The sequence below is a fragment of the Zingiber officinale genome, chromosome 1B (genome assembly GCF_018446385.1).
Source record: "Zingiber officinale cultivar Zhangliang chromosome 1B, Zo_v1.1, whole genome shotgun sequence".
In the NCBI taxonomy this organism is placed as follows: Eukaryota; Viridiplantae; Streptophyta; class Magnoliopsida; order Zingiberales; family Zingiberaceae; genus Zingiber; species Zingiber officinale.
Window position 1 is genome coordinate 12,864,557 of NC_055986.1, and position 72,089 is coordinate 12,936,645.

Here is a 72,089-nt window from a genome sequence, read left to right on the forward strand (position 1 = left end):
CTCTATCATGGTGGCTGTCATCAATTTTCTCATTGCCTCTTGCCTAGCAGCCCGATTCTGGTGTCCGAAGAGTTCCTTGAGATTGTTCATTATATCATAAGCTGTTGGTAAGTCCTGATGCTGATGTTGCAGCACATTTGACATCGAAGCCAAAATATAACACCGCGCCATCTCATCTGCCTTTACCCATTTCTTATGATACTCAATCTCCTCTTCACTAGAATCACTATTAGGCACATCAGGACAGACCTCTGACAGTACAAACTTATAGTCTTCAGTAGTTAGGACAATGTCCAGATTTCTTTTCCAATCTATGTAATTGGGACGAGTAAGTTTGTTCTCTTTCAGTATAATGGCCAGTGGGTTGAAAGTCATCCTAAGAATCACAAAATAAACTTTGGCCAATACTTTAAATTTAGAATAATATTGATTCCTCAAAAAATACTATTTAAATTTACCAACACCTTAAACACCGTGAATTTTGCATGTCACGATAGTGTGGACGTATACAAAATCAAATATTTGTAAGAGGAGGTTTTACCCATTAATTTTATTCTTGTCAACCTAACTTTATGACAAATAAAATTAATAGTTGATTTTCCTTCGGTCGCACAAATAATAGCAGTGACTCCGATGGGGAGGATACTATTAAATGTGCCTAAGTGTATACTATTACTTGATACTTAGTCCATTAAATAGGATTGTGCCCCTTCAGATGGAGAAGATCACACGCTCCTAAATAATTTCCTATAATCATCCATAAAGGAAGTTTGATCTAGTGATCTGCAAACAAACTCATTCGATGGGGAGGGAGGCACTCAGAGCCAACACGCAAGTTTGTCGCATCACTTACAAACCAGTAATGGAGACCGTGAAATTTATTTACTAATCTCTCTCCCACTTAGTTATTTAAGGTGAGGAATTTTAACTATACAAGCACACATCACAGCAAATAAAGCAACAAATATGGAAAAATAATTTTCCAACTATTATGGCCTTTTCCATCATTGTTCTCCGCGTGCTGCCAATCCTAGCTGCTGCCATCTTTAGCCACCGCCATTGGGTCTAGTCGCCGCATCTTTCTTGCTTCTTTTTCCGCTGCGCCTCTGGTCCACAAATAAGTACCACGCCTCGTAAGGATACAATCTGCGACAAAAATAAAATTTTACATTTATCGATCCTATATTGCACAAAGGAATGTACATATATTCTAGATCGAAACAAAAATATAAAATCCTAAAACTAATACAACTCTTGTTGTATTTAATACATACAATCATGCACACACATAAAATTTCCTTGACATGTTCAAGGGTCCAATCACACACAATATCTATAAGCCATAATAGTTGGAGCCCGCAACCACAAAGTTAGCACATCCTACCATTATCCCGCCTAAATTATGTATGACATGTGCATAATTAAAGTGAAAACCAAACACACAGAGGCAAACCCTAGCTCTGATACCAATTGTTGGTTGATACTCGGAATATCGTACTGGTTCCCCTGTACAAAAATTTTGTACAAGTCCTGAACCATTCCTAACAACCTATTGTGTTCTTTAAAAATTAAATTTGGAATCGCAAGCGGAACTTAACATTATTGATTCCAAATTTAACTTATCTGTTCTTAGAAGTTTAGACTTGGATCGTAAACGATGCTTGACATTATTAATCCAAGTTCACCCATGTTACAAAGTCGATTAAATATTTATTTCTAAAATTAGCTTCCAGGACTGCATGGCGAGGTACTAGTCCTTCTTGGGTATGGGATCATCCACCATCGCCTAGACAAAGCCTTTTAAAGAAATTTAATATTTAATTTCCTTATAGTAGCTCTAGGTTTAACCAAAAAGAACAATCGAATCACAAGATAAAAAAAAAAAACAAAAGAACACAAACTCGAATCACAAATTCGAAACCTAGAATCATATGCCTCTTGTGTTTGGTATTTCAAAATCTATACAAAGAAAACTAGTATGATGTGGAATAGAATTACTAGTTATACCTTTCTTTGTAAGCAACAACCTCTTGATTTTCTATCGTATTCCTCTTCTTATCTCGGACGTCGTGTGAGCGACGATCTACTAAGACGAGAACCACCTAAGCTACCTTTTTCTCTAAGCAAGTTTAGGCCACCACAAGAACTCCAAGAGAAGATGAGGTTCGACCACCACCAAGCTCCAAGGGATGCTAAGAAACAAGACCTCCTATCTCTCCTTCTTCCTTAAGCAAGATCCGACCACCAACCAAGCTCCTAGAGATGAAGATGCCGCCTGCCAAGGAAGAAGAATAGGAGAGGGAGAGGATGTGAAGGGTCGGCCACCAACCAAGGAGGAGAGGAAATAATAATAGAGATATTGTTATGAGGTGAGACACCTCTACCATCTCTTTTATATTCCTTGGTCTTGGCAAATAAGGAAAGTTTTATAAAAACTTCCTTATTCTCTTTGCCAATGAAAGGAAAGTTTAATAAAAAATTTCCCTTTTAAACTTCTCATGGTCGGCCACCACAATCCCTCCAAACAAGGAAAGTTTTAAATATAAATTAAAACTTCCTAATTTGTTTCCGAAAATTTTTAAAATAAAAATTTCTCTTAAAAAATTCCCTTCATGATTGGTCATAAAAGGAAACTTTTATAAATTAAAATCTCTCTATTAAAACATGTGGATGATTTACAAAAAGAAAAGTTTTCTCTAAAATTAAAATCTTCCTTCCAATCTACAAATAAGGAAAGATATCAAATCTTTTCTTAATCTTTTGTAGAAACTATAAAAGAAAAGATTTAATTTTAAAACTCTCTTTTAAATCATGAGGATGGTTACACAAAAGGAAAGTTTTATAAAAAATTAAAATCTTCCTTTTAACTACAAATAAGGAAAGATATCAAACCTTTCACTTAATCTTTTGTAGAAAATTATAAAAGGAAAGATTTAAATTTTAAACTCTCTTTTAAAACCATGGCTTCCACATAAGAAAAATTTAAAAAAATAAAATCCTTTTAATTTTATTGTGGTCGGCCACCTAAGCTTGGATTCAAGCTAGGGCCAACCACACTTCATCCCATCCAAGCCATGTCTTGGCCGGCCCTTGCTTGGGCTCCAAGCTTGGCTTGGCCGACCACATAAGGATGGGTAAGAAGGTGGGTATGAGTGAGTATAATAATTTATAAATAAGAGGCTACGATAGGGACCGAGAGGAGGAATTAGTTTTGGTATCTCGATGAAATTAAGCTTCCCGTGTTCGCCTTGAACACCCAACTTAATTTCATCAATAATAATTCATACTACTAAAGAATTATTATTGAACTACCGCACCAATCCCAAATTACATTTTGGGCTCATTCTTATCATGAGTGTGTTAGTCTCCCTGTGTTTAAGATATAGAATGCCCACTAATTAAATGAGTTACTGACAACTCACTTAATTAATATCTAGCTCCAAGAGTAGTACCACTCAACATTATTGTCATGTCGGGCTAAGTCCACCTGCATGATTTACATGACAATCCTTATGAGCTCCTCTTGGGGACATCATCAACCTAGATTACTAGGACACAATTTCCTTCTATAATCAACAACAGACACTATAAATAATATCATTTCCCAACTTATCGGGCCTATTGATTTATTGAACTAAATCGCACCATTTGATAAGTCAAAGAAATAAATACTAGATATATGTGCTTGTTATTATATCAGGATTAAGAGCACACACTTCCATAATAACAAAGGTCTTGTTCTTTTATTTAGTCAGTATAAAAAGAACTTACCTTAAATGGTCCTGCTCAATACACTTAAAGTGTACTAGTGTAATTTTATAGTTAAGATAAACTAATACCAAATTACACTACGACTATTCCAATGGTTTATTCCTTTCCATCTTAGTCGTGAGCTATTGTTTATAATTTATAAGGAATTGATAACATGATCTTCTGTGTGTGACACGACACACCATGTTATTTACAATATAAATTAATTGAACAACTACACTTAACATATAAATATAGATATTTGACCAATGTGATTCTTTATTTCAAAAATAAATGTTTACAAAAAACTAGGCTTTTAGCATACACTCTAACACATGTCATTTATTATACATGTATATGCTGTCGTATATATTGCACAGGTGCTACGAGCAGATCTGTTACTGAACCGATGAGTTTACTGATCATTGTACCATGTGTCGATTCTAGATTTGGGTTGTTGGTTGCTACTCGGAAAGCCTAGAGGTTCCACTGTACAAAAATTTTGTACAAAGGTCTGAACCTTTTCCTAGCTACCATGTGTTCTTTTAAATTAAATTTTGGATCGCCTGCGGAACTTAACACGTTTGATCCAAAACTTAATCTATTTGTTCTTTTAGGTTTTGACTTGGATCTCCTGCGGAACTTAACACGTTCGACCCAAATCACCTTAAGTTATTAATTCCATTAAATATTAATTTCCATAATTGGTTCCCAGTACTGACGTGGCGAGGCACATGGCCTTCTTGGATATGGGAGCAACCACCACCGACTAGACAAAACCTTTTATAGAAATCTAATATTTAATTTCCTAAAATAACTTTAGGTTAACCGAAAAGAACAATCAAATCACAAGGAAAAATAAAACAAAAGAACACAACTTCGAAAAACATATTCGAAATACTAGAATCGTAAGCCTCTTGTATTTGGTATTATTTCCAAAAATAACTAGTATGATGCGGAAAGGAAAAATACTAGTTATACCTTTTAGAAAGACCTCTTGATCTTCTACCGTATTCCTCTTCTAACCTCGGACGTTGTATGGGCAACGATCTTCCAAGATGAGAATCCACCAAAGCACCTTCTTCTCCTTTCTTCAAGTTTCGGCCAAGCACAAAGCTTCCAAAAAATGAAGATCTTTTTCCACCAACCAAGCTCCAAGGGATACAAGCTTTCTCTCCTTCTTCTTCTTCTTCTCCAAGTAGTATCCGACCACCACAAGAGCTCCAAGCAAATAGAGAAGGTTCGGCCACCACCAAGAGGAAGAGAGGAAGAGAGGTTGGCCGGCCACAACACCAAGGAAAAGAGGGAGAGAAATAATAGAGGTTGTTCACAATGAAGCCTTCTCTACCCCCTCTTTTATAATCCTTGGTCTTGGCAAATAAGGAAATTTAATTAAAAACTTCCTTAATTCTTTTGCCATGAAAAGGAAAAATTTATTTAATTAAAAACAATTTTCCTTTTCTCAATTTACATGACCGAAGCTACAAACAAGGAGAGTTTTAATTAATTAAAACTTCCTAATTTGTCTCAGAAATTTATAAAATTTCTCCAATAATTTAATCCTTCATGATTGGTTTATAAAAGGAAATTTAATAAATTAAAATCTTTCTTTTAAACATGTGGATAAAAGAAAGTTATCTCTAAAATTAAAATCTCTTTTAATCTACAAATAAGGAAAGATATCAAATCTTTTCTCAATCTTTTGTAGAAACTAATAAAAGAGAATTATTAATTTTAAACTCTCTTTAAATCATGAACATGGTTAAAAATGAAAGTTTTCTTAAAATTTAAAATCCTCCTTTAATCAACAAATAAGGAAAGATTTCAAATTTTAAACTCTCTTTAAACATGTAGATGATTTACAAATAAGGAAAGTTTTTACCAAAATTAAAACCATCCTTTTAATCTACAAATAAGGAAAGAGATTAATCTCTTCTCTTAATCTTTTGTAGAAAGCTATAAAAGGAAATTTTAATTTTAAACTCTCTTTAAAATCATGATATCCACATAAGAAATAATTTTAATAAAAATCCTTTTAAATATTCTAGTGGTCGGCCACCTAAGCTTGGGACCCAAGCTTTGGCTGCCACCTACATGGCTCATCCACTTGGTCTTGGCGGCCCTAGCTTGGGTTCCAAGCTAGCTTGGCCGGCCCATTGGATGAGTAAGAAGGTGGGTATGCGGTGGGTATAAATCTCTATATACTAGAGGCTACGATAGGGACCGAGAGGAGGAATTGGTTTTGGTCTCCCGATGAAATTAAGCATCCGTGTTCGCCCAACACACAACTAAATTTCATCAATAATAATTCATTCCACTAAAGAACTATTATTGAACGCACCAATCCCAAATTACATTTTGGGCTCCTTCTTATTATGAGTGTGTTAGTCTCCCTGTGTTTAAGATAACAAATGTCCACTAATTAAGTAAGTTACTAACAACTTGCTTAATTAATATCTAGCTCCAAGAGTAGTACCACTCAACTTCATCGTCATGTCGGACTAAGTCCACTTGCAGGGTTTAACATGACAATCCTTATGAGCTCCTCTTGGGGACATTCTCAACCTAGATCACTAGGACACAGTTTCCTTCTATAGTCAACAACACACACTATAAGTGATATCATTTCCCAACTTATCGGGCTTATTGATTCATCGAACTAAATCTCACCCATTGATAAATTAAAGAAATAAATATCAAATATATGTGCTTGTTATTATATTAGGATTAAGAGCACACACTTCCATAATAACTGAGGTCTTTGTTTCTTTATAAAGTCAGTATGAAAGAAACGACCTCTAATGGTCCTACTCAATATACTCTAAGTGTACTAGTGTAATTATATAGTTAAGATAAACTAATATCTAATTACACTACGACCTTCCAATGGTTTGTTCCTTTCCATTATGGTCGTGAGCTACTGTTTATAATTTATAAGGTACTGATAACATGATCCTCTGTGTGTGACACCACACACCATGTTATCTATAATATAAATTAATTGAACAACTACATTTATCATAAATGTAGATATTTGACCAATGTGATTCTTATTTCTAGATAAATGTTTATACCAAAAGCTAGGCTTTTAGTATACACTCTAACAATCTCCCACTTATACTAAAAGACTAAGCTGCCATATCTGCTGCCATACATCTGATTCCCATGCCTTCCACATGCCGATCAAAAGCTTTCATTGGGTGGTACTTTACGCTCTATTGTGTTTACTTGCCTTATAGACTTATGGTTTCTTCGAGTTTGCTACTGCACCAACATTATTACAATAAATTGTAATAATCTTTGGACAAACCAGAAATCATATCTAAGTCTATCTTGAGGTTATTGAGTCATTCAGCTTTTATGGCTACCTCAGAGGCTTGCCATATACTAAGCTTCTATGGTGGAGTCCAGAAAAACACCTATGCTTATCACTCTTCCATAGTTATGACTTTACCTCCTAAAGTAAACACAAAACCCCGAGGTCGACTTATTATTGTCCCTATCCGATTGGAAGTCAAAATCCATGCAGCCCACAGGGACCAAATTAACTGCCTTGTAAGCTAGCATATAATCTCTAGTGCCTCTAAGGTACTTTAATATATGCTTTACTGCAGTCCAATGTCCTTGTCTAGGGTTACTTTGATATCTGCTAACTATGCCCTTGGCAAAACAGATTTCTGATCTCGTGCATAGCATACATTAGGCTTCCAACAGCCGAAGCATAAAGAACTGCCTTTATTTCCTTTATCTCCTTTGATGTCTACAGAGACATATCTTTAGATAAAGTTACTCCATCCTGAAAAGGTAAGAAACCTTTCTTGGAGTTTTGCATGCTTAAAACGAGCAAGGATTTTTCGATATATGAAGCTTGGGATAAGTAAAATATTCTTTTCTTGCGATCACTTATTACTTTGATCTTAAGAATATATACATTCTCCCAAGTCCTTTATATCGAATTGTTTGAACAACCATACCCTTACTTCTGACAACATTTTGATATTGTTTCTAACTACCAAAAATGTTATCTACGTATAGTACAAAAAATACCACCACGCTTTCATCACACCTTTTGTATACACAAGACTTATCCGGTTACTAAATCCATAGATCTGGATCACTTTGATAAACCGGATGTTCCAAGACCTTGAAGCTTTACCTCAGTCCATAGACTGATTGAGCTTGCACACAAGATGCTCTTAGCCCTTTGCAATGAACCCTTCTGGTTGCTTTATATGGATCCTTTCTTCAAGACTTCCATTAAGGAATGCTGTCTTGACATCCACTTGCCAAATAGATAAAAGAATCCGGATAGACTTAAGCATGGCTACCAATAAAAAAGTTTCCTTTTTCATCAAGCCTTGCTGTGAAAGTTACTACCTTCCTGTCTATCCCTCTTTTCCTATTATAGACCTTTTACACCCAACGACTTTTACACCATTTGGTGATTCTACAAGCTTCCAGATTTTATTAGAATATATATATTCTAATTCTGTTATTCATTACTCTTTGCCAAGATGCTGCATCTTTATCTTGGAGTACTTCATCATATGACCGGAGATCAGGTTCATGTCCTCCAGGGATCGAATCCAAAAACTCTCCCAAAACATGAACCTATTTAGGTTGCCTAACAACCCTCCCACTACGACAAGGCACTTTCTGCAATTGTGTATCATTTGTGATACGTGTTGCAGTTTTCTTGTGGTATCTCATCTTGTACAGTTGGTACTAGGTTAGACATGTCCTTTATTATTTCCTTAAGAACAAATTTACTTATGAGCACGTGGTTCATTATATATTCCTTTTCTAAAATCAGTCATTGATGCTAACAATGACCTTCTGATTTTAAGACTATAAACCTACTTTTGTTTATCTAGGATAACTTACAAACAAGTGAACTCCTATCCAACTTATCATTGTCTCTCTTTAACATATGTGCTGGATTACCCGAATCCGAATATGCTTCAAAATAGGTTTTCACCTATTCAGCAATTCTATATGAGTAGAAAGTTCTAACTTGGAAGGTACTATGTTCACTTTCGTTTTCAGAGTTTATCCTTAAAACAAATTTGGTAATTTTTTGAATAACTCATCATCTATCTAATTATTCCATAAGAGTCCTTTACCTTCTTTCTACTACACCATTTTGTTGGGGTGTACCAGATGCGATTAGTTGGGATTGAAATCCAACTTCGATAAGTGACTCTAAAATCTCTCGGAGGTACTTGCCACTACGATCTTCCATAATGACTTTTTACTTTAACATTTCTCCGCATCAACCTTGTACTCTTTGAACTAATCAAAGTACTTAGTCTTATGGTACATTAAATAAATTTATTTGTATCTTGAATAGTTGTCTATAAAATAGACGAAACATTCAATACTACCTCTTGGATAGTCATAGGATCACACAAATCGAATGAACCGATTTCAACATATCTTTGGTTTCATACCCCTTAGACTTAAAAGCTTCTTGGTTATTTTCCTTCAGTAAGACTCGTAGTTGGAAAGATTTCCACTACTAATGAACCAAAAAGTTCATCAGCTACCAATGAATCCTACTCAAGTTAATATAACCTAGCCTTAGATGCCAAAGATATATTAGTTCATTTCCGAAGGTTGCTTCCTCTTAAAGTTTAGAAGATGTGTTATAATTTTCATTTATTACATCGTAGGAGTTATTGGATTATAAATTGTCAACCAACATACCAGAATAGATAACTTCTCTATTTTTCTTGATAACAACTTTGTTATCAAAATAGACACAATATCTATTCTATAATAGTTTAGAAACTGAAATCAGGTTCTTTCTAAACTTAGTACGTAAAGACAATTTCTAATAATCCATATTTTATTCTTATCAAAGGATAAACATCTCCCACTGCAACAGCTACCACTTTTACAGTAGTGCCCATGTGGACGGTGATTTACCTTTCATTTAGTTGTCGGGTTTCCTGGAACCCTGCAATGAATTGCATACATGATTAATGGCATCTTGTATCTACACTCCAGGTTCTGGTAGATAACACCATTAGACATGTTTCAACTAATGAATTAAATACACCTAAATTGTTCTTAGTTCTAAGAAGACAGTCTACCTTAATGTCCAAGTCCTATTTCCAATCATTACAATTGAGACTACTAAGTCTTTTTCTATAGTATGACTACTAGGGATTTGACAACCATCCTAAGAATCACAAAAATATTTGGTCAAGATCAACTTCTTAAAATCTTCATGAATTTTGTGTATACAAAATCGAAGAGGAGATTTTATTCATTAATTTTATTATCTCGTCAACTTTACTTTATGACGAATAAAATTAATAGTTGATCTGTCTTTGATCAAATATTTGGTCAAAGCTCTTTGAATTTAAAATAACATTGATTCCTCAAACAATATTATTTAAATTTACCAACACCTCAAACACCGTGAATTTTGCATGCCACGTTAGTGTGGACGTATACAAATTCATCATTTGTAAGAGGAGAGTTTTACCCATTGACTATCTTGTCAATATAACTTTTGACAAATAAAATTACCTCAAACACCATGAATCTTGTATGCCACGTTAGTGTGGACGTATACAAATTCAAACATTTGTAAGAGGAGTTTATTAATTTTATTATATTGCCAATCTAGTTTTATGACAAATCAATAGTTGGTTTCCTTTGGTCACACAAGTGATAGTAGTGACTCCGTTGGGAGGATACTATTAAATGTGTCTAAGTGTATACCATTACTTGACACTAAGTCCATTAATAAGATTATGCCCCTTCCGTTGGGGAAGATCACACGCTCTTAATTAACTTCCTATAGTCATCCAAAAATGGAAGTCTGTTCTAGTGATCCACAAACAAGCTCATCCGTTATGGAGGAAGGCACTCAGAGCCAACGCGCAAGCTTGTTTGTATCACTTACAAACCAGTAATGGAGACCATGAGATTTACTTAAAAATCCCTCTCCCACTTAGTTATTTATAAATGAGGAATTTTAACTATGCTAGCCTACTAAATATGTAAACCAACATGCACACACAGCACAATATAAAAGCAATAAATAGAAAATCTAATTTTCAACTATTATGGCTTTTATCTCTAGTTGTCCTCCGTGTGTTGTCATCCCAAGCTGCTGCCATATTTGGCCACCGCCACCGGGATTAGCTGTCGCATCCATCTTGCTCCTAGTTCCGCTGCGCCTCTGGTCCTTAGAAGGTTCCACGCTTTGCAAGATTCGATCCGTGACATAAATAGAATTTTACATTTTGATCCTATATTCCATAAAAGGAATGTACATGTATCTAGATCAAAAATAAAATCCTAATAAAACTAAATACTGCCCCTCTGTATTTTATAATACAATCATGCACACACATATAAATGCCCTTGACATGTCCAAGGGTCCAATCACACATAATAACTAAAAGCCATAATAGTTGGATCCTGCATCCACAAAGTTAGCACATCCTACTATTAACCTGCCTAAATTATGTATGACATGTGCATAATTAAACTAATACCAAATACAGAGAGGCAAAACCCTAGCTCGATACCAATTGTTGGTTGCTACTCGGAAAGCCTAGAGGTTCCACTGTACAAAAATTTTGTACAAAGGTCTGAACCTTTTCCTAGCTACCATGTGTTCTTTTAAATTAAATTTTGGATCGCCTGCGGAACTTAACACGTTTGATCCAAAACTTAATCTATTTGTTCTTTTAGGTTTTGACTTGGATCTCCTGCGGAACTTAACACGTTCGACCCAAATCACCTTAAGTTATTAATTCCATTAAATATTAATTTCCATAATTGGTTCCCAGTACTGACGTGGCGAGGCACATGGCCTTCTTGGATATGGGAGCAACCACCACCGACTAGACAAAACCTTTTATAGAAATCTAATATTTAATTTCCTAAAATAACTTTAGGTTAACCGAAAAGAACAATCAAATCACAAGGAAAAATAAAACAAAAGAACACAACTTTGAAAAACATATTCGAAATACTAGAATCGTAAGCCTCTTGTATTTGGTATTATTTCCAAAAATAACTAGTATGATGCGGAAAGAAAAAATACTAGTTATACCTTTTAGAAAGACCTCTTGATCTTCTACCGTATTCCTCTTCTAACCTCGGACGTTGTGTGGGCAACGATCTTCCGAGATGAGAATCCACCAAAGCACCTTCTTCTCCTTTCTTCAAGTTTCGGCCAAGCACAAAGCTTCCAAAAATGAAGATCTTTTCCACCAACCAAGCTCCAAGGATACAAGCTTTCTCTCTTCTTCTTCTTCTCCAAGTAGTATCCGCCACCACAAGAGCTCCAAGCAAATAGAGAAGTTCCGCCACCACCAAGAGGAAGAGAGGAAGAGAGGTTGGTCCACAACACCAAGGAAAAGAGGAGAGAAATAATAGAGGTTGTTCACAATGAAGCCTTCTCTACCCCTCTTTTATAATCCTTGGTCTTGGCAAATAAGGAAATTTAATTAAAACTTCCTTAATTCTTTTGCCATGAAAAGGAAAAATTTATTTAATTAAAACAATTTTCCTTTTCTCAATTTACATGGTCGGCCACACCAAAGCTACAAACAAGGAGAGTTTTAATTAATTAAAACTTCCTAATTTGTTTCCAGAAATTTATAAAATTTCTCCAATAATTTAATCCTTCATGATTGGTTTATAAAAAGGAAATTTAATAAATTAAAATCTTTCTTTTAAACATGTGGATAAAAGAAAGTTATCTCTAAAAATTAAAATCTCTTTTAATCTACAAATAAGGAAAGATATCAAATCTTTTCTCAATCTTTGTAGAAACTAATAAAAGAGAATTATTAATTTTAAACTCTCTTTAAATCATGAACATGGTTAAAAGGAAAGTTTTCTTAAAATTTAAAATCCTCCTTTAATCAACAAATAAGGAAAGATTTCAAATTTTAAACTCTCTTTAAACATGTAGATGATTTACAAATAGGAAAGTTTTTACCAAAATTAAAACCATCCTTTTAATCTACAAATAAGGAAAGAGATTAATCTCTTCTCTTAATCTTTGTAGAAAGCTATAAAAGGAAATTTTTAATTTTTAAACTCTCTTTAAAATCATGATATTCACATAAGAAATAATTTTAATAAAAATCCTTTTAAATATTCTAGTGGTCGGCCACCTAAGCTTGGGACCCAAGCTTTGGCCGGCCACCAACTGGCTCATCCACTTGGTCTTGGCCGGCCCTAGCTTGGGTTCCAAGCTAGCTTGGCGGCCCCATTGGATGGGTAAGAAGGTGGGTATGTGGTGGGTATAAATCTCTATATACTAGAGGCTACGATAGGGACCGAGAGGAGGAATTGGTTTTGGTCTCCCGATGAAATTAAGCATCCCGTGTTCGCCCCGAACACACAACTAAATTTCATCAATAATAATTCATTCCACTAAAGAACTATTATTGAACTACCGCACCAATCCCAAATTACATTTTGGGCTCCTTCTTATTATGAGTGTGTTAGTCTCCCTGTGTTTAAGATAACAAATGTCCACTAATTAAGTAAGTTACTAACAACTCGCTTAATTAATATCTAGCTCCAAGAGTAGTACCACTCAACTTCATCGTCATGTCGGACTAAGTCCATCTGCAGGGTTTAACATGACAATCCTTATGAGCTCCTCTTGGGGACATTCTCAACCTAGATCACTAGGACACAGTTTCCTTCTATAATCAACAACACACACTATAAGTGATATCATTTCCCAACTTATCGGGCTTATTGATTCATCGAACTAAATCTCACCCATTGATAAATTAAAGAAATAAATATCAAATATATGTGCTTGTTATTATATTAGGATTAAGAGTACACACTTCCATAATAACTGAGGTCTTTGTTTCTTTATAAAGTCAGTATAAAAGAAACGACCTCTAATGGTCCTACTCAATACACTCTAAGTGTACTAGTGTAATTATATAGTTAAGATAAACTAATACCTAATTACACTACGACCTTCCAATGGTTTGTTCCTTTCCATTATGGTCGTGAGCTACTGTTTATAATTTATAAGGTACTGATAACATGATCCTCTGTGTGTGACACCACACACCATGTTATCTATAATATAAATTAATTGAACAACTACATTTATCATAAATGTAGATATTTGACCAATGTGATTCTTATTTCTAGATAAATGTTTATACCAAAAGCTAGGCTTTTAGTATACACTCTAACATGGGTATGTACTTATCATTATATCAGTTGTGGTTTGTGCAGTTTATATGTCAGTTATGATTATGTATGGTCATTATGTCAGATATGTTTAGGTGCATAGGTTATGATAGTATGATCATGTTTTTTATTCCTTACCGAGACTGTATACTTTGATCTTCATGTTTATTTTATATAGACCATGCACTATCTTGTCTATTACTCGCTGAGTGACCCACACTCACCACCCCGTTTGTATTTTTATGTTTTCAGGTAGTAGAAAAATTATTGTGGAGTCGCTTGGAGTATCCTGTCTGCCGGTCCTACGTCACATCAGAAGATGATTTTACTTCGCCCTTGTTTCTTTATATATTCTTTATTATTTTGGCATTATATTGGTGTTTAGCCATGTGGCTATTTTATTATTTTTGGGTGTTGTATTTGTGTTTAAGCTGTGCCGACATGCATTGTATCTATTTGGTTTGTGTGGGCTTTTCTTTTGTTTTTCGCTGTGTTTTTAGTGCAGCCGTGTGGGCTGTTTAATATATATAACTGCGTGGTTGTGATTATTTTGTTCCAGCCTAGTGGGCTGAGTATATAACTACGTGGTTGAGTATATTCTAGTCATGTGGGCTGAGGTATATAGTTGTGTATGTATATTATGATTCATATTGTCACCAGTACAGGGGAGATGCTGCCAAAATTTAGTCGGTAGGGACTCCTCTGAGGCGTGGCATCTTCTTCCTCTAGCTTGTTGCCCTTCCGGCGATGATTCCGGTGAAGAACGACCTCGCTCTGATACCACTTGTTAGGGTTGATTTATAGCTAGAGAGGGTGGGGGTGGGTGAATAGCTCGTTGCGCTTTGTGGGATTGCTTCGGTGTTGTTAATATACAGCGGAAACAACTCGAAACAAGACTCACAATGCCAACACGTAGATTTACTTGGTATCCACCTCAAGAAGAGGTGATTAATCCAAAGATCCACACATGATACACTCTCTACTATGAAAAATACTCATTCTCGGTAACTACCGAAGGTAGAGAAGCCTTGTACAAACTCTCAATACGACAAGAAGAAAAGAAGAAGTGAATACAAAAAATCTCTTACAAGATTTACACAAATGAAAACCCTAGCTAGCTTCTTCTTCTTGTGTGGAACGCCTCTTGACCTTGGAAGTGCAGCAACACTTTGCTCCAAGAGCTTCAAGAACTAGTGAGATCACTTGGGAGAATCGTGAGAAGAGGAGGTGGAGAGTTGCGAACGAAGAAGGCTCATCACGGCTTTAAACTCGATGCTTCCTTCGCAATGGTCATATCTCAATCGATTGATCAATCAATTGGGGATGCTTGAATCGATCGATCGATCGATTCAGAGCACCTCTGTGCTTTGCTGAAAAAGGCATGAATCGATTACTCGATTGATTCAGCGTTCCTCGTATCGCGTCGTGCGAGATTTCCAACCCCCAATCGATCTCCCGATCGATTGGCGGTGCCCAATCGATCGACCGATCGATTGGACTGCATTCCGTGCTCACGATTCAGACTCCCAATCGATCGACTGATTGATTGAGATATTGTTTATTGCAGCACTCTCCTAATCAATCGACTGATCGATTGGGCTTTGGTTCAATCGATCGGTTGATCGATTAACCACCTTTGACTTACTTAACTCAAGCTCAAGGGTTCCCAAATCCAACATCTGGTCAACCGTGACCTGCTAGAACTCCTCATGCCCAGCATTCGGTTAACCTTGACCTGCTGGGACTTCTTCACCAAGTGTCCAGTAAATCCTTTGACTCACTTGGACTTTTCTCCTTGTGCCAAGTGTTCGGTCAACGTTGACCCATTTGGACTTACCGTCTCGTGCCAAGTGTCTAGTTCTCCATGACCTACTTGGACTTTCTTCCACTAGATGTCCGGTCATCCTTGACCCATCTGGATTTTCTTGTGCCAAATATCCGATCAATCCTTTGACCTACTTGGACTTCCCAACACCAGGTGCTCGCTCAATCTTGACCCACCTAGATTTCCACGTGCTTGGCTTCACTCACCAGGTATTTCCATCTACCTAGCTTCACTCAGTAGGACTTTACATCTGCCTAGCTTCACTCACCAGGACTTTCCATCTGCCTGACTTCACTCACCAGGGCTTTCACATAGCTGTTAGAGTGTATACTAAAAGCCTAGCATTTTGTAAATATTTTATTTTGAAATAAAGAATCACATTGGTCAAATGTCTATATTTATATGCTAAGTGTAGTTGTTCATTTAATTTATATTGTAGATAACATGGTGTGTGGTGTCACACACAGAAGATCATGTTATCAGTTCCTTATAAGTTATAAAAAGTAGCTCACGACTAAGATGGAAAGGAACAAACCATTGGAATAGTCGTAGTGTAATTTAGTATTAGTTTATCTTAATTATAAAATTACACTAGCACACTCTGAATATATTGAGCAGGACCATTTGAGGTAGTATCTTTTTATACTGACTATATAAAAGAACAATACCTCTATTATTATGGAAGTGTGTACTCTTAATCATGATATAATAACAAGCACATATACTTAATACTTATTTCTTTAATTTATCAAAGGGTGTGATTTAGCTCGTTAAATCAATAGGCCCGATAAGTTGGGAAATGATATTATTTATATGGTGTGTTGTTGATTATATATAATGAAATTGTATCATAGTAATCTAGGTTGATGATGTCCCCTTGAGGAGCTCATAAAGATTGTCATGTAAATCCTGCAGGTGGACTTAGTCCGACATGACGATAATGTTGAGTGATACTACTTTTGGAGCTAGATATTAATTAAGTGAGTTGTCAGTAACTCATTTAATTAGTGGACATTCATAGTCTTAAACACAGGGAGACTAACACACTCATGATAAGAAGGAGCCCATAATGTAATTTGGGATTGGTGCGGTAGTGCGGTAATAACTCTCTAGTGGAATGAGTTATTATCGATGAACTCGAGTTGGGTGTTCGGGGCGAACACGGGAAGCTCAAGTTCATCGGGAGACCAAAACCAATTCCTCCTCTCGGTCCCTGTCATAGCCTCTTATTTATAAAGTCTTATACCCACCTATACCCACCTTCTTACCCATCCTTAGGTGGCCGGCCAAGCCAAGCTTGGAGCCCAAGCAAGGGTCGTCCAAGATAAGCCTTGGATGGACCAAGTGGTGGCCGACCCTAGCTTGAATCCAAGCTTAGGTGGCCAGTCACAATAAAATTAAAAGGATTTTATTTTAAAATCTTTCCTTATGTGGAAGCCATGATTTAAAAGAGAGTTTTAAATTAAATCTTTCCTTATATAGTTTCTTTTTGGTTAAACCTAGAGTTACTATAAGGAGATTAAATATTGAATTTCATTGAAAGACTTTGTCTAGGAAGTGGTGGATGATCTCATACCCAAGAAGGCCTAGTGCCTCACCATGTTTAACCTGGAAGCCAATCTCTGAAATAAATATTTAATCGAATTTGTAACATGGGTGGATTTGGATCAATAATGTTAAACATCGTTTGCGATCCAAGTCTAAACCTCTAAGAACAGATAAGTTGAATTTGGAATAATAATGTTAAGTTCCATTTGCGATTCCAAATTTAATTTCTAAAGAACACAATAGGTTATTAGGAAAGGTTCAGGACTTATACAAAATTTTTGTACAGGGGAACTGGTATGATATTCCGAGTAGCAACCAACAGTAGCTTCACTCACTGGGATTTTTCCACTGTCCGGCTTCACTCACCGGGACTTTCACCTGCCTGGCTTCACTCACCAGGACTTTCACCTACCTGGCTTCACTGACCAGGACTTTCACCTAGTTTGACTCACTAGGATTTTCACCTGGCTTCACTCACCAGGATTTTCCCACTACCCGACTTCACTCACCAGGACTTTCACCTGCCTGACTTCACTCACCAGGACTTTCACCTAGCTTCACTCATTAGAATTTTCACCTGGCTTCACTCATCAGGATTTTCCCACTGCCCGACTTCACTCACCGAGACTTTCACCACCAAGTGCCCGGTCAACACTGACCCACTTGAATTTTTTTACTTTTGCCAACCTTCCTATTGGACTTGCCTTTGCCTAACCTCCAGGTAGGACTTTCCCAGTCAAGTAATTGGTCAACCTTGACCTACTTGACTCTTCTTCACATCAAACTGGTCAAACCTTGACCAGAGGGGAATTACACCAACAATCTTTCCAATCGGACGATTGCACCTACAATCTCCACATATTGTCAAATATCGAAACCCAAACATCAAGACTCAAGCTTGAGCCAACTCAAGCTTAGTTAACTTGGTCAACCTTGACCTAGGGATATTGCACCAACATATCTAACCAAAAAAATCAGGAGGTTTTCAAAGTTGAGATTAAGACAGATTTTATTGTCTATTATTACTCATGCATCATATCTCTGTGTTAATTTTGTGGTGCAGAGATATCTTTTATATACTATGCACCTAACTCTATTTTGCATATTCTGAAGGATCAGTCCACCGAACCAAGCTGACTTGGCAATAGAGTTCATATTAAGTAGTAGAGCACATTTGGTATTCAAGGTGGATCGGTTGACCGAACACAGGGATCAGTCGATCGAACTAATTTTAGTATATGTAGTGGCAGAATCAAATTACAGTGAAGAAGGAAGTTTCAGGGATTGGTCAATCGAACATTAAATGACATTAATGACATATAGATCAGATTTTGATGTAGAAGGAAGGTTGATTGATCAGTCGATCGATAGGATAATCGGTCGACCGAATTGATCAATTGACCGAATATCTTTTCGGTTGACCGAATGTGGCTTATAAAAGAACCTCAAGATTAGTGTCAAAGAACAACTTTTTCTATTCAACCCTTTGCTCGTGCTTCTGCTATTCTATGCCTCAAACTACATGTGTAAGTTGCTACGCAAAGAAGTATTGATGAGCTTCATCTTTTACTCTTTGGCAATATACTTTACATTATAGTTTGTATTATTTATAAGAATATAGTATTGTGTCACTATCATTCTTTTCATTGTACAAATTGTTTCTTTCTGAATGTTTCGGAAAGAAGGATTATAGTGAATTGTCGGATGGTATAATCAAGGATCGTGGATCTTAAAGTAGGAGTCAACATATGTTCCAAACCAAGTAACTAAATAAGTCACTTATATTGCTTTTATTTTTTAATTCCGTTGCTTACATTGATAAAATATAAAAGTTTTTAAATGAACGATATTCACCCTCGTTCTATCGTTTCTTTTCAATCATTCAACTCACTCTTCCAACTCGGACTCACTCATCTTTAAAACTTTATTCAGGGAGACTTTAAATATTGTCTAAACTGTAGAACAAAAAGAACCTTCAGTTAGTTATCGCATAAGTGGAATGAAGTAAACTCTTATAAAATGAGCACCGGAGCTCAACATCAATTGGGTTCAACCTAGATTAGAAAAGAAGCCCCTTCTCAAGTAATAAGTTGACGTTGAACTTGAGATCGACTAACTTGTTAGCGGCCTCCAAGTAAGTCAGCTCTGCCTTGAATTGACTCAGACTTGGTGGCTCACACGGTTCCATCTGCCAATTAGTTGGCTAAGTAACAAGGGTTGGAGGTTGGATAAAAAACAAATGAAATTTCCACCCCTTACAGGAAGTTAGGAATTTCTTTAGAAAACTGCATGCAGATCTAGTAGTGAAGTAAAAAACCTCGACCTCCATTTTCCTTAGGTAAAAGAAATAATGGAAGGGGGTGGGGGGACAGGGGCATTCGCTATAGGTAAAAGAGAATGATTATCCTCCGCAAAGTAATCAAAATTAGTTCGGGCCTAGCGGTTGAAGATGGATGTGAAAGTACTCGGAGATCTTGGAGAAGAAGGTCGAGATAGGAAAGCGAAACTCGTTCAACATTTGACTCCGAAAAAGGTTACAAAATCGATAGGCGAATAAACGGGACGATCAAGTGAGTTCGGGATTACAATGTGGTGGTTGGTCGGTATCTCAAACTGCAAGCGTAGTTGGTCTAGGTCACCGCTGTTGAAGTTCGACTCAACTGCTCATACCAGAAGGTGGATGGGCCTTCAGAGGCCATGGTCAGATGGAAAATTTTAGGAAAAACAATGCCGATTGGGAAAACAACGAGAGGTAGGTGACAACTTACACTAGGGAATCGTGGGTGAAAGTAGAAGGTTGTCGAGGAACGAAGAAGAAAGAAATGACGAATATGATGGTATTCCTCCATCATCGGCCCTAATATAGTTAGGGCTCAATATTTTCAGCTGTCAGATCTCACAGACGAAAAGGTGGGCTAAGGTACTGGGCCATCGGATTCGCACCCGAATCTATGAGATCTTGACTAACACCTCAAGCCAACCTCCCCGCATGGTCTCGACACACGTCAACCACATACAGGACAACATTAATGACTAGATGGGATGAACCAATCATGACCGAGATACGTGATCTCGCATACCATGGGTTTTAATGGTGCCTAACACGTAGATTCCAGAGACATTCAACGGTAAGGCGGTAAGGTGGCACGACAACGTCAACTCTAGAACCTGAGTCAGTAATTGGGCCAAAGTACACTAGTCCTAGTCGGACTCGGGGCTCCTTCGATTATACTCGAGGGGAAGGCTTATGATATGGTGGATATAAGAACCTACATGTGGAAAGACCAGGTCAAGAGTCAAGCCATTGGGTCAAAAGTCAAGCCAGGGTATAAGTTAGAAAAATTAAATTGGGTCATGACATATATTAGATCGGGTTTGGAACCTAGCCGACCCCCAACTCTCTTAGCTCTGTTACCCAACTCCCATAGTTCAGTCCCCTCGAGTTTCTCAGTTCGATACACTCGACTTCTTCAGTTCGGTACACCCGACTTTCTCAGTTTGGTTCACTTGACTTCCTTAGTTCGGGACACTCGACTTTCTCAGTTCTGCATACGCCACTCACTTAGTTCGACACAATTGTGCTCCCTCAATATAGGTTTCCTAAACTTCTCTAGCTCGGCCATCTGGGTTCGATCTCTCAGACTCCTTTAGACTTGGTGACTCAACCTTACAAATCTCTTTGACTTGATCTCCCTGACCTCTCCAGCCTTGTCGATCTCAGCCGTCCCCTACCTTACGTGACCCGTTAAAAACGTGGGAGCTAGACAACATAACCGTTTCATTCATGGGATTGTTTTTCCTGGAGAACGTCAGCACCTGTCTAAAAAAACATGTTAAATAGATGTGTATATCTCAGAGAAACGGATACATTTTGCCCCTCTTTAAAAGGTCACCCAGCACAAGTACATATAACCATCTAAACTCTTTGACAACTTCACAACTTCTATCTTTCTCTAGCCCCTATGCTGATTTAAGTGTCGGGAGTAGTTACGCCGATTCCAGTCTCGACACCCTTTCTAACTTCTGGTTGAACGTTATAGGTATACTAGGTATTTTTTTATAACCTAAGCATCCAAGATCTCCACCTCTTGCTTCCCGTTAATTTACCAAATTGCAAACTAAGACAGAAACAAGTGGATATGTGATTGTCACTTTCAATGACATGTCTTCTCGCTACCATACTCAACCCTCGACAGTCGACTCAATGCCTCCCAGTCGGTTGAGTTGGCATTTATCATCGCTGAGCGATTGCGAAAGAGAAGGATTGCATCGCAGTACCCCAATCCATTCAAAAAGTTAGACTCCCTGCCTAATCTGGGTATATGAGCGGAAGTAGTGTCCTTAAATGTGCAGGAATCGCATATCATTTTGAGAAGATTAAAAAGAATTAATTTAATAAGGAAATGTATACTTCATTATATGTTGGTTTGGAATAAGGGAAGCCTGGATTTTCCATGAAAAATTAAGAATTGTCTTTGATGTCAGGAGCACTATTTAAAGTAATGAACAAGTTTAAGGTGTCTACAGCACCTAGACTGGAAGATTTTGATCATCCACACTATGAATGCTCCCACTCTTTTTATCTTGCTCAAGACCTAGAAAAAGCTTGTCTCCGCCGTACAGCCCGCTTACACACCTGATGCTAAGGTTGGGCTACGCAAACACGTTGAACTAGCAATGAATGAAACCTAAAGAATCCCCCACTTCAACTTTGAGAAGTTGGGGCTTTGGAAATCAGTGTTGGTTTGTAAGGCAATCATTTGGATAACTTTCCATGGCTCTTTAGCATAAATTCACTAATAGATTATTGTATTGTTGTGTTCGACATAAGTGTTAATATCTTATTCCTTTAAATGTATTTGTAGAAATAAAAGAAAAAACATACAAAAGCTCCAAAGTGACCACTGCTTGAAGGCTTAAAGTAAGAGCTGAAGCAGAAAGCTTAAAGGCTTCATTAAAGAGGGCGATAGAAAAATTTGAAGCAGCATCTGACGAATATGAGCTAAAGTTTGAATAGGAGGAATCTACCATTGCTTGAAGTCAAAATTGTCTCACGAAGACAAGAACAGAAACAAATAGCACTTTGACTTGTTTTAGAACCTGTTTTCTGAGTTATTTTTTTCTAGTTTTAAAATAAATAGAACAGGAATTAGTATATAAATGTAATTCGTTAAAAAAAAATTATTAATGATTAGTAAAATAGATGCAGATGAAGTACCTATATGCCAAAAATCTAATTGATGAAAGAAAATTTGAGGGCTTAAATTTAAAATGAACTCTTAAAATCTTATGTAATAGTTGTGTCTCATTTAACTGTTAAAAAAAGGTTTATGAGACTATTATATGAGTTATTATATTGCTGGTCACTTTTGGATTATATATATATATATATATATATATATATATATATATATATATATATATATATATATATATATTTCTTAACAATATAGAATCCATTAATTTTATGACCGATTGCTCCAAAACATTGAGGTTGATCTATACAAACAATGTTTGAATATTTCGAAGTGCATTGTGAGACTGTGACCATATATTTCTGCAACAACTACACCAATCAAATGAAAAAGAAGCGGTCCATAACGATGACTCATGATGATCGGTAAAGTGTTTAAATGTATCTTCATAAATTCTGTTTGTTTCTAGCTTCACAGCCCAGCTTGGCGACATTAGCAGAAACTATGGGAACAAAGTTGCAGAAGGAATTAACATAATAACAGCAGAAATAAGGACAGTCTTAAGGCAATAGTAGATTTGCTGCATTCTCTCTCATGAAGCTACTCTTTTTGAAATAGTTAGAATAATTTGATGGTTCTTAACTAGGAAAGTTTCTCTGCAGCAACAACAGAAAGTGCTTTGGAGTAGTTTCACGGCAAATCTAGAGGCTAATATCCTTTTACAAACCACAAAATATTTACAGTGTTGTTGTTTAATAAGGCTGAAAGGATAGAAGAAAGATGAGAGCTCCTCTACATGCGGATATGATAACACGCCATAGAAGATGTTGGGGAAAAAGGGAAATAGAGTCCAGATGGATATTCTACATTCGGATATGATGGACATAGAAGATGTTAGAAAACAAGGTATTATACAAGTTGAAAAACAATATGACTAGACTACTAGTCACCTCCTTTGACGTTTCACAGCAACCAGATTTTAGAAAAACCATAGCAAACACACAAATTGAGTTCATTAAATGTTACGAGAACCTCCAGAGCATTTTGAAGGTAAGAGCCTACAGGACGGAGCTCGAACCTCACTCCCTGCAAAGTTGGCAGATGAAAAAAAACAAGTCAGCATGGGATGCAGTTCAACGATAGTTTTTTAACATTAAAGATCGAGAAGTCATTAGTGGACGGTTAAAGCTAAGAATTGAACTTAAGCAACATTTGTAGACATCAAGGATAAGAATTGAACTTCCCAATTCTTTGTACAGTTTATCTAAAACTTTCCAGTTATTATGTCTGATTGAACTCATTCATGGTCACATGACAGACATCCCAACTCCACAAAATTCTATTGCAAATAAATCATATCACATGACAAACATTTAATATAGAAGGCCAAAGGTTTTCAAGTAGAGATAGATAGGTTTCATATTATCTATAATAAGTGAACCAATCATAATGTATGTATATATTTTCCTACCAAACCGCCTTGTTAGCCTAGGTGGACTACTTGGACCTTTTTAATGGTTCGTTAATGCGGACCACCTTCTACCTAGGTGAGGTGGAGGCTAGTTGAAATCACCAAGGTGGCTGCCTACGCAACAATGGCTATGATAACACAGAACTAATCAATTTTACAAACATGCTATGCGTTTAGAGGAAGATGTTGGCATGCTGTGAGTTGTGATTTATGAGAGTTGGAGTATTTATAGACCATTAAGAAGGAGCATTGGTATGTGACAGGTCAGGCATTGGTCTATGCCAAGGTCGGGCACAGTTCCAAGTGGGGCTACAACCCGCCCCACTTGACACTTCTAGTTTTGCAAATGAACTTAAGAATTCAAAATCAAGTACTATGTTAGCTTGTTAATAGCATCACCTTACACGAGCGAAAATTTTTAAAGCAACTTTCCACTGCTGGCATGTACAATGAAGTGCAAGTAGCTCATAAATGTCCACCATGAACTACATTTATCCCACTGTGTTAATAACCACATAAATTTGGTAGCAAAACTCTTCACACTGACAAATTGAAATCATATTACTGGTCAAAACTTCCATAGCAACAAGTATTTTTGGAAAAATAAACTAACAAATGGTTCTTTTACAAAACATCTAGTGATTGATTAAGGTGACTGTTGGCTTCAAAAAAACTATCATAAATCATGATCACAACTCTGAGGAATGGTTCTTCACTATATGATTTCTAATATTCGATGCATGTAGAAATATGATCTGAAGAAACTATCTAATTCTTGCTGCTACTTAATTACCTTATGACCTCAAAACCAATCAAGAAGATACTTGGACAAACACCTTTGGGTAGATTGCCATGAAATTTCTTAATTGCAAAGCTATGCATTTCTGATTGCACTAACTGATGGCTCTGGTGAAGTTTGAATCTCAATTTAATGTTACATTTCCAAATTAAGAAGAAATTGAAGTTCTGAATCTTCCATCTGCTCTTAAATTGACCAACTTAACCATAACAGCAGACACCTCAATTGGGATAACAGAAATAGGAAACTACAAACAGTTTTTAAAAATTTGGACAAAATACAAGTATTGGGAATGCCATAGGAGGAATACGGAGATACCATCTTATGAGGGATCCAAAGAGGAAATGCTTCATGATGGATACTTGCTCGAGTACTTCGCCCTTGTACAACCTCAACATCCCAATGTTCACCTTCTTCCATGACGCAGCTTCACTGAAACCATCAAGCATGAAAGAATGCTCTGCAAAGACCCCTTTCTTCACCTTATTCACAAACGCCACGCACGCCAAGTACATGTAATCATTAGAGAAATAGTCAAGAATGTCGTCGTTATGAATCGAATTCGGCTTCATGTACTTGTGATCAATCAGCTGAGCCGATCCAAATATAAAAGGGAGGAAGTGGTAGTCATCGATCGCCAACACTCCGTGCCCTCCATCCGGTTTGAGGTTGTAGATGATCTGCAGTCTACGCATAACATCAAGGTAGGTAGAGAAGACACGGAGGACGAGAGCGGGATAGTCCTCTTCTTTGATGAGCCCGAGGCGGGCGAGGCAGTAGAGGAAGGCGGCGAAGTTGTTCTCATGGGCATTTCCGTAGTCGATGCGGTAGACGTTTCCGAAAGAGTCAAGAAGGTACGGAAGGAGTTCGTCTGCAGCGGGACGGAGCTCGTCGTACTGGCTAGGAGAGCAAGAACGAGGTCATAGCCCTTGTCAGTGAGGCGTGCGTGCCAAAAGCGGTAGGCTGGATTGCAGATGCGTAAGGCGTGGGCGAGAGGGGGGAACTCGTCGATCCAGCGGGTGAGGGTTTGGAGAAGAGAGAGGAGGCCGACGACAGTGTCGGAAAGTGGGGAAGGAACAGGGTCGGAGAGTTTGCGGCCGCAGACCGAGTGGGAAAGGGCTGCGATGAAGCCGAGGAAGTGACGGCCAGAGGTGGAGGCGTCAAAGCGGCGGATGTCGTCAGGGGAGGAAATGCGCCTCCACGGGACATGGAAATGATACGGTGGCTCGGCACGGGGAACGGGAAGAGGTTGGGGGACTGGAATGCGAGAAATAGAAGGCGTAGCCATGGGGGCGTCGATGGCCGGGGTCGGTGTAAGGCGGCAGTTGGAGCACAGCGGAGTGCCTAACCCGGAGGCCGCGGTGCCACCGCAAACAATGCAGGATGGACATTGAACTGGCATCGAAGGCGGACCGGGAGAGGAGGGAGGAGGTGCGCCGGAGGAGCTACCGGGATCGGTCATTCCGGACAAGAAGAGGGATGGAGGCGAGTTCTTGCAGTTGGTCTAAATAAAGCCCACGCCGTGGAGGACCAAGCCATTCTCGGCGCCAAAGCTGAGAGACATGCGTTAGTTATGACTCTGGCCTGTTGGGTCGGGCCGTGGAGGTCCAAACCATTCGCACAACCAAAGATATCTTTTCTTTAATTTTTTCTTGAATTATCAAAGTATTTTTATAGCCTAGTGACCATTTTATGTGTTTGTTTACTCAAATAAAGTACACATTATCAGCCCTATAACCATGAAATCTTTATAGATTAATTTGTGTTGATATACACAAAAGAAAAGAAAACATACTATTGCAGAATGATCAGCATTAGTTCGGCGTGAACGAGTGGACAAACTTTTTGTATTATAATCTGTGCTTGGATTTGTTCTTAATTATAAATTATTGTTTCCATTAAATAATCTCAAAGAACTTGCGGTTGTTCCCACTGTTTCTGGTGTCATATTAATTTTTTTATTATTATATTTAAAATTTAAAATAAATAAATTTATTTTATTAAATTTAGATAATTATTTTTCATTACATATTATATTAATTATCCTAAAATTTTTATTATCTTTAATTTTTTTATTATTTTTTATTATTATACTTATAGAATGAATGGAAAAAAGAAAGATTAAAAAAAATGAGTAGAAAAGAAATATTATTTTTTAAAATAAAAATTTTATTTTTAAATTTAAATAATCATTATTAAATGTAAATTTAAAAACATAGATAGAATAGCTGATGATTAAAATTTAAGGTAAAATTTTTAATAGGATAATTATTATAGATTCTCTAAGGCTACGATGACCCATTTAAAACTCCATTTGCTTTCACAGTAGTCCAAATGCAGAATCATAAAACTTCTGGACGGTGCTCGTCGTCAATCGGCAAGGAAAAGCAAGGAATGTTAAAAAAAAAAAGAACTTATGATAGGGCCTTCGAGTAAGATAAAAGTTAAGGGAGTTGGATCTTTTAATCGGATCTCTAGATCGATCGGACCTGAGTCTTTTAATATTGATAAAATTTTAAGTTGAATCAGTATTATTCATAACAAAGTCCTTTTCATTACTTGGGACTAACACGATTAATTATTTTGGTTAAGTAATCTAGTCGATCTGATAAATTAGACACTTGGTCCGACCAAAATCTAGGGCCACACGGAGAGGTCGAGCAAAGGATGAGTCCAACAATATTCCTCAAATTCGACCTGGTTGCTCTTGCAAGTGATAGCTGATTGGACTATAGGAGGAACTAAGTTGGTTTGCTAACTAAACATATTAAGGGTCCCTCAACCCAATGACCTCATATTCCTTTTTGACGTTTTGTGCGATAGATGACAGAGAATATTTCATATGTAAGCTGTACACTAGAAGTTTCCATCATGCCAAACATAGATATTGCAAGTCCATTTTAGGAAAAGTGTTAGAGTATCTTTATGATATGTCATTTTTTGAAAACACTTTGAGAATTGAGATTCGTGTATAAGCAAATAATAACACTATAAAAGGGAGTCTCCATCTACAAGGGCAGGTACATGAGGCTACGTAATTCTACTCATCTATTACTACTGTTCACCACTATTCATTGCCCTTAGCTCGATCACTGACTTGAGCGTTGGAGTACCTGCGCCGGGACTTCTTCCCTGGCCTGCTTGTCGACGTTCCTTTGGACACACAGGACCATTCGGAGTCATTTTTTCCAGCGAGGAGTCTTTACTCAGTTAACATCAGAGTTCATCTTCTTCGATTTTTAGCATGATCAAATTTTGCGCCATTTGTGGAAACTTTACCTGTATCTGAAACGTGAAGATGGAGGAGACTGGACGACTCACTATAATGGCGCAATAGCAACAAGCAGCGACTAGGTGCCCTCTTCCTAATGACCCTACTATATCTATGACTGACACTCAAGCCAAGCATGGGACCCGAGTGGAAGGCCCGATCTGGTTCCAACCAATCCATCCTCTCCCGGCCGCCTTCCCGCAGGCACCTGTCCACACGCTCCTTGATGACATGGGCCGAGCATAAATGCCTCAAGAATCGTCTTCTAAAAATACAGTTGCCCATGACCTTCGTAAAGGTAAAGCCCCGATGGTCAGTAGCTCCCTCGAGCGAGCAAGCATACCGTTCTCCCAAAAAATCTTGGAAGATAAATTGCTGGTTCATTTTCGACCTCTGTCAATTGGAGAATATAGATGAGTGACCGTTCCTGAGGATAACCTGCTCAAATTGAAAAGGCAGTTATTATCCATCAGTTCACAGATGGAGTAAGTGCCGAGTGTTCCTTACTATTGGTCCCTTGGAGGCCGGCAAGAGAGGATGAATTGCCCTGCATAAAAAATGAACACCCTTCTCGATCTTTACAGCTTGATTAAAACTAACACTTGCATAAATAGAATTTAAATAGCTAATTAAAGACAAAGAGGCACCAAGGTTTACTCAGTTTACAATCAGGAGATTGCTAATCCAAGACATTGAAAGCTTACTAAAGTTTCATTCGGGTGGAGAACCCTCTTACAGCAGTTGATGCACTGAATTACAAAGCTAAACTCAAATAGAATTGATTACAAGTGTTCCTTTTAGCTTATGAGATCAGGGCTATATTTATAGCCTTGATCGGGCGCTTGGAATGATTCTAGGCGCCTGGACGTGGATAGAATGTTATCATCTTCAAAACGGATCACATCACGTCAAGTTTCGATAAGGTTTTTGGTCCAGGCGCCCAGACCAAGTCAACCTCTGTGTTGACTTTTCAATCTAGGCTCTCGCCCCGGCTCCATTCGGTTGGGTGATTTTGACCATCTAGAATAAGGCTCACCCGAATCCATTTTCCGGCCTTCTCAAGCAACCTTCTACTCCAACTTCTGGTCCATCGGAACTGCTGTGTGTTTCCTTCTCGTCTGCCAGCGTACTCTTCCTCAACGCCTCGTCCCTCGGACGCACCAAGCCCATCGACTCTTTCCAGTGTCGTCCTTCTCGCTAGCTGCTTCTTTTGCTCGACTTCTTGTGCTCATAAGCTCCTGCACACTTAGACACAAGGGTTAAACCACAATAGGACCTAACTTGACTTGGTTGATTACATCAAAACTATTGGTGCAATCGACCTAGGTTTGATCGGAACGATCATAGTTTTGATATGTGTGTGTTAAAGAGTTTAAGTTCGACTTTCATATGTGTTTGAGTCTTGCAGGACTTGGTGAACACATTGATGTGCCCGTTTTTGTCGTGTCACAAGATCAAAAGAATTTAGTACCGAACCCCTTCTAAGCTAATGTAGCATAGAAATGACTCATGTCGTCTCCCAATGAACGCAACGATAGGATGATAATCTAGGATTGCATGTTATTCCTATTTTTTGGGGTTTAATATATAAATGGGGGTTTAAGCTTTGAATCTAAATTTAACAAATGAAAAACATAATAATTAAGAAGCTAATCTAATGCATACTGAAACCTAACTAAATACCAACAATTAATCCATAATGTATTGTCACACTACGCCATGAGTTTCATCATCAACACAACTATACTAAAGAATGAAATAACAAGACATAATTAAATCTAATCTTAATTATAGAATAAAATAACAAGACAGAGGATAAATCTGATCTAAAGCTTCAATTTAAAACATAACTTAAACTTAACAACCTAACAATTAACCAAGCACAAATTAAAAACAAATTAAACTTCAACAAGGTAATGAAATGCTAGATTACTTGCTAAAACATAACAAACATAAGCGAAATCTATTCTAGCTTCTAAAACAGTAACAAAAGAAACTAAATGGTAAACCGTTCCAATCTCATAATCAATTTAAACAAATTTCACACTCTTGCCGTCACGCAAGAAGCCGGAGATGAGAACACCCAACTCCGGTCATCAGTGGAGAGTCTCAGTTGTGCCTCGGTTCCAGGTTTGCTCAACAATACCGGTGGAACGCCTCCAGTAAGTTGGAAACAACCCAAAACCTATAACCGGCCCAAAATCTGGAAATCTACAAACATGAATCTCTGAATCTGGAATGTGGTTGCGGATACTGGATTGTCGTCGAATGAAGCTCAGGAACACTGGAGGAATGCCGCCAGATGTTGCTGATGGAAGATGGACTCACAGATTAGAGGAACGCCGCTGAATCTGAGGAGAACAGGGGATTACTGAGAGCAGAATTCCCGCGGAGGGAACGCCTGCCGATGGCTCCAGATGATCGGGAACTAGCTACTGTGAAGCTCTGCACTGATGTCGAAGCTTGAGAAGTTGATCGGAGAAGGGAAACGGGGTCGGAACTCGCTGGAGATGCCGCACGACGCGAAGCTTAGCGCTGTGGAGGAGATCGACCCCAACGAAGCTACTATAGCTTCTGTTTTAAATTAGATCCAGATCTGAATGAATGGCTGGGATGCTTCGGAGCTCGATCAACGTTGAAAAGTCGCTTTAACTCCAATCCGAAGGTGACGATATTAATATAGGGGCTGGATCTACTCTCCCTTAGGTCAAATGGACTAGATCTTCAATGGATGGCTCAGATCCCTTCGATCTTTGATGAACGGTCCATAATGCTCCGTAGCTTGATCTTCTCGTTTAAACTCCGATTCGAGCACAAATTCGGTTTGAATATATCCAAATCCAAGATCCTTTGATGCCTACAAAATAAAAATCAAATATTAGCATCAAATAATACAAAAGATAAGATAATTTGTAATTAAGTCCAAGAATAAAGATAATGCATGAAATATGATGCAAATATAGGTTTTATCTATGAACATAACGTCAAACCATGCATGTATGAATCAAAATAATACAGTAAAATCATGGTTATCAAATCCCCACACTTAGTCTTGAAGGTCCCATGCAAGTAAAGAAAATCTAAAAATCATCTCCACAAAATATTACCTAGCAATACTTAGAAGATAGTAAAAGGAATTTAACTAAGACCATCTAAAGATCACAAACAATCATGAATACAATCCAAACAATAATCAATAGGTATGGTAGTTTCAATCCAATTAAAAAATTAAGCAAGTTGCAATCTCACAAGGTATCACCTATTCTATCTCTCACACTCAACATGTGTATAAGTGGAGCTCACTTAATGTCACTCACAACATTTCACTATCATAAGCTTGCTTATTTTTTAATTCTCCACCATTATAAAACATAGCATACATGAATCAAAAGGATTTATCATCAAGAATTGAAATGGAATAAAAAAAACAATTAAAGTGGATGAAATAGGCAAAAGAAAAGAATTCAATAAAGAAAGTGAGAAGATGAGAGTATTGGAGGAATATACTTGATGAGTTGACCATTTTGATGTGTAAAGAGATGAATACCATTTGTCATTACCAATTCCAAATATCAAGCTAACCTCTCCTTCAATTTGATGGCTATCCAAAAATCTTGATACTCTTTTGATTTGCCAAAATTTTTTCTTAACTGTTTTTCCCCTCAATTCCATCACTTGGAGACTAAACCAATCTCAAATCACCTTATGGAGAAGAGTTACCTCCCCCACACTTAAAACATTGGCCGTCTCGGGCAATGAAACACAACATGTTATCCACTTACTTGATACATTTTGAAACCACTTTCTTGTGTTCATTCTGCATTCTACAGAATTTCTTCATTTCTCCCTCTGTTTCTGTGGTGTATTGTAGGTACAAGTTTCTCACAATGCAATAGAAAACTCTCCATTTCTGAACATTACAACTCCTATTAGATCTCCAATAATACTGATAAGGTTTTAGAAATTTGGACAAAGAAGTCAGCTTCACAAAATTCTGTTTCAGCAATTTCAGCAATTCATGTAAAGTCCAGAACTAAATCATAGATCCCCATAAACTTTGGCACGAAGATAACTAAGAAAATCTTCGTTTTGTAAGAATTTCAGAATTTCAAAATTTCTGATATCAATTTCAGAATCAAGCTAAAGTATTTCTGCATCTCCATCATTCGGAAACTAGATTTAATTCATCCAAATTACTTATCAATGAGATAAAAATGACTTCACTTGGCCTATTTGCTAATTAAGAACTAATAACAAGACCTGGGCATGCAACATGTTGATTCATCATTTTCAGTCTTCTTACTGATTTTAATTGTATATACTTGGTATAGACCCAAAATTCATCATTTGTTTAGCTATTGAAGATGTCATCTTGTTGTATCAGATGTAGGAGTTGTTAAATGTTCCAATTGCTTTAAGATAATTTCAGAATTCAAATTCCAGAATGCCACTGATTAGAAAATCTAGAAACTGGACAGTTTCATAAATCAAGTCCACTGAAATTATATGTGTTGAGCCGTGTACATCTTAGAAAGAAAAGGACAACCAATGACCTTGGAGTAGTAACAGGTTTGATTGAAGTCATTTCCAGTTAGAGAATTTCGGAATAAGTTGGCACAATTTTTACTCCTCAAGAGTAGGACAACACAAAACTGAATATTCCTGCATTTAAGTACTAAAATTCTGAACAAGTGTCCAAACATCAAAAATAATTTCTTGCATTTCTAATTCTAACAATAGCAAGAACATCAACTTGGCTCATCTGTTCATACAGCTCTTGGAATCAACATCTTTAGCTACAAATAATTTTGAAGTCAAGCTTCATTGAATACATATAGCAGTAAGAATAGATATAACTTCCTGGATTCAATTTCAGGAATTCAGATTCTATGAAATCGTAGACCCATATCATGAGAAATATTTTCCAAAGGTAAGGATGCCAATTAGTAATGAAATGGCAGGTGCTTCATTTCCAGAACTTACGTTTAGTCCTTGAAAATATCAGATTCCAGAACTTGAAGAAGCTGACAGATCACATATGTGCTGCAACAACCATAAATCCAGCATCAAAAATTCTGCATATATTGATACTCTTCAAATCTGTATTAGTAGCAATTGCTTGTGAAGCTATTGTAAATCAATGAAATTTCAGGAAGTTGCAACTTGATGTGCCTACTTCAGAAATAAGTTACAACAAGCTAAAGTTGCTAATCCATTGAGTTCTTATTCGAAATTAGAATTCAACTTCTCAAATTTACTAATTCTGAACCAAAAGAGATTATGAACTTATTTCAGAATTTAGATTATTGAACTTGCAATTTTTACTTCTCTATGGCACAAACAATTTGAGGTTGATACATTCAGCTTTAAAACTTCATGATACATTCATTTAATTCTGCACCCAAACAATTTCTGTTCCATACTCCATGTTCTCAACTTTACTTCAAATGATTTAAACAAACTACCAATATTCATTTCAAGTAAGTTCTGAAATCACTACATAATAGCAATATCTAGGCTCAGCCAACCTTCAATTCCTCTGTGCATTTCTGAATTGAACTACTTCAGTTTGAGTTCCTAAATTGGCTCAACTTACTTCTAAGATCACCACAGTAGCTTTTTACAACCAATTCTAAACCAATCTATGGTATCCAGATTTAGCAAACACTTCCAGATTCAACTTCATAATTCCAAGTTACAAATTGTATTTCTTAAATCTATTGCTTGAGACTTCTTCAATTTCATTTCTATTTCAATTGTGGCTCTGCATTTCTGCATAATTGCATTTGTATTTCAATGTTCAGCAACCAAATTTCTAAAATTCACAATAGATTTTTCAGCATTAGGCTTCCACATGTTGCTGCACATTCCAGTTCGTATAGCCCACTACATCTTTCAGTAATTTGATGCAAGATTACCATTTGTTCCTTCACACTTAAAAACTTCACCAGATCTTCTCCTTTTCTTGATACTGCTTCTGAATTTTTGATACACCATTGCTTCCACACTGGATGAATTTGTTACCTTTTCTGCTTTTGCATTCTTCTCAATTCCATTTTCTGTTATTACTCCAGTCTCCACAATAGCTCACTGATGACAACTATACCTCCGTTTCTTTCAGCTTTTCCAATTCCAGCTCAATGATTTCAGAATCTAATTTCAAGGGGATTCACAGAACTTTAGATCAGAATTGGTACATAATTTCAGAAATTGGAATTTGGCTTGACTTATTTAAAACTTAGCCAGTAAAGACCATCATTTGCACTGAGTTAATAGAGAGTTGAATTCCAAATTCATTTTTCAGATTAGCACAGAAATGTCAAATTCATTTTCCTGCAGAATTCTGCATTTCCCTCACTATTTTGAGCAACTTGATACTTACAGACTTTGTAAAATTCAGTTAGATAAAGGCATTAAATAAAATGCTAACCATTTGTTACATAAAGTATAGGACCTTCACTAAATTTCTCACTGAATTGAGAGCTATTAGTATGGAATTGGTACAACTCCTCAACAACACTACAGTTTAATGCAGAATTCAATTTGTTCACTGCTTCAAGTCTCCAACCGAACACACTGTGTCTGAATTGAATCCTCAAAACTTACATCTAATAAGAAGTTTTAAAGGAATTTGTATGGTTTAGATCAATGAAGAACTACTACCAGTAGCATTGAGTAATCAAAACTTTACTCCAATCCTTTCCTCATAATTTTTCAACAAACACAAACACACATTTCCCTTCTCCACACTTAATCCTTTATCCACATCTTGTAAAGCCAACTCATCAAAAATTCAACCAAACTCTCAAAATAATGAAGGCAAAGCAAGGTGATCAAATGTTAGAATGCTAGAGGAAAATGTTTAAGAAAATTGTGGGAAGAAGGAATTAGAAATTATGATATAACAAGAATAAGAACTATCCTTTATTTCCATGCATACATATGTCATTGTGACTTTGAAAAGAAACTAAGCAAGTTCTAGAGTTTCAATTGTTGTAAGTGCATGTCACACAAAGACAATAATAAAGTATAGGCTTAAAGTGGTCCTCTCTAGGTATTTTTATGTAATCTAACTCAATTAATCAAAATGGAATCCACCACCACATAACCAATATCATGTAAGTAGAGCATTCAATCATGTCAAATGACCTAAAATTGATGGTCAAATTTAAGAAACTTTTACCATCTTAAAAATATTACTAGAACATTCCCATGAAGACATTTATTCGAAATGATATGCTATATACTAAACAAAATTCAAAGTATGGAAACAAAGTGCAAATGTAAAATATAAAACTAAAGAAAATTGCCCACAAAGAATTTATTAACAAAGCACGAATTGCATAAGAAAATGAAATTGGAACCAACTCCCCTTTAATTCCTGGTGGTTTAAGAAGATTTAGCAAAAGAATCCACGCCGGTAGAGGTGTCATTGTGGTCCCAATCAAATTCTTCTTATTCATCATTTTTCTTTTCAAAATTCTTTCTAGAGGACGGAGGCGGTTCAGATCAAGTAACCATTTCAAAATCCTATGACTACCTGCAAGATCAAGGAAAAACACCTCCCGTGCACTCACATGATTAGGAGAAAATGAAATGCAATTAGTGTCTAAATCAAATGTATAAAAATGAGTATCACATGCTATAAAGTCAAAAATAGGTACCTTAAAGAAATTTCTTGGAAAATCATAAAAAAATACTAACCTTATCATGTTGAAAGGTACCTAGAGTGGTGTTTGTTACCTCTTCCTCAGCAAGTAATGGCTCAGGTTCTGGTTCAGAAAAATGTACAACCAAAGGTAGTGATTCTTGGGTGCTTGGCTCCATAGCACAAGTCCCTACACTCTATTCATCATCATCATCAAATCCAGGTGATTCTTGAGATAATGCTTCCAATAAGCATTTCCCTACACTTAAATTACATTCAACATCAATACCTGCATCATTTCTAACATCTAAAGCAACAAAATTAGTAGAATCAGAAATTTGAACAACTACATCATCATCAAAAATTAAACTAGAGAAATTTTGCGAAGAAATAGAAGTAAGGTCAGGCCTAACAGAATCTCTACTATCCATCTCTCCACTGCAATTTTATGCTTGTAACTGGTTGATGGATGATGCAATTTCATCTAACTGAATCTGTATATTCTGTATCCTTACAAATTGTTGCTCTTAATGCTCTCTCATTTATTGCATAATTTCATTGAATTTCCAACTTGACTCTGCAAATTGTCCTTGTACATTCTCATACTGATATTCAGACGGATAAAACTGAGTCTAAGGATGATAGTAATAACTCTCCCTCCAATCTCCAAAATGGTGATAATATGGATCCATGGTCAAATAGATTTCCTGTTCTTACACTGAAAATTAGAAAATAAAATCAGAAGACTCAGGAACATATAAAATCAAACACATGGATATATGAGTATGAAAATAATTGAAACAGAAATTTTTAAGTTTTCAAAATAAAGAACAATCCTAAGATTATCAAACACCGCTAAAGTTCCCCGGCAACGACGCCAAAATTTGATGTGCCCATTTTTGTCGTGTTACGAGATCAAAAGAATTTAGTACCGAACCCCTTCTAAGCTAATGTAGCATAGAAATGACTCAGGTCGTCTTCCAACGAATGCAATGATAGGATGATAATCTAGGATTGCATGTTATTCCTATTTTTGGGGTTTTAATATATAAATGGGGGTTTAAGCTTTGAATCTAAATCTAACAAATGAAAAGCACAACAATTAAGAAGCTAATCTAATGCATAAATGAAACCTAACTAAATACCAACAATTAATCCACATCGCATTGTCACACTACGCCATGAGTTTCATCATCAACACAATTATACTAAAGAATGAAATAACAAGACATAATTAAATCTAATCTTAAGCATAAAATCAAATAACAAGACAGAGGATAAATCTGATCTAAAGCTTCAATTTAAACCCTAACTTAAACTTAACAACCTAACAATTAACCAAGCACAAATTAAAAACAAATTAAACTTCAACAAGGTAATGAAATGCTAGATTACTTGCTAAAACATAACAAACATAAGTGAAATCTATTCTAGCTTCTAAAATAGTAACAAAAGAAACTAAATGGTAAACCGTTCAAATCTCACAATCAATTTAAACAAACTTCACACTCTTGTCGTCACGCAAGAAGCCGGAGACGAGAACACCCAACTCCGGTCATCAGTGGAGAGTCTCAGCTGTGCCTCGGTTCTAGGTTTGCTCAACAATACCGGTGGAACGCCTCCGGTAAGTTGGAAACAACCCAAAACCTATAACCGGCCCAAAATCTGGAAATCTACAAACATGAATCTCTGAATCTAGAATGTGGTTGCGGATACTGGATTGTCATCGAATGAAGCTCAGGAACACTGGAGGAACGCCACCAGATGTTGCTGATGGAAGATGGACTCACAGATTGGAGGAACGCGCCGAATCTGAGGAGAACAGGGGATTACCGAGAGCATAATTCCGCCAGAGGGAACACCCACCGATGGCTCCAGATGATCGGGAACTAGCTACTGTGAAGCTCTGCACTGATATCGAAGCTTGAGAAGTTGATCGGAGAAGGGAAACGAGGTCGGAACTTGCTGCAGATGTCGTGCGACGCGAAGCTTAGAGTTGTGGAGTAGATCGACCCCAACAAAGCTACTGTAGCTTTTGTTTTAAATCAGATCCAGATCTGAACGAACGACTGGGATGCTTTGAAGCTCGATCAACGATGAAAAGTCGCTTTAACTCCGATCCGGAGGTGCTAATCTTAATCTAGGGGCTGGATCTACTCTCCCTTAGGTTGGATGGACTAGATATTCAATGGATGGCTCAGATCCCTCCGATCTTTGATGAACGTTCCATAATGCTCCGTAGCTTGATTTTCTCGTTTAAACTCTGATTCGAGCACAAATTCGGTTCGAATATATCCAAATCCAAGATCCTTTTATGCCTACAAAATAAGAATCAAATATTAGCATCAAATAATATAAAAGATAAGATAATTTGTAATTAAATCCAAAGAATAAAGATAATGCATGAAATATGATGTAAATATAGGTTTTATCTATGAACATAACATCAAACCATGCATGTATGAATCAAAATAATACAGTAAAATCATGGTTATCACCCATCCAAGAGCTCGGATCCGTGAGTCCATGAAGGATGGTGTGGAAGACATCCGAGGGATTGCCGGATGAGGGGAAATGGAGTGGAGTGAGGGAAGCGGACTTCAAGGCAACGTGAAGGATGGCACGGAGAGGAGCCGTGGGCTCGGGTGCATCTGAGGGACGAAGGCCGAGAAAGAGTGCTTTAAGAGCGACTCCGGAAAGGATGAGTATGAATGAATGTAAGGTTCTGTGCTTGTCGACTAAGAATACCAATCGACTGGTAGATGGCCGTTTGAAGGATCACGAATTCTGCGGAGTGACGTTGGCTGTGTCCAACGGCTACACCAGTCGACTAGTGTCGAGATGAGTTGATTTGTTGTTCAACTCTATCCTCTTATTTATAGGAAGCTTGGGGCATTGAAGGAGGTTATTGGTTTGATTAAAACTCTCCTAGAGTTTACTCTAAGCTTCCAAAACCTACTCTCTTCCTCCTCAACCTAAACTTCATCTTGTAAAGAGGAAGAGAGCATTGTGAGAGGTTTGCTCCACCGAGAAGCAGAAAGCTCTAGCCGAAGATTGCCAAGGACTAATCCACCGAAGGATTAAGGGTTTGCCCACCTCAAGGACAAGCCGTGGAGTAGGAGCAAGCAATCTCTGAACAACGTTACATCGATCGTATTAGAGTTTGTGTTCTATTCTTATTGATTTCTTTAGTGAGTTGTATTTCTACTTGCACACTAACCTTATAGAGAAGAAATCAACTTGGGAGTGACCTGGCCTATCCAACCGCCTTCTAGCCGACCACAAGATCTCCAACAAGTGATATCAGAGCAAGGACGCCCTTCAATAGACTAATCGCCGAGAAGAGCACTCTATCAAAATGGCCAGCTCAAACATCCATCCACCTAAATTCAAAGGAGATTTTTCTTGGTGGAATAAGAGAATGGAGGTATTTTTCGAAATCGACTTTGATACTATGATAATTATGGAAAATGGTTTTGAAATGTCTAGTGATCAAAACAATGAGCCACTCGAGAAAATAAGGTGGAGCAAGAAGCAAAGGAAGAGCATTTAGCAAATTCAAAAGTCATATATCATCTACTAAATGTCCTTCCCCAACAAGAAGTAACAAGTGTTGGAAACTACTCAAGCGCCAAGGAATTATGAGAAAAGCTAGTGGAACTTCATGAAGGGACATCGGAAGTAAAATTAGCAAGAAGAGACCTCCTTCAAACTCAACTCAACAATATCAAGCTTGAAAAAGAAGAAAATGTATCAATTTTACATTATAGAATTAAGGAAATTTTAAATAGACTAACAAGTGTAGGTGAGACACTTACAAACTGAGACATCATAATGAAAACCATCAATGCTTTCCCAAGAATTACTACATGGATGTCCATTGTAGATTCATTTTACATATCAAGGGATCTAGAGAAATCCTGTCTAGATGAATTTTTTTCAACAATGGAGCTCCACGAAATAAGAGTTGAAGGATTAGATGGAGAAACTCATAGATCAAGAGGAGTAGTCCTTGTGGCAAACAAGGGAAAGGGGAAGAAGAAGAAATCTCCATCTTCACCATCTTTCGATTTCGAGGAGTCAAGTGCCTCAATGTATATATGGTAAGGAAGATGAGAAAAGCATTTAAGAATTTTAATTCTAACAAATCACATGCTAGGAGAAGTTCAAGGGGAAAGAGTAGAAGAAGGAAAATCAAATGCTATAATTGCTAAGGAGGACACATGAGGGATGAATGTCCTCTCTTGAAGAAGACGGAAGGAAAGAAGAAGGAAGAAGAGAAGAAGACAAAAGAAAAAGAGAAGAAAGTCAAAAGTCTATTCACAACATGGGATGATCCATCATCATTGGAGGAAGAAGAACATCATGTCTCCCATTTTGCTCTAATGGGAATTGATGATGTTGCCTCTACTTCATTCGAAAGAGAAGAAGAAAGAAGTTCAAGTGAAGAAGAAGGGAGCTCAACTGAAGGGGGAGGTCAAACTTCGGATTCGGACATCTTGGTAAGTGAGGTACATAATCTTCCTTCCCCTACTTTATGAATTGAAAGAATGCTTAAGTTGCCGTAGAGAAAAATGTGGGAAGCTTGGTGTCGAGTTAATTCCAGGTTTTCCACATAATTTCTACTTCATGATGTCGAATTTATATATGCGTGTTTGGTGGATTATGTTCCGTGTTGATCTTGGGATTGGTTGACGAGGCGCTTGGTGAGCGTATTCATCTTTTGCCACTTGGTTTGGTGGATTATGTTAATGTTGATAATAAATTATGAAATTCATTTTCTCTGTTTCTACGATGAGGTAAAGTTTTACTTTCTTAAGAACATTCTTCTTCCAAATTAATACAGGAAATAATTATAAAAGTTGATGTTCCATCGCCGCTTCAGCAGCTTAGACTAGGGGCTTACACTGCTTCGTCTCCAGGTCCCACATGGCAGGAAGCAAGTACTTCCTCCCCGCCAATCCTCCGGCATTGTAGCTGGCTCCGGGTCTAAATATGCCTCGTTTGGCATTGTCGGTGGGCCTTGGAGTAGCCGTCGCTGTAGGGATTGCTCACTATGTCGGCCAGCAGCGTGGCCAGACTGATGACGAGCTCGTCAGTGCCGACGCCTCCTTTGGGCGTCTTTTGCAGCCCTAGATGGGCAGCGCGAAAGGCCAGTGCACTCACCGGAGCACTGTGTTGTTGGGTTGCCCACCCACATGTACGCGTATCGCGAGCGGCTTTGCAGCCCTCTGCAAGCGGAATCATGGAAGCCATGTCGGCTGATGTAGAAGCCATCGACGAGGATGTCAGGAGCGGTAAGGACGGTAGTGATAGAGAAGCGGTGAGGGGTGGCAGGGGGCAAGGGTGACGAGGTTGGAGTTGGAGAGGTAAAAGATAATTATGGTGGCAAAAGGTGAATACGCTCGCCCCCAGTGCCCCTGTCAACCTGTCCCAGTACCAACACGGAGGAGGTAAATCACGAGTGGCTACTAGCCTTTGGAATAGTGACTAACACATAAGGGAGACATTTACCTCGACTTTGCCGAGATTCGAACCCCAGACCTTATGGTGGAAACATCTCATGCGCTAGCCACTAGACCCATCCGTGGGGACGAGGTAAAAGATAATTATGCAAGAATTGGATATAGTAATTGATCTTGTCCGAATCGCTGAACCAACGGACGCTGGGCATGTGGCGCTCTCCTGGCAGCTGACGTAGATCCTCGGCCGGTCGGACGGCGCTCCGGCGGACCTGCACAGAAGTCAGGCAAGCAAGCAGTGAAAGAAGTGGCCCCAAAGGTGTAGAACACGTACCTTCGGCGAAGTATGAGGCTCTTTATATAGAGTGGTGAGAGAGCTCCTGCACGTCCACCGAGGCGCATACATGTCCGCAGCCCATACCTCGGTATGTGTCTGTCAGAAAGCTTACCTGACGCCATACTACTACAGTCCAAGTATGTCCTCGATGGGACAACAGAACACCTCGTTGTCAGACTTGGAATATGGCCTAGCCATAGGACTTGACAACTGTCATAAGATGTTCTTGTCCTTCTCTACCGACCACAGGCCGGGGCGTTCGGCAGGCCGGCTGGACGGGGAGTCCGGCCTGCCGTTGATATCGATATGCTGGGGATATTTTCGGTAGGGTACTATGTAGGGACTGTTAGCAGTATGTCACCTTCTCTTAGGCCTTCCGCTCGGCTCCTTGCTACTGTTCCATTGAGCGTCGAAACCCCGACTTCTGTCGGGGCGCCTTTTGCCCTCGGCTATTCACCGGTCGGCCGGCCGGGGCCGGTCGGGAGGTCGGCCCCTCCTTCTCCATGGGGGTCCCCTGTTCTAACCGCCGGATCACTTGCCTCCCCCTCAAGTCTAGTCGAAGGAGGCGAAGTCCGACTGACTGGACTGCCGATCTGACTGAGTAACGACCGCTACATTAGTCCGCTCGGCCAGGCTTAGGGATGCTCATCCGTTCGGCGATATCTTGTTCGTGCCTTGTATTCTCTTGGAATCCATGCCCAATTTTCTCCCCTACTACCCATCACGTGTGCTGCACAGGGTAAGGGGCGCTCATTAAATGCGACCAGTATCCTGCTGACACGTGGCGTTCATGCGCTTGTCAGCGTATGGCGGTGGCGTCACTTCCGATGGGACAGTCGCCGTTTTCACGACCTGGATCGGACAGTGGAGATTGCTCCCGGGCGGCGATATAAAGCCCACGACTCCTTTTCCGCCGCATTGTTGCTTCACCCTCCTCCAGCGCCCCTCTGTTCGTTTCCTTCTCCGGCGACCTTGCCCCTCAACTCTTCGGCAACCCCCAGGCCCCAGTCGATCATCTCTTTTGCTCGTAAGACCCTTTTTCTCGCTCCCTACGTTTTCTTCTTTCTGTTAATCGTTTCATTCAGTCGGTTTCCCTCCATTCCTTGCTCGAACCTTCCCTTTTGGTCCCGCATTCTTATCTTTCGACCATGACTAGCACCTCGCAGTCGACCGGCGGCACTCCTAGTCTATGGTACACGACCATGGAGAGCCGTTTTGACGAGGAGGACGCGTTGCGTCTCGCTCGGACTTACGACATTCCTTCCGACCACCACATAGTACTAGCCACACCGGCCGATCGGCCTCATGAACCGCCTCCACCCCATAAGTTTTTCTTGCAAGTCTGCAAATACTTCCGCATCCCGCTCGGCCAGCTAGTTCCGAATTCCATAAGGCTGCTGAGCGGGGTGATAATTCTATTCAAACTGAACGGCATTCCCCTAGACCCCAAAGTTTTCCATTACTTCTACTACCCCAAGCAGGCCGAGTGGGGAACTTTTGTTTTTCAATCTAGGATAGGTTTCGTTCTTTTTGATAACATGCCGAGCTCCAATAAACATTGGAAGGAGCACTTTTTCTATGTGCGTTTCCCCGAGCCGCCGACCTTCCGTATCAAATGGCAGACGGCGATGCTAGCGCAACCAGAGCTCGGCAAGTTTAGAGGTGATGCGGCCTACCTTCATGCAGCGAGTAAGTTCCCTTATCATCCCGTTTGTTTTGTTCTAACTGATTTATTTTTTACTTCTACAGCTGAAGTCATGTGGCGCGCCAAGGCTACCGAGCGGCTGAAACTGCGAGCCGCCGAGATCGAAGCGGCAAAGAATAGGGAGGTCGCCGAGCGGGGCTCGGCTTCAGCTGGTCCGGCCAGCGAAGAGGATGAGGGGACGCAAACTATCCCTGAAGCCTTAGACGCTCCTGCTTCTCACGATGAGGCCGCGGGTGACATAGAACCCTCTGCTCAAGCCGAGGTAGAGGGTCGTTCGGCCGACGACGTTCCTCTGACAACTCGGAAGCGCAAACAGCCGGAGGCAACCTCTCAACCAACTCCGTCTCACGAACCGCAATCCGAGCGGGGCGATGAAGCTTCGGTGTTATCCGGGACGGTCTCTATAGAGAGTACCCTGACGCCACTCGGCTCTCCAAGGGCTACTTCTGAGGTGCCGCTCTCCAGTCCTCCCCGAACCCTGCGGCGTCTTAAACGATTGGGCGACCGTCCTTCTTCCTCCACCGGTGAGCCGTCCGGTAAGGCCGCTGCTTCGAAGGGTGATCCGAGTGGCCCCAAGTTAATAAAAACCGTTCTGTGCCTCCCGTCAGAAGAATACATGGCGGCCGCTGGTCAGCCTGTGGTCCCCGAGCAGCAAATCACACTCACGGGTCCCCTAGCCAAAGCTTGGGAGGATGCTCGGCTCAGGATCGCAATGATGACTCCCGGTCAGCTAGCCGACAGTAATTTACAACAAGCGACCGGGGTATGTTCTTTTGCTTCGTTGATTATTTTGGGCTCGAGTTTCTAACTTGTTCATATCCGTTCGCAGAACTGGGTGGAGCAGATTGCCATCAGCGATTGACTGGCCGAGCTGGAGGACGAGCTGAAAAAGCTCAAAGCCGCGGGAGAGAGCAGACAATCGACGACCGCTCTGGAGAAGGCCAAAAGGTTGCTGGAAGCCGACAAAGAAGTGAAGACCGCGACCACCCGGAAGCTTAAAGCCATCGAGGATATGGACCTGATGAAGGTGGAGAACCGGGGACTAGAGCAGCACGTTAAGGAGTTGGACGCCTCGCTGACTGCCGAACGGGAGGGCCGCTCCGCCGACCAGGCTAAAGTAGAGGGGGCTTTGAAGGACCTTCAAGATGCCCTTGACGCTTCCAAAGTTACTCTCAAAGAGTATCAAGATGGAGAGCCCGGCGGGGCGGAAGAAGCGTGCAAAGCATACGTCCGCTCGGACGAATTTGGCGAAAAGTTCAGCGACAAGCTGTCCCTAACTTTTGAAGAGGCGATCAAAGTGGCAGTGGACTACATGAAGACCAAGGGCCACATACCCGCCGAGCTGTCCGTCCTTTAATTTCGGTGATTCTGAATGAGGGTCTGTGAAGTCTCTTTCCAGTATCTACGATTTTCTGTATACTTGCCGCTCGGGGCAAGTGTTATAAATTTTGTCTGTCCGCCGCTTGGCGTGAATGAATTTCTTCCTTTGTTATTTGTTTGCCTACCCAGCGTCCAATTTCTAACTTTCGTCTCGGTCATAATTTTTTCGCGTCTAAGTACATTTTGTAAAGGAGCCGCCCGGCCATATGATGGCTTCCTTTTCGCTAGTACAGCCGGCCCGATCACAGCTCGACCCTTTCAACCAAGGACCACGCATAGAGCCATTCGTCCGACGACCTTATAGGCTCCGATTGCCCGTCTTTTAACATCGAATTTTATCCTTGGCACTCGACTACCTTCCGATCAGAAGGTTTATAGACGCCGATCCGTCTCTCGATTTTTAACGTCGGAGCTCGACGGTCTTCCGCTCGGAGGGTTTATAGACGCCGGCTCGTCTCTCGATTTTTAACGTCGGAGCTCGACGGTCTTCCGCTCGGAGGGTTTATAGACGCCGGCTCGTCTCTCGATTTTTAACGTCGGAGCTCGACGGTCTTCCGCTCGGCGGGTTCGTCTCTCGATTTTTAACGTCGGAGCTCGACGGTCTTCCGCTCGGAGGGTTTATAGACGCCGGCTCGTCTCTCGATTTTTAACGTCGGAGCTCGACGGTCTTCCGCTCGGAGGGTTTATAGACGCCGGCTCGTCTCTCGATTTTTAACGTCGGAGCTCGACGGTCTTTCGCTCGGAGGGTTTATAGACGCCGGCTCGTCTCTCGATTTTTAACGTCGGAGCTCGACGGTCTTCCGCTCGGAGGGTTTATAGACGCCGGCTCGTCTCTCGATATTTAACGTCGGAGCTCGACGGTCTTCCGCTCGGAGGGTTTATAGACGCCGGCTCGTCTCTCGATATTTAACGTCGGAGCTCGACAGTCGTTTATACTGCCGTTCGGCGAAGCTATTTGCCATCCTTTAATTATTTCTGCTTCCTGCATTACAAGGACATAGGCGACCAAAACATATATAAAATTACATCAGCGCACCTCTCACTCAGGTCGGTACGGCTGGAGATGATTTGCGCTTCATGGTTGATCCAAGTCCTAATCCATCTTCATCCGCTCGGCGGTGCTCCCCCTTGAATGCCGGTTGGATCATTGTCTCGGGGGAGGCGTCCGCTCGGGGATCATTGCCTTCGCTCGGGGATAATTGCCTCCGCTCGACCACTTGATGCTGACGTTGTTTGTTGCTTCAGCCGCTCGGCTTGCGCATTCTCTCTCTGTTGCTCCACGAGCTTAGCTGCTCTTGCCTTGATTAGAGCGTCGAGTTCCTTCGTGGAGAGCATCGCCGTGGGCGGTCGTCCAACCTCGTCCATTGCTTCCGATCGGATGCAGGAGCGTTCCCACAGACGGCGCCAAATTGATCCTGTCCAAATCGTTGAACCAACGGACGCTGGGCACGTGGCGCTCTCCTGGCAGCTGACGTAGATCCTCGGCCGGTCGGACGGCGCTCCGGCGGACCTGCACAGAAGTCGGGCCGGGAAGGGGTTCCCGGCGGCGACCCTCCGACGCTCAAGTCAGGCAAGCAAGCAGTGAAAGAAGTGGCCCCAAAGGTGTAGAACGCGTACCTCTGGCGAAGTATGAGGCTCTTTATATAGAGTGGTGAGAGAGCTCCTGCACGTCCACTGAGGCTCATACATGTCCGCAGCCCATACCTCGGTATGTGTCTGTCAGAAAGCTTACCTGACGCCATACTGCTACAGTCCAAGTATGTCCTCGATGGGACAACAGAACACCTCGTTGTCAGACTTGGAGTATGGCCTAGCCATAGGACTTGATAACTGTCATAAGATGTTCTTGTCCTTCTCTACTGACCATAGGCCGGGGCGTCCGGCAGGCCGGCTGGACGGGGAGTCCGTCCGACCTGCCGTTGATATCGATATGCTGGGGATATTTTCGGAAGGGTACTATGTAGGGACTGTTGGCAGTATGTCACCTTCTCTTAGGCCTTTCGCTCGGCTCCTTGCTACTGTTCCATTGAGCGTCGGAACCCCGACTTCTGTCGGGGCACCTTTTGCCCTCGGTTATTCACCGGTCGGCCGGCCGGGGCCGGCCGGGGCCGGTCGGGAGGTCGGCTCCTCCTTCTCCGATCGGCCCCTCCTTCTCCGATCGGCCCCTTGGCCTTTTGACTCCAGCGTGGCATTGACCCCTCAGAATGGGGGCCCCCTGTTCTAACCGCTGGATCAGTAATTATTAGAATAAATCAATTAATTAATTTTCTTTTATTAGGTTATTAATTCACCATATATGATATCTCTATATATATTGGATATTTTATAGACAAATTAATCAATGAGTTTATTTTATTATCTTTCTTTTTTTGTCAACAGTTTGTTTTATAATCAATAAATATATGAAAATTAATTTTTATTTTATTGGCGACTTAAATTATTAGGTTTTTTATATTTCTATGGAGAATCAAATTAGTGATACTAAACCATTATTCAAATAATATTTTAACAAGTTAGCAAGTAAATTCAACGTCAAAGATTTTTTGTTGAATTTGTTGGGAGGTAAAAGGAAATTATTCAATAAACCAAATCAAGATGTACAATAATTATTAGAATAAATCAATTAACTAATTTTCTTTTATTACTTTGTTAATTAACCAAACATGTAATATAATCCCCCTTGATATATATATATATATAGAAAAGCTACCTTGCGGCACGCTGCATGTGGTTTAGTGCGGCACGCATCAAAATTAGTGCTGGATCGATCCAATGATCGATCCAACGGGGCTGAATCGATCAGTGGATCGATTCAACCCCGCTTTGTCTTCTCGCGCCTGCTGGATCGATCCACTGATCGATCCAGCAGGGCTGAATCGATCAGTGTATCTATTCAGCCCCGCTTATTTTCTCGCGCTCGTCGTGCCAGTCGTGCCCCCCACCGTTTGCGGCCTTCGGTCGCCTGCCCCCGAACTTTACTATAATCGGAGGGGAAGGTGAACCCAAGGGGTTCCGGCATCCAGCGGGGCTGAAGCCCCTCTTCGTCTTCTCGCGCTTGCTGGATCGATCAATTGATCGATCCAGCGAGGCTAAAGCCCCGCTTCGTCTTCTCGCGCTTACTGGATCGATCAATTGATCGATCCAGCGAGGCTAAAGCCCCGCTTCGTCTTCTTGCGCATGCTGGATCGATCCAGCGGGGGTGAATCGATCAGTGGAACGATCCACCGCATCGATCCGCATGGATGTGTGCCGTAGGATAATATTTTCGTATATATAGCGGTGGATCAATCCACTGATCGATTCACCCCTGCTGGATCGATCTAGCAGGTGCGAGAAGACGAAGCGGGGCTTCAGCCTCGCTGGATCGATCCAACAGGCGCGAGAAGACGAAGCGGGGCATCAGCCCCGCTGGATGTAAAGTTCGGGGGCAGGCGGCCGGAGGCCGCTGACGGTGGGAGGGCACGACTGGCACGACGGGCATGAGAAAACAAGTAGGGATGAATCGATCCACTGATTGATTCAACCCTACTGGATCGATCCAGTAGGCGCGAGAAGACGAAGCGGGATTGAATCGATTCACTGATCGATTCAGCCCCGACCGACTGGATCGATTAGTGGATCGATCCAGCACTAATTTTGATGTGTGTCGCATTAAATCGCACGCAGCGTGTCGTAGGGTAGCTTTTCTCTCTCTCTCTCTATATATATATGCATAAATTAATCAAGAAATTTATTTTATTATCTCTTTTTTCTGGACTAGTTATCTTTACAAAAGGGACTTGCCTGGGAGCAGGCGTCATCGAGGAAGACACGTCCGAGCAAGAGGCATGTGGGGCTAACGGGAGAGTATAGGGAGGTGGCAGACCACCAAGAAGTGATAGAGGGGGCAGGGATGGATAAGGCAGAGAGGGAGCTGATGAAGTCGGCGACGATGGAACGCTGGGACAGAATCGGCCATAGAAGAGCAGGTTGAGGGTGTAGTTGCCCTTTAAGAGGACACCTTTGTGATAGTTGAGGACGAGGGGATACTGGGGAACGAGGAAGAGTATGCGGGGGTATTGTTGTGAAGGACTACAAAGAGAGGAGAGATGAGAGGAGGACCAGGGACAGGGGTGAAAACCAAGACGGAGAAGTACAGATCTTGATCGTGAATAACAGAGGAAGCAACCATGGGCACGTATTTAATAAATAGGAGATTAAGTAGCTAATAAATATGTTACTATGCTCGTGGAGAATAAAGTAGCCATGGGCTCGTATTTGAGTGATTAAACTTGAGTAGCCAACTGTATATGCATATACGTATATGAAAGGAAGGCTAAATTGTACTCTAAATTACGTCCCTTCCTTGGTCGTCAACCATGCATGACCATGAGCCATGGGGGGCAGATCTTCTGGACCCAAAATCCCTAGTCCCCTCCTGGACCACATATCCCATATAAAAGTCCCTCACGTGCAAAGCGCGTGCACACACCAACTCATAAAAAAACAAACCCTAGCCTCGTGATTTCCTTCCTTCTCCGGCGTCGCCTCCGCAGCCAAATCCCTCGTCGCCTACGACCTCCCTTCGAAGCCACCGCCCTCCAGTGCCACCTCCACACAAAGGCCCTACCCTCTCGATGACCAGCGCTGCCTCCCTCCTGACGACCTCCAGCGCCACCCTCCCCCCAACGTCGGGGACCTCCAGCGCCACCCTTGTTGCCTGCGACCTCCCGTCCTCCACCTCCTGCCGACCTCCAGCGCCGCCTCCTGTTTTGTTTCCAGCAAACCTATTTAGGTATTCTCCAACGACCTCCATCCTTGGCACAGTGTGGAAGCAAGTTAATTTAGGTATTCTCCAGAAAGCCTGAATTTTGTACGCTTTGAACATTAGGAAAACAAGTTAATTTAGGTATTTTCCTGAAATATTTGCTATTTTGTTTGGTTGGAGTCTTTTAAATGGACACTATTTTTTCCATGCCAATTAAAAATAGTACCTTCCCTCCCTACTTCTACTTGAGAAACCCAATACCGGCGAGCCGCTCTGGATTTACCGGTTCTTAATAGAGTATGTGGTTAGCTCAGCATTGGTAAGACAGAATGCCCCTGAGCAACAACCTATATGTTTTCTAAGTCATATATTATAAGATACAGAATTCTGCTACACCAGTCTCGAAAAATTAGCCTCCGCATTGGTACTCGCTGCTCGGAGACTTCATTCAAACTTTCTCTTACATCCAATTGTGGTGATGACCAACAGTGCACTAGGAAGAGTTCTCCTTAACCAAGAAGTGTCCGGACGACTGATCAAATGGACCACTGAGTTGAGCGAATTCGACATTCAGTATCAACCCCGAACGATGATCAAAGCCCAGACCTTAGCTGATTTTATTACCGAGGTTCAAAACATCGAGCCAGAATATGCGACATGGAAAATATATGTAGATGGTTCATCTACTTGCCAAGGTAGCGGGATCGGTGTTCTCTTGATCTCGCCACGGGAAGACATGATGCAGTTGTCCGTGTGGCTGGATTATCATTCTACAAATAATCAAGCCGAGAATGAAGCCTTGATAGCGGGATTACAGGCGGCTCGGCATGTAGGAGCCATAAGAGTCCTCATCCACTCAGATTCTCAGTCGAGCGGCGGCTATAAAACCCGAGCCTACGATAAATAAAATCAATCGACGGCTATACAAGTTGAGAATACAGCTGATAAGAAGTTAAGCTGCGGCTAGAAGCAGCAGTTTTGCGCTAAAATATGGTCGTTCGGTCAGGTTGAAGTGATCACTTGATATCTCAGCGACCAGTTACATTGACGATCGGGATGGCGGGGAATCATACTCAGAACATTGTCGCAAATGCTAAGTGGTACATAGCCCCACTTGAGCCGAACGATGATGCATTCATTAACACTTGCAAAATTTGACAGAAAGAAGAAGCGTCGGACGAACGTTCATTCATTAATACTCAGAAAATTTTATACATAACATCTAGAGAGAGTACAAAATGAGACCTGCGAAGTAGAGAGGGGAGGTCACTCGAGATAATCTAGCATGTCGTCTGGCAGCGACTCGGTCAATTTCTCCCGATTAATGATCTTGTTAGTAATTGTGGTAGGGAGATAGACACTGACCTTTAGCTGGTTGAGGGTCTCATCTATGCTAAAATTGAAAAGACGGAGCGTTCGATCAGTGAGCTGGTCGTTGAAGGGGTTAGACCGGAGATAGTCATGCTTGAAGACTTCAAATCGACGAGGCTCTACATCTTGATAAATTTGGAAGGTCGATCGGGATGCCTCCAACTCTGTCCTCAGAGAGGCTAGCTCGTCATCCTTGGCAGTGAGCTAGACCTACACCGTAGCTTGCTCAGTCGATCGGCTCTCCCGCTTGGCACTCAGGGCTACCTCAGCCTCCTTCAAATTCTGAGCCAAGACCCAAGCCTCTTTGTTCTTAATATCCAAGTCCTCAATGACTTGGAGCTTTCGGGTGTTGGCGGAATTGATCTTCACCTCAAAGGAGCTGACCTGCTTATTGAGCCTCTCACGTTGCGATGCCTGCTCGACGCTCCTACTCCTCTCCACTTGTAGCAGCTCGAAGTTCTTCTACAGAATGGCCTTTAACTGAGCCGCCTCAGTGGTCAACTGTTTAAATTGAGCATGAGAGGCCTCAGAGACGCCACTCGGGGCGCAAAGTTGCTGGATCTCGTGTTCGAGAAAAGTTAGCCTTTGGCAAATGGTCAGACTCTCGACCCAAAACTATAGTGACAATAAGTTAGTAAGTGTCAAGCAGGAATTTCCAAGTAAATCTAAAAGCAATATATATACCCCAATGGCCATCTGAGTATGACTATCTGTAAGCTCCCTTAGGGAGATGACCACCGCGCGGGCCTTAGCATCGTCCCACACCTGTGCCAGCAACCCTTGTATCCGAATTTGATGCTCGGGGGAACGAGCCTCGACCTCGTCTGGGTGGCGCCACTCATCAGTGGGCAAGTAGATAATGGCCGTTATATGCCTCTAGCCGCTCGGACCAGAGGGCTCAGAAGTCACTTTGCCCGTGGACTTGGGCATCGGGGATTGCCGAATGATGGATACTTGTGCTGCCGGCGAGGAGTGTGGTGGCATGTATGTGATTGACGGTGCACAGATGTTCCTGACGACAGCTCGGATAGCGAAGGTATCCGATCGAATGATAGAGAAGTATGAAGGGCGACGGCTCCTTGCTTGGAAAGGGCGGGCGATGACGTCTCATCCTGCTCACAGGAAGGGCGCGAACTGGTATGAAAGGGGGTGTGCAAGGCGGAAGTGGCTGAGCTAGAGGAAGCTTCCCCGTGGTGCCTCTTGCATCGTATCAAAGGTTCGTCGGAGATAGCCGACTCTGAGGGCACCGCGATCGGCAACATGGTAGGCCGTTTGGGAGGCAGGTCAATTGTAGTAGTCCCAACTCCACTAGCTGCTGCTTGACTCGCTCCACCCTCGCTGGCCAACGTGTGCCCCTCTAGCCTAGCTGAGCAAATCGTCGGAGTGGGTGAACGACTGTAGGTCACTACTCTCCAGCTCGACCACACCCGTAGCATTGATTTCGGCGTCTGCAAGCCTGCTCTTGCCGCACAGACATGCCCTTAACATGATTTGGGCTGCATAAAGGAAGAAAAATCAGTTAGATTCAAAGATCAGGAGAAGAAAGAGCATACCTAGGCTGGACGGCAGCCGCGTGCGGATCGAGCTCAGTCTAAACACATATAGGACACCCTCTAACAGCAGCCAGTGGATGTGAAACTTCTAACCGACCAAACTGGAGGCTGCTTGGAGATAGTCCAATCAGCTTCAGTATCTCGCGAGCGATTGAGGCTGCATCACTTCCATTTGCTAGTCAAATGGGAAAGCGAACGAAAAAATAGTGCTCTCTCACTTATTGGAGGAAGACATGTTATCAAAAAAGAAGATGCCGACTCGGGCTTAGAACAAAAAAGTCCCCGACTTGGACAATTTAGGATAATAAAAGTAATGGAAGGCCCGATGCACTAAAGGGATTCCGTGCAGACGAAATAACACGACAACCCCGCACAATAACCTAAACGAGTTCAGCACTAATTGATGTAGGGAGATGTGGAAATATTTATAGATGATAGAAAAGAAAGAATGAAAGGAAAATCGATGACTGACACAAAATTGGTTCTTAAATAAGGGCAGGAAGCTGACTGGAGGCTCATGGGGCCGATCATAGGCGGAGGGAATGACTATTTGATAGTCAGAGGTGAAATGGTAGGTAGATTTCATTTGGTCTATCTCGTCCCTATTAAATTTGGACTTGGTGGAAGTGTACCAAAGCCCAGGGACGAACACAGGAGGTTGCGAAGAATCAACCATCGAAAACAAAGAAATCGAGAAGAAGGAACGCACAGATTCAACAAAGGAAAGAAAGAAAAACCTTACTGAGAAAGGTCATCAGCGAAGATGAGGAGGAGAAGCGTCACAGAGCGTGCTAAAAAACGAAAACAAAAGCGCAAGGCAATATGAAGGAGACGGCGAGCAAATGAGGGTTTATAAACCTCGCGGGCGATCGTTCTGAGCCGTCTGATCATGGTTTGCGCAAAATCAGGATAAGATCTGGCCGTAGAATTTGAAAAGGTGTCTGTCACATCATCTGAGGATATCTACCTGTCACCTCGAGCGTGCAACGGTAGTGAGTGGGGCACGTGGCAACCAGCTACGGGAAAGCATTAATGGGACTTAATTAGCAAGCATGGGTAGCGTGCTCGGCCATAATAATCAAATATTTCCACGGTCTTTTAGAAATTGAGATGACATCAACCACTATCATTGGGCGCTCATTCGAGAAAGTGTAGAAAAATTAGCTAAGCGTTGTCGTCAACCATCCCGATCGACACAGATACTTGACTATGATATAGTTGAGTAGCCGATCCACCACCAACCTTATGAGGTATGATCCAAGCGGCAGCTACACACCCAGGTCAGCAAAATGAAGCCGAATGCGGAAGATTATGTGATCCGATTAGGAGCTTTAAAACATAGAAGGTCCGATCGAACGTGGAGGTTACTAAAGACGCTACTTTCCAGTCAGTTGGACTTGCAGTCATCTTTGACTAGACTTGAGGGGAAGACTTGTGATATGGCGATAATGGGGGGCTAACTAAGTGCAGGTCAAAGGACGGAGATAGCGATCGACATGGAAGTCAAAGTCAAGGAGGTCAACGCCAGAGAACCAATGAGCTCACCAAAGGGGGGCCGGGCGGAGCTCTCCTACAGTGGTCGATCGGGCATGAACCGCCCGACCGACAAAGGGCTGGTCCAAATAGAACATCCGTATAGCCAAGATCATCATGCGCTCATCATAGAGCAGAGGAACGTTGGGACGACCGAAGCGTTAGTCCGGTCGGGCAGAAACAAGCTACCGAGTCGAGTCACACAAGGAAGAGCAGCCGAGTCTGATCGAGCTGAGGAGTTCCCAGCCGAGTGGCTATCCCGCCCGGCCGATCAGAGGGATCATTGATGTATCTCTTAATATCCTTCTGAGAGATAGTGCCGCTGACATAAGGCATGGTCAACAGGTAGATCATACGACAGAAGCTTCTACTATCTTGTCCAGGATATGTATATCCTGTTAAGGTATGATGTCAAGAGACACTTTCTTGACAAGTCCTTTCATAGGACAAATTGGAGAGCATGCCCATGTCTCGAGGAGCGTGCACATCGCCCACTGGAGCACTATAACCGACGGAGGTACACGTTATTCAGTATTCACGCCTTTGTTTGCTGTTGCTCCGTTTCCTTCCAACTTTCCAGTGACTGACTTGAACGTAGAGAGCCAACGCCGAGGATCCCTTTCCCGGTCCGACACTGACGTTTCTTGTATTGCAAATCATAGTGAATTCTATATCCAATCAACATAGTAGTCACATCCTAAACTAACAATCTTCATAATTTTCGGACAGGATCATCACATATGCTAAGGAATGCCGTCAAAACAACTGTTCTTTTGCCAGATTTGATATCGCATAGCAAAAATTAGCTTGATACAATTTAAACAGATTATTAGCAACAAAGAAGAGCCAGATTATTAGCAACAAAGAAGAGCTTGCAGTGTTTTGCTTGGCTTTCTCTCCTTAGAAAGATTCAGGACAGCAAGCTAATTCCTCGATCTCTAATTGATCAAGCAACACGATCACGGTTCTTTAATTCAATTTATTTCATTGTTATATCCTCAACGGCCTTCTCCAAATTCCTCCACGAGCTTCCACCGGGTGTGGCAGCCTTTACTGCTCTCTCCTTCCACTCCAGCACCTTCCTCCTCATCTCCTTCCCCTTCTGCCCTCCCATCAACTCCTTGATCAACATCTCTACCTCCTCCCTCTTCACCTCCTCCCCAATCTCCATCCCGATGCCCCATTCCGAACAGATGTACTTGCAATTCGGTTGTTGATCTCCGAAGAAAGGCCAACAGATCATGGGAACTCCTGCGCCTATGCTTTCCAACGTCGAATTCCATCCGCAGTGCGTCAAGAAACCACCGACGGCGGCATGGCAGAGCACCTTCTCCTGCGGGCACCAACTCGTGACGAAACTCCGGTTATTAGTCTCATCTTCAAAACCCGGCGGCAGAACCGCCCGGTCGCCCACCATAATGTCGGGTCTCAGCACCCAAAGGAAGTGATAGCCGCTGCTCGCCATCCCCCAAGCAAACTCGTTAAGCTGCTCACTCGTTAACACGGCGAGGCTGCCGAAGTTGACATAAAGCACGGAGCCAGGCTCCTTCTCATCCAGCCACTCAATGCAGCTCGCATCCTCACTCCACAGATTCGCTCCGCCATCAGCTGATGTAAGAAAATTAGGATCGGGGATGTGCTGGCAGAGCAAGGACACGGGGCCGATATCGTACACTGGCGGCAGCACCGACGACATGGCATTCAGGACGGGGCCGTCGAGGTCGTGGAAAGTGTTGAACAAGACTGCCGAGGCATGGAGCGACGCTTGTGCTTCATCCTTGGTGTGGTTTAGCAGAGCGTCGTTCGGGTTAGTAGTCTGCAAGGGTTTGGGCAAGTCTTTCAAACGCATATTTGGCATTCCCGGAATCCAATCTATTACGGCTTCGAGGAATCCATTTGTAAAATCTTCTTCGCCTATTCAAAAACCAGATCATACAATTAATCCAACGATTCGAAAAACTGAAATAAAAGAAAACTAATTAAAGACGTGCTTACTTTTTAAAGGGATGATCCCTCTCTGCATCAGTTCCTTGAAGTAGAAGAAGCCCCAGAAACCGCAGGCACTCACCGAGCAGAAGAAAATATTGGGGATGGCCAGTTCGTCGGTGACAGCAAGGGTGAAGCTGGTGAAGGCGTCGGAGATCACGCAGGTGACACGCGGTCCGCCGGAGCTCGGGTCGTCGAGGGCGTTTATGAGGTCGCGCAGAGGAGCGGCAGAGTGGCGTTTGATGGAGAGGCAGAGCGCAACAAGGTCTTGGTTCTTGTCAGTGTCATCATCGGAGGGCGAGAGGCCGTCAGGGATGGAAGCGAAGCGGAAATCCGAAAGGCCGGCGAGGGAGGCGGGGCCGCGGCTGCGAAGGATGCGGCGGTGGTTGAAGTCGGTGTTGACGAAGGTGATGTGGAAGCCCATGAAGTGGAGGGCTTCGGCGAGGTTGAGCATGGCGTTGATGTGGCCTTGGGCCGGGAAGGGGACGCAGACTGCATGGGGCTTGGCTTTTGCCATGGAGGAAGAGAAGTACCTCGTCGATTTTTTTTCCCCTCAACCTCTGCAGATGGGATTGCTACTATTCACAAGGAGTTGACTTTAAATTGAATCAAATTCATTTTCATCTCTCTTTACTTGTGCTTATTCACAATAAATCTGATCCTTATCTCTGAGAAGCATAAAACGAGATATCATGATGTTTGGCTCATAGCTTCCCTTGATGAAAATACTAGAAAGCGTGCACTCTGTAACCGCCGCCATAATTGACCAAAACGATGTTTGTGGCTCGATCTTTTCCTCCAAAGAGTTGCTTAGTTTGACATTAGACCGATCGAGTGTGCAGTTGTGTCTGCCATGAAAGTGATGAACATCAGTTTCATCAAAATATCTTTAGCCGAATTCCACACTGGCCAAAGGCTGTGATTGTATTCTGATACGGTGTGCGAGTGACTCTATATTAATAATATAGGATCAATGGTCAATGTGACAGTTAAAATTAAGATAAATATAATTGAATCAGTCATTTTTATTGGGACTCAGCTCCCTAACGTTAAGGCATTCAATAAAAAGCCAGTTGTTTCAATCATCGGTTGGATTTTTAGGGTACAATTCTCCTACTTTTACAGTACAACTCATAATATATAGTTGGTCGAATTTATGGGGCTCAACTCTCTATTTTCCAGTGTCGAGTTTCTTAGCATATAATTAGTCTGCCCAAAATATCAGTCGGACCTCTCTTAGCATATAGCGAATTAACCCTAGAGTTGGTCGAACATACGGGATGGGCTCCGTTCCTCACTCAAGGGCAAGGTCTCTATCATACGACCAATCAATCCAAAATGCTGATTGGACCTATGGGGCTAAGCTCCCACTTCTCATATGTCAATCTCTCATCATATAGCCGGTCGACAACAAGGTCGGTCGGGCTATCTCCAGGAGACAACATTGTCAGATAATCACAATAACCTATCAGAGAATTACAATTATTTGTCAGAAAATATTCTGTTACGATAACATATGCATGCAATGGAACTTTCCTCTGGGGATGGTCGTGCATCTTCCATTACCTGACGTTACTTGACATATTCTTAGCCGCCTCATTATTGCTGAAGTTATGAAAGACAGTTCATATACATGTAATGGAGCCTTCTTTGAAGGGTGACCATACATCTTACATTACTCAATATATTTTAATACCAGACATTCTCTGGCACCTCATCATTACATAGGTTCTAAGGGTTAGTGTAAAATGGAGGTTATCTCCGTTGGCCAGGTAACTTTAACTAGAATCTTTTACACACACGCACGCATCTATGCTATTATTCATCTCATTCTCTATTTTTTGCCACTGTTCTAACTTGAGTGTCGGAATGTCTGCGCTAGGAACCCCCTCTCTGATTCTCGCTCTAACGTTTCCCTTTGCTCTTTCTAGTGTGTGTAGAGAGGAGCAATCAAAGTCATTTTCTTCCACTCAAAATCTTCACATGGTCAACATCAGAGTCATCTATCCAACATGCCATCTCGCCTGATTTTAGACATGATCAAATTTGGCGCCGTATGTGGGAATCACGTCTAAATCTGAAATACGGAGATAGAAGAAATTAGATGATTTACCACACTTATCCTATCACAATAAGATTTAGAGTTATTGATAGCAACTTGAGCGTAGAAGTTAGTACAACAATAGCAACAACAAGCAGCTACCGGGGGTCCTTTACTAAATGATCGACTGCATCAATAACATGCCCTCACACTGAGTGAGGGACTCGAGTGGAAGGCTTGACAGGGTTCCAGCCAGTTCCTTCTCCACCAATAGTTGGCTTCATGCAAGTGCCTGCACAACCAATCAACCTTCTACCTGTGCCTCCATCCCCAGTCACGTACCAACAGGTATTTTCCGCACGCCTTTTGAGGATATAGGTCGAGCGAAGAGGCCCCAAGAATCCTCTTCTAGAGATGTCGCCATTCGAGATCCATGTAAGGGAAAATCTTAGGTCCCTAGTGGCTCTGCCGAACATATCAACATGGCATTCTCTCAAGAAATACCAGAGGATGAGCTATCGAACCACTTCTTGTTAGGACCGTGATGTCCGCTAGAGGGGGGGGTGAATAGCATTTCGTCGCACTTGTCGGTTGCTTCGTCTTGATAATGTACAGCAGAAATAAACACAAGACACACACAACGCTAACACTACGGATTTACTTGGTATCCACCTTAAGAAGAGGTGACTAATCCAAGGATCCACATGACACGCTCACTCCACTAATGAAAACCTCCTTCTCGGTCACAGCCGGAGGCGGAGAAGCCTCGTACAGTACTCACACACAAACACAAACACGAACACAAGAAGAAGAAACAAAAATACAATATAATACACCCTTCTTCTTGCTTACTTGTGCTTGTCGTCGCCTCTTGAACCTTGGAGAAACTCCCCAAGTGCCTTCAAGAACTGGCGTGAGTAGATCGGAGAAGCTCGCTGTGAATCGCTGAAGAACGGTGCAAAAGATCGCAAGAGATCTGCTGAGAAAACGCTCCGCCTGGGCTTTATACAGTGGCTCCAATCGATTGAATTCATCCCCAATCGATTGACACATCACATCCGGACAATCCCAGCTGCCCATCACTTGCATCCTGCGCAACGGTCCAATCCCAATCGATCGACCGATCGATTGAGAACATCTGGATCGATCGGTGGATCGATCCAGAAGCATTTTGTGCTTCTCGAGATAGCGCGAGAACACCCCTGCCCAATCGATCGATTGATCGATTAACAGCTCCCAAACGATCGTACGATCGATTGGGAAGGGCTCTATGCTTATGAAATATGGTCCCAATCGATCGACCAATTGATTGGGTCATTCCTTCCTTCGCAGCACACGCCAATCGATCCACTGATCGATTGGATCGATCGATTGACCAGCCTGGACTTGACTCAAACTCAAGTCCAAACTCCCAAACCCAACTCCCGGTCAACCGTGACCTGTTGGGTCTCCATGCCTAGCATTTGGCCACTCCCGACCAATCTCGAACTAGCCTTCTAGCCTCCTCTATCAGCCTTGCGTCCCTCGGATATCTCCCTATCCTTCACGCCTTGCCTTCTAGAGCTTCCATCGGCCTCATCCTAGTTGTCGGGTTCTCCTAGCCAAATCACCCTAGGACTTCCTTTGCCAAGATCACACTTAGACTTTCCAATTGTCTGGCTCCTCATCAGGACTTTCCCTTTGCCAAAATCACACTTGGACTTTCCAATTGCCTAGCTCTTCACTAGGACTTTCCTTTTGCCAAGATCACACTTGGACTTTCCGTTGCCTGGTTTCTTATCAGGACTTCCCAATTGCCAAGATCACACTTAGACTTTCACCACCAAGTCTGGTCAACACTGACCTACTTAGATTTTCACTCTTGCCAACCTTCCTGTTGAACTTACCTTTGTTAATCTCCAATTAGGACTTTCTCAGTCAAGTCTCCTGCCAACCTAACTTGACTTTTCTCTTGCCTAACCTCCAGTTAGAACTTTCCCGGATGCCTAAACTCCAGTTAGGACTTTTCCCATTGTCTGAACTCCAGTTAGGACTTACCCGGTCAAGTCTCCGGTCAACACTGACCCACTTGACTTCTCTTCTCATCAACCTGGTCAATCCCTTGACCATCTCCACAATCGGACGATTGCTTCAGCAATCTCCATATATTATCAACCGGACAATTACCCTAGCAATCTCCATATATTATCAACCAGATGATTGCCCTAGCAATCTCCATATATTGTCAAACATCAAAACTCAAATCCCGACTCAAGCTTGACTTAACTCAAGCTTAGTCAAACTGGTCAAACTTGACCTAGGGAAATTGCCCCAACAATCTCCCCCTTTTTGATGTTTAACAATTCCTCTAAGTTAGGCTAAATCTCATAGCCTTAACCTCTTCTTTATACCAAGGCTAAATCGCATAACCTTAATCTCTCTATTAATCACAAGGCTAAATCTCATAGCCTTAACCTCTTCATAATCACAAGACTAAATCCCATAGCCTTGAAGGTTTCCTTCATTCTCTCCCTTCCCTAGAGGGCAAACTCCCCCTACTTGGGATGAAGACCTAACTTAACCTTCCATTCTCCCCCTTTGTCACACATCAAAAACTGAACACAAACTCTTTTCCATAAGAGTTAAGTCTACGTTGTTGACAACCTCATATGTTGTTAACAACCCCACAATGAAGAGCTCATATTCTTCATTGTCGCCAAAGCTCCCCCTTGAGCTCTATTTCGCTTCACAATGCTCATTCTAGAGCATGCATCAACTTTCCAATGAAACTCCCATTCATTGTATTCAATGCTCCCCCTTGAGCCGTAATCTACTCCACAATGCTCATCCAAGAGCATTTTTCACTTTACCAATGAAGGTCTGATCCCCTTCATTAACCCAATGCTCCCCCTTGAGCCGTAATCTACTCCACAATGCTCATCCGAGAGCATTTATCATCCTAGCAATGAAGATAACCAATCTCTCATTGCTCCCAAATACTCGACCCTGAGTATTAATTCATCACGAAGGTTTAATCCCCTTCCAAGGTCTTTGAAAAGAATTTTATGTTTTCAAAGAGTAACTCTCCCTAAAAATATGGTCAAACTTCTATCATTGCACCAACAATGACTTGGGGTTCCTAAATAAGTAGGAAAACCAGAACTCAAAGTTTTGAGGTTCAAAATTCAATAATGAAACTAAACCTCAACCTAAACTTCATCTAAGTCTACATTAACCAAACCATGCTTTGTTTTATCATGAAAACTCCCCCTAAATGTATACAAATGTATGCCAAAGGGTTAGGAATGATTAATGACCCTTAAAAACCAAAACTTGAAGTTTGAAGGTTCCAAAATTCAGAATTGAAACTAAACCTTATCCTAAACTTCACTTTGGTTTTTCTTAACCAATCCATACTTGTTTTCAACATGAAAACTCCCCCTAAATGTCTACAAATATATTCCAAGGGGTTTGGAATAGTTATTGGGACTCGAAGTGACTTGAAGTGCTGAAATCAGGCTTTTCATGTCAAAATCAAACTTCCCAATCGATTGAAGTTGGGACTCAATCGATTGAAATCACTTCAATCGATCTATTGATCGATTCCGCAAGCTACTGCTCGCAGAAATACCCTCTGAATCGATCCAGCCTGGGTCAATCGATCGGCTGATCGATTCAATACCTTTCTATTCGCGGGAAATGGCTTCCCAATCGATCGGCTAATCGATCGAACCCATCTCAATCGATCGGCTGATCGATTGGGTTTCTGATTTCCTGAAATTTCATTTCAGCGAAATTCAGAAACTCCCCAAAAATTTTACAAAATTCTAAAAATCATAAAAATTCATGTAGATATTATTTAGGGTATACTTTATCAAGGAAAAATAGTTTTCTATGAAAATACTTCTTATTTTCAAAGATTGACACAAATTTGAAAACTTGTAAAAACTTTAGTGTTTTCTTCAAGTTTGTGTCTAACTATTCAATAATGATCACTATCAAAAGATAGTCTTCACCAAGGTTTTCCAACAGTATTTTAAAAATATTTTCAAAACTAATATCCAACCATGTTCTTTGAGTTCAATGCACATGACTTGTACATTAGCTTTCCCAATGATTGGAAGACACATAACTATGTGTTTTGATGAACCTAAAACTCAACAAGATGTACTAAATCAACATCTTGAGTTTTGTTCACCATCCTAACATCTCACTTGTATATAATGTGTACTAAAACACATACAAGTCACCATATAATTCTTTGTAAGATGTATATTTGGTTTTGCCCTAAACTAAGGGATCATGCATCTCTATCTAGGCATTGTAAAAATCATGATCATCCATCTAGGATGTCATTTGGTATAATCCCACTTATTGAGATATTTACCATTCTTAGTAAATTCCTTTTATCCTTAATTACAAGGAAATTAACATAATGCATGATGTTACATAACATACATTAAAATAAGTAATTTTCAAAAGAATAAAAAAAAAATGGTATAGCTACATGATGTATGTATGACATGATATGATATTTTTTGTATTTTTCATAATAATCATGAATGCAAAAATAAATATGATGTCATGACATGTTATGGGCAAACAAACATGACATTTTAGCATAAACAAAATATACCTAGATAATCTATCTAAGTATCCTTAAACCTTAGCTAAACCTTAAAATTAAATCCTAGATTGCCCAATTTCATCAAGAAAATGCCAAACCCAATTTTGACATTTCTTTTTCTCTTTCTAAATTTGTGTCATTTTAAATTAAACAAATTCCTCAAAGTATGACACATTTTACTCTTTCAAAGAGTAAATAAAGTCAAATTAAGGCTTAGATTCGCCTTTAACCTTCTAAGAAAATGCCAAAATCCCAACTTGGCATTTCTTATCCTTTTCTAAATGTGTCAATTTAAATTAAGTTCAAAACCTCAAAGTTTGACACATTTTACTCTTCTTAAGGATCAAATATTTAGATTGAGACTTAATTTTGCTCTTAATCCCTTAAGAACATACTAATATCTCAACTAGACATTTCTTATCATTTTCCTTTAATTACCCTAAGAAAATACCAAAACCCCAATTTGGTATTTCTTATGTCTTCCCAATTGTGCCAAGTTAAATTAAATCCAGTTTTCTTAGGTTTTGGCACATGTTACTCTTTCCAAGAGTGACAATTTGGATTAAGATTTACATTTCCCTTAATTCCATAAGAGAATGCCGAATTTCAAATTGACATTACTTTTGCTTCTCTCAAGTGTGTCAATTTAAATTAAATTCAAATCCTCACACTTGGCACCTTTTTACCCTTCAAGGCTTAATCACATTTGATTAAAGCATGGATTTTCTCTTAATTCCTTAAGAAATTATCAAAATTCTAACTCAATTTTTTTTATACTTTTCTTAAGTATGCCAATTTAAATTGAGTTCAACTCTTCAAATTTTGGCACATATACCTTTGAAAATGCTCTCCAAGTGCCAACTTCATCAAGGTTGGGTTGACTACCCTTCCGATTAGAGTTGACACTCTCTAAACCCATCTAGGGTGTAGAGAATATGCTCCTAGGAACCCAATACCTATTGGTGCTCCTTGGGTGCTCTAGGTACTCATTAGGGATGACTTCCCTAGATACCTTCCTGAGGACCTTTCTAGGCTTCTTAGAAGCCTTGGTCACTTCTATTAGGTCACTCCTAGGGATAATTTCCCTTGTAACCTTCTTTGTGACTTTATTTGCCCTTTTTGGGGCCTTAGTCACCTTTACTAAGTCAACTCTAAGGATGACTTTCCTTGTGACCTTCTTTGTGACATTATTAGACTTCTTAGAAGTCTTAGTCACATTGGTCTTTGCAAAAGTACTCTTAGGGACAACTTCCCTTGTACTTTTATCTTGACCACTAGTCCTAGGTTTGGTTCCATAGCTATATGGAACCCTATGAAAGGAAGTCACATCCTTCTTGGCTTTGGGTTTGTATCTCAAACCTCTATAGCCATTGGATGACTCTTGTCTAGTTTTCCCTAGGTGATGCTCATTTTGAACCCTAAGCATGTTTTCCATTCTTGCTAAGGTCCTTTCTAAGCTATCAAGTCTTGTCCTCAAGACTTGGTTTTCACTCCATAAATCCTTAGATTTTGATTTTTCATTGAATCATTGAGCATTTCTATATTTAGGCATGTATCTAAAATCCTTAGAGTTATTGCCTAAATTGTTATCTACCTTCCTAACCTTAGGTGTGGTAGTTCTAGCATGAGGAGGAATGTATTTTCCCTTAAAGCTATCATGCTTTCTATTTTCATGATAATTTGCATTAAAGTGATAAGAATTATTTCTAACATGCATTTTATCATGACTCAAAAGAATTGCACTATTAAAAGTTACCTTGGGTTTGCTCTTAGAAGCTCCCCCTTGATTGGTGCTTCCTCCTTTGACTTTAACCGACTTCTTCCCCTTTGGACATTGACTTCGATAATGTCCATTTTGGTTGCACAAGAAACACACAATATGTTCCTTGCTTCTCTTTGTTGTGGGGATTGTCTCCTTGAGTTTTTCTTTGCCCTTTGTTGCTACTTGGCCCTTCTTCTTGGCCAATTTGGGGCATTTGCTCTTGTAGTGCACATGCTCCCTACACTCAAAGCAAATGATATGATTTTTATCTTTAATAATTGAAATCTTTATACCTTTGCTTGTAGGGTTGATGTTTGATCCTTCATTTGATTTTTCTTACAATGTTGAGATGGCATCATCTTCTATTTCTTCCTCTTCACTTGAGGATGTGGACTCTTCCACTTCCTCATCTCTTGAGGATGTGGAAGATCTCTCCTTTTCCACCTCTTCCTTCTCTTTCTTTTCTTCCTCGAATGTTGACCTCTCGTCAACATCGTATTGCATCTTTTCTTCCTCCTCTTCTTCGGATGTTGACCTTGTGTCAACATCGGATTGGTCCTTCTCTTCTTGGACCAATGAGCCCTTCTCCTTGGGCTCTTCCACTCCTTGGACTTGTGTAGGGTCTTCATGATAGGTAATAATCTTTTTCCAAAGATCACTTGCATTTGTGGTTTCACCTACACTCAACAAAATATTAGAAGGTAGTAAATTATGCAAAATTCTCGTTACCTCCTTGTCCGCCTCCGATTGTTCTCGTTGCTCTTCGGTCCAATGCCGAGGTCGGAGGCGTTTACCCTTTTTGTCCGTAGGAGCTTCAAATGGGTCACTCAAGACAATCCATTGGTTCCAATGCATTTGGAACCATGTCTCCAGCCGATACCTCCAAAAGGCAAAGTCTTCCTTGTCGTATGACGGAGGAATCCGGATGTCCCATCCAAGTGGACCTCCCAAGTCCATCTCCTTCTTCCTCTAGCGGTTGCTCTCTTGTCGATTAGTCCTCAGAAAAGCGACCTCGCTCTGATACCAATTGTTAGGACCGTGATGCCCACTAGAGGGGGTGAATAGTATTTTATCACGATTGTCGGTTGCTTCATCTTGATAATGTGCAGCGGAAATAAACACAAGACACACACAACGCTAACATTACGGATTTACTTGGTATCCACCTCTAGAAGAGGTGACTAATTTAAGGATCCACATGACACGCTCACTCCACTAATGAAAACCTCATTCTCGGTCGCAGCCAGAGGCGGAGAAGCCTCGTACAGTACTCACACATAAACATAAACACGAACACAAGAAGAAGAAACAAAAATACAATGTAATACACCATTCTTCTTGCTTACTTGTGCTTGTCGTCGCCTCTTGAACCTTGGAGAAACTCCCCAAGTGCCTTCAAGAACTGGCGTGAGTAGATCGGAGAAGCTCACTGTGAATCCCTGAAGAACGCCGCAAAAGATCGCAAGAGATCTGCTGAGAAAATGCTCCGCCTAGGCTTTATACAGTGGCTCCAATCGATTGAATTCATCCCCAATCGATTGCCACGTCACATTCGGACAATCCCAACCGTCCATCACCTGCATCCTGCGCAACAGTCGAATCCCAATTGATCGACCGATTGATTGGGAACATCTGGATCGATCCAGAAGCATTCTGTGCTTCACGCGATAGCGTGAGAACACCCCTGCCCAATCGATCGACCGATCGATTGGCAGCTCCCAAATGATCGGCCGATCGATTGAGAAGGGCTCTATGCTCACGAAATATGGTCACAATCGATCGACCAATCGATTGGGTCATTCCTTCCTTCGCAGCACACGCCAATTGATCCACTGATCGATTGGACCCTGGTTCAATCGATCGATCGATCGATTGACCAGTCTGGACTTGACTCAAACTCAAGTCCAAACTCCCAAACCCAACTCTCGGTCAACCGTGACCTGTTGAGTCTCCATGCCTAGCATTTGGTCACTCCCGACCAACCTCGAACTAGCCTTCTAGCCTCCTCTATCAGCCTTGCGTCCCTCGGATATCTCTCCATCCTTCACGCCTTGCTTTCTAGAGCTTCTATCGGCCTCATCCTAGTTGTCGGGTTCTCCTAGCCAAATCACCCTAGGACTTCCTTTGCCAAAATCACACTTAGACTTTCCAATTGTCTGACTCTTCACCAGGACTTTCCCTTTGCCAAGATCACACTTGGACTTTCCAATTGCCTGGCTCCTCACCAGGACTTTCCTTTTGCCAAGATCACACTTGGACTTACCTTGCCAAGACCACATGCTTGGACTTACAACCTTTGTCAAGATCACACTTGGACTTTCCGTTGCCTGATTTCTCATCAGGACTTCCCAATTGTCAAGATCACACGTGGACTTTCACCACCAAGTCTGGTCAACACTGACCTACTTGGATTTTCACTCTTGCCAACCTTCCTGTTGGACTTACCTTTGCCTAATCTCCAATTAGGACTTTCCCAGTCAAGTCTCCTGTCAACCTTGACCTACTTGACTTCTCTATTGCCTAACCTCAGTTAGAACTTTCCCGGATGCCTAAACTCCAGTTAGGACTTTTCCCATTTCCTAAACTCCAGTTAGGACTTACCCGGTCAAGTCTCCGGTCAACACTGACCCACTTGACTTATCTTTTCATCAACCTGGTCAATCCCTTGACCATCTCCACAATCGGACGATTGCTTCAGCAATCTCCATATATTGTCAACCGGACGATTACCCTAGCAATCTCCATATATTGTCAACCGGACGATTGCCCTAGTAATCTCCATATATTGTCAAACATCAAAACTCAAATCCCGACTCAAGCTTGACTCAACTGAAGCTTAGTCAAACTGGTCAAACTTGACCTAGGAAAATTGCCCCAACACTTCTGACCCTTGATGATCGGATAATATGGAGGGGCAACTGACCCAGAGGATCACCTCCTCAAATTTAAAAATGTAATCATTCTTTACCAGTATACAGATAACATAAAGTGCAAGGTGTTTCTTACAACTCTCTCTGGCTCAGCGTAGAGATGGTTTAATCGGCTCCCAACCGAATCCATCTGCTACTTCAAAGAATTTTGTAAGACATTTCTTTATCACTTTGCTAGCAGTTGACACTACCACAAGACCATTGATCCCAGTGCGGTTGTCAAGATTGGGGGGGGGGGGGAGGGGGAGGGTGAATTGCCTGCAAGTAAGAATTTAAAACTTTTATTACTTTATAGCTTAACAATGAATACACGTTAGTTAAACAACTAATAAAAGCATAAAAGAAAGTAAGGGATACAAGGAATTTACTTGGTTTGCAACATGGGTGGTTGCTAATTCAAGGAAGAATTGAGCTTATTAAAAGTATTCTTTCTTGGAGGCGGAGAAATTCCTTACAGTGTTGAAAGCACGAACACTTAAAAATGAAGATTACATAAGTTAAAGCAAGTGTGTTATAAGAATGAAGAGAACCATGGCTTATTTATTGTTCACTGGTCGAAATAGCTGTTTTGATGACATGACACTCCTAGGTGCTTGGACCCGATAAAGGCGCCCCGAGCGGTGCAAGTTATCTACTCATAATGACTCTTCAATGGTTCGATGATAACTTTTTATTCTCACCTGGGTACCTAGATTGATCCGAGCGCTTAGAGTATTGTTGACATGGACCAACAGTTATCCAAGGCAACGTCTCGAAGAAGGGCACCTGTTCTGATCCAAGGCAGTCCAACGCCCGAACTTGGTCCAGGCGCCTGGACAAGTCAACTTCATGTTGACTTGTTCGATTTCTGCTTCGGTCGCGTGGGTGATTCTCTTGTCATCTAGAGTTGAGCTTGAACCCAACTCCAACCTTCTCTCCTCGAGCAGACTTGTAAAATATCGAAAAAGGGTGGATAACCATACGAAATTTTTTCGAAATTTTTAGAAATTTTTCGAGAATTTTTCGGAGCTCGTATGACTTAGGTTACAAGGATAAAAACTGGGCCCTTAGAAAGCCTGTTTGAGCTATCCCGTTTAACGAGAAAATGTTTATATTTATATTTCTTTTTCTATTTCTTTTTATTTTTTTTCCTTTTCCTTCGTTTTTCCCTTCCCCGCGTGCCCGACGCCTCCTCCTCGCGCCGAGCCGCCGTCTCCTCCCTTGCCCTAACCGTCCCTTTCCCAACCAGCGCCGCAAAATCGTCGCCTGCCTCGTGAATTAAAGCAGTGGCCGAGGAGTTCTCATTTCCTTTTATTCTCTTCCTCTTCCCCCACCCGAGCCCTAAACTCTCCACGTGCCGCCGACGACCTCTTTCTCCTCTTCGGATCTACGTGCCGACGTCGACCGCCGTGCCCTAGTCTTCCTTCTCGCCGCGAGCCACAGTGCTGAGCGCCTCCCCTCTGCTCTAGATCGCCAACCCCGCCGACCTCATCTCGCCTCCTAGCATTGTCTCCGACCACCAGGTCCGACCTAGCGTCGCCGTCGACTTTGTGCCCTAGCGTCGTGCCCTAGATTGGGTCCGCCTGATCGCCAGTGCCAGCCAAGGTGTAGCTGACAGAAGCCGAGCACCCCAGGTCTGTTGGCTCTGTGCCCTATCTGCCGGCCACAAGTTTTTGGTTCCGACCGGTTATTGTCTACTGTCAGAGAGGAAAAGATTAGGGTAAGGAAGGTAGGGTTCTGCTTTCCCAATTCTTGTGCTAGTGGGTTAATTGATCACATTGGCATTTCTGGTTTCCAGCAGCGGCTCTGCTCTTGGATCCGACAGTCACTCCTTCCAGCAACCAATAGCCCTAATTGGGCAGCAACTCTTTGATTCCAGCAGCAAGAACGGCTGTGAACTTGAGGTAAGGGTAGGGATTTAATATATGTGTTGAATTGGGTAGGTTATGGGCTACATGATTAGTTGTTCATGTGTAATTGGAATTTAGGTTAGTTATTTTTGGATTATAAATCTAAGGATTGATTAGGGATTAGGAAACTAACCTTAATTAATCGTTGGATTTAATTTCGGTAGGTTGATGTTTATGGTTTAGGGTTTTGCTCTAATTTAGGGTTAGAGATTTTATTTAGCTATTTATAAGAATTGTAGCTAAATAAAAATGTATATATATTGGTGACACAAGACTTTGACGCGAGACGAGTATCTTGACGTCGAAGTTGGATCTTTCTTATTGGAGGCGGGTACCTTGACTTATCTTTTAGATTTGTCATTTGATGTGCATAGTAGATTTTTAACAAATAGTAATGATTATGTTTTATATCTGCATCGGTATGTCATTATCCATTACCTGTGCATGCTGTGATTGTTTCCTGTTTTGTATTCATGTTTATACCTTCCATATTACTTATGATCATAAAGGTAATGACATACCATGCCATAGGATATACCAGACTTATTTTATACCATTTTTGACCTGTGTACCTAGATTTTTTTATTTGATCCATGTATATTTTTTGTACATATTTTATGGAGGTAGATATGGTCAGGACCAGGATATTTCCATGCTTAGTATCATGCATCATCTCGCATGATTGCATGTTGTGCGATAGTCAGCTCCATTATTATTGAGCACATCATCAGTTACATAGATCTGCACACACCATGACTCATGGGTTAGTGGTATGTCAGGCAGGTGTGTGACAGTTCTGCTATTAGGCTCCGCTGGTCCGGTGACTCAGCGTGGTAGCCGACAGACAGTTCTGCTTTGTTAGGCTCTGCTGGTCTGGAGACGCAGCGTGGTAGCCGGCAGACAGTTTGCTCTGTTTGGCTCCGTTGGTCCGCTCATGGGTAGTGTGAGTCAGCGTGGTAGCCGGCAGGGATCCCTCCTCTAGACTTGCTCAGGGAGATGAGAGCATTGAGCTCCCCCACTTATGATTTGGGGTAGGAGGATAGATGTACTCTGACAGCATCCCGTCCACTCGGTCACTTATCAGGAGCAATGATGGTAGAGTGCATGGTTGTCACAGCCCTACCCACTCGATCTCACCATCATGTGTGAGATGGCTGACTGGCAGTAGGGGTGACCAGGACATGTCATTTGCATCATACGCATTGATACATTTATTGCTTGTGTTTGCTGCACTTGTATACTGTATATTAGATGGATGCATTTGTTTGACAAGCATACAAGATTCCTATACCTCTCGATTTATTATCCATACACCAGGTCCTGGTTAGTACAGTTGTTCTCATATTTATTTCAGTTTGCATTTATCCTTCTTATATCAGGAGACTATACGTATGATTAGTGCTATTTGTTATTCTCTTTATTATGCATATCAGTAGTTACCCACTGAGGAGTTGGCTCACCCCGTGGATATTTACTATTTTCAGGTTGAGGCTGTCCGGAGGAGTTCTAGTCGTTAGTCCCCTGTAGATCGCGAGGATGTGTGGTTTATCTGTTAGTTTTCTTATTACTATCTAGACTTGTTTTGGTTTTTGACACTTGGATATTGTATGGTTTTATTGTTGAGGGGTTTTATTGGATATGTTTTGCTACATGCCTGCATGGATGGCAGAAGAGGTGAGTTCGTTGTGATTTGTGTTTTATAGGTGTAGTGGAGTAGGATATCGAATTTGAGCTTTGTGAGTGTAGTTGAGTAGGATTTTTGAGATGACTTTTCTTTATCGTTGCATTAGTTTAATTTTACTATTAAACTGCGTGGTGATTGCTTATTTTTATATATGTATGTTCCGACCGTGTTGGTCGAGGTATCTGGATGATGTAGTAAGTTTCAGATTGTCACTCGTATAGGGGAGATGTTGTCGAAATTTCTTCTGCCAGGGACTCCCCCAAGGCGTGACAAGACTTCCGCTCTAGATTTTCATCCCTCAAAAGTGCCCGGCGCATCCTTCTTGCTTCACCAGCTTCTTGTCCTTCGGATGCACCAAGCCTATCAACTTGCTTCCCGTGCTATCATTCTCGTCCACTGTATTTTTCGCTTGACTCTTTGTATTCTTAAGTTCATGCACATTTAGACACAAGTATCAAATACAACAGGACCTAACTTAATCTGGTTGACTACATCAAAACCAACTTGGGATACTTACAATCTCCCTCTTTTTGATATGTATCAACCCCAAGTTAAGTTAGGGTAAACCAAAAAATAATATAAGTAATATAAATTTTACAATTTACTACAAAAAATAATTTTTTTGCAATTGTAACAAGTAAAGAAAATTTTAAAACCTATATCTCTCCCTAAACTTAATCTCCTCCTCCTTTGATCACATTAAACAAATAGGGGTATATATAAAAAAATTTGTAAATTTTTCTAAGGATGACTGAAATAGTGACCAAATTTAAGAAATTTTTTCAAAAATTATTTTTTAAATATCTAAATTTCTAAAAATTAGAAACCAAATTTAGCAAAAATAATTTGAAAATTATTTTTAAGTTTTGAAAAATATTGAAAATTTTTTATAATCAAACAGAAACAAAAAACTTAGAGTAAAATTTTTTACCGCAAATAAATATTTATTTTTATCAATATGAATATTTTAATAAGAAATAATAATTTTCAAAAGTAGAGCAGGAGCTTCACTTAAAAAAATAATAGCATGAAAAGACAAGGCATGGAACAAGACCAAGTAGAGCTTAATAAGTTTAGTTACATATAGAAAGTTCTTCACTTACCGGAGAGGCTAAAATGCAAAATACATTACTTAAAGTTGGGAAGGGAGCTAGGCAGGAGCTCCTCTAAAAGCCTTTGGCAATTTAAAAATCTAGTCGGGGGTTCAAATGTTAGGTAGTCAGCCTTATGAAGTTTCTTAACAATTCCTTCGACCCTATGAAGGAATGTCTTCTTAATGGAGGAGTTGAGCTGCAAGTTGAAGTCGCGGGATTGGAGGTAGGCATGCTTCTTGGTTTCGAAGCACTTGTCCTCCTCCACTTGGTAGCTTTCAGCTTCGGCCGAGAGATTACCAGCT

General features: G+C 41.0%; 1 protein-coding gene and 1 pseudogene across 1 annotated transcript; both read right to left on the minus strand.

Moving 5' to 3' along the window:
• Window positions 1-23,474: 23,474 nt before the first annotated feature.
• On the minus strand, window positions 23,475-26,296 carry LOC122041124 (annotated as a pseudogene).
• Window positions 26,297-54,553: 28,257 nt separating this feature from the next.
• LOC122051183 (7-deoxyloganetin glucosyltransferase-like) lies at window positions 54,554-56,449 on the minus strand. Its single transcript, XM_042612170.1, has 2 exons — window positions 55,791-56,449; window positions 54,554-55,709 (listed from the first exon to the last, which is right to left on the minus strand). Exons 1-2 carry the CDS (start codon window positions 56,296-56,298, stop codon window positions 54,775-54,777), a joined length of 1,443 nt encoding a protein of 480 aa, XP_042468104.1. The 5' UTR covers window positions 56,299-56,449; the 3' UTR covers window positions 54,554-54,774.
• Window positions 56,450-72,089: the final 15,640 nt, after the last annotated feature.

What these genes read in the sequence shown, in the direction of transcription:
- LOC122051183 (XM_042612170.1), bottom strand. Translation starts at nt 56,298, where the DNA reads ATGGCAAAAGCCAAGCCCCATGCAGTCTGCGTCCCCTTCCCGGCCCAA. An exon ending in AGGGATCATCCCTTTAAAAA is followed by an intron (nt 55,710 to 55,790) that starts GTAAGCACGTCT and finishes GTTTTTGAATAG; the next exon opens with GCGAAGAAGATTTTACAAAT.